Source organism: Amphiprion ocellaris, chromosome 11 (genome assembly GCF_022539595.1).
Source record: "Amphiprion ocellaris isolate individual 3 ecotype Okinawa chromosome 11, ASM2253959v1, whole genome shotgun sequence".
Classification (NCBI taxonomy): Eukaryota; Metazoa; Chordata; class Actinopteri; family Pomacentridae; genus Amphiprion; species Amphiprion ocellaris.
The window spans coordinates 30,505,358-30,576,743 of record NC_072776.1 but is presented as its reverse complement, the minus strand read 5'-3'; the positions used below and the strand labels follow the sequence as shown (position 1 = coordinate 30,576,743).

At 38.1% G+C, this 71,386-nt stretch overlaps 4 protein-coding genes across 23 annotated transcripts in view; 3 read left to right on the top strand and 1 right to left on the bottom strand.

The window, feature by feature from the left end:
- dnajc10 (DnaJ (Hsp40) homolog, subfamily C, member 10) overlaps positions 1-13,439 on the bottom strand; it is a 23,698-nt gene extending 10,259 nt beyond the window's left edge. The window contains exons 1-15 of one of the 2 annotated variants that reach the window (XM_023286918.3): positions 13,305-13,439; positions 10,645-10,892; positions 8,769-8,931; positions 8,589-8,639; positions 7,127-7,209; positions 6,731-6,862; positions 4,432-4,525; positions 3,301-3,378; positions 3,166-3,209; positions 2,983-3,048; positions 2,603-2,668; positions 2,425-2,514; positions 2,200-2,316; positions 2,011-2,125; positions 742-869 (exon numbers count right to left, since the gene is read on the bottom strand). In XM_023286918.3, coding sequence (XP_023142686.1) covers positions 742-869; positions 2,011-2,125; positions 2,200-2,316; positions 2,425-2,514; positions 2,603-2,668; positions 2,983-3,048; positions 3,166-3,209; positions 3,301-3,378; positions 4,432-4,525; positions 6,731-6,862; positions 7,127-7,209; positions 8,589-8,639; positions 8,769-8,931; positions 10,645-10,854 — 1,437 coding nt within the window. In that variant the 5' untranslated portion in view covers positions 10,855-10,892; positions 13,305-13,439. The other variant, XM_023286919.3, reaches the window with a different exon arrangement.
- Positions 13,440-19,291: 5,852 nt separating this feature from the next.
- Positions 19,292-24,750, top strand: nup35 (nucleoporin 35). The gene is made up of 9 exons (XM_023286924.3): positions 19,292-19,583; positions 20,488-20,655; positions 20,749-20,876; positions 21,658-21,715; positions 21,919-22,027; positions 22,136-22,205; positions 22,978-23,106; positions 24,248-24,382; positions 24,479-24,750. The coding sequence occupies exons 1-9, from the start codon at positions 19,571-19,573 to the stop codon at positions 24,554-24,556; spliced, it is 888 nt and encodes a 295-aa protein (XP_023142692.2). The 5' UTR covers positions 19,292-19,570; the 3' UTR covers positions 24,557-24,750.
- Positions 24,751-32,218: 7,468 nt separating this feature from the next.
- Positions 32,219-49,932, top strand: ddx3xa (DEAD-box helicase 3 X-linked a). Of its 19 annotated transcripts, none has more exons than XM_055015135.1 (23): positions 32,219-32,558; positions 33,893-33,944; positions 34,273-34,320; positions 35,124-35,180; positions 35,542-35,634; positions 35,732-35,803; positions 37,963-38,049; positions 38,445-38,618; positions 38,931-39,066; positions 40,077-40,181; positions 40,266-40,365; positions 40,454-40,589; positions 40,730-40,827; positions 40,913-41,011; positions 41,108-41,268; positions 41,376-41,520; positions 42,162-42,306; positions 42,615-42,665; positions 43,942-44,123; positions 44,922-45,039; positions 45,137-45,290; positions 45,710-45,831; positions 46,779-49,932. In XM_055015135.1, the coding sequence occupies exons 1-23, from the start codon at positions 32,514-32,516 to the stop codon at positions 46,862-46,864; spliced, it is 2,466 nt and encodes an 821-aa protein (XP_054871110.1). In that variant the 5' UTR covers positions 32,219-32,513; the 3' UTR covers positions 46,865-49,932. The 19 variants fall into 19 exon arrangements, with proteins under 19 accessions (XP_054871110.1, XP_054871111.1, XP_054871109.1 ...); XM_055015136.1 differs by having other exon boundaries at positions 35,121-35,180; positions 38,445-38,552; XM_055015134.1 differs by having other exon boundaries at positions 35,121-35,180.
- Positions 49,933-51,001: 1,069 nt separating this feature from the next.
- nyx (nyctalopin) lies at positions 51,002-64,816 on the top strand. The gene is made up of 5 exons (XM_055014955.1): positions 51,002-51,383; positions 51,587-51,651; positions 55,242-55,528; positions 59,189-59,493; positions 62,318-64,816. The coding sequence occupies exons 2-5, from the start codon at positions 51,630-51,632 to the stop codon at positions 63,132-63,134; spliced, it is 1,431 nt and encodes a 476-aa protein (XP_054870930.1). The 5' UTR covers positions 51,002-51,383; positions 51,587-51,629; the 3' UTR covers positions 63,135-64,816.
- Positions 64,817-71,386: the final 6,570 nt, after the last annotated feature.

The following is a 71,386-nucleotide window of genomic DNA, read 5'->3' as shown; positions in this document are numbered from 1 at the left end:
AATTACTTAACAGTAGTTTAGATACTCGGCTCTGAATGGAGCATTATTTTATTTCTGTCTGCATCTCTGTCACTGTTTGAGTTGTAGGCGTTGCATTATAACCTGCCCTGAAGGTAAACAGGGACTCTAACAGGCTGGTCATCAAACAGTAATACACAAGATATAAAGCAATCTCAGGTTAAGTCAGCCTTATCACTACTGACGTGGCTGTTCTACCGGTATTCTGCTACTGTGCTAGTTCAGTAAAGAGAAACCAGATATCTGAAACATATCAGGCTAACCTAAACATGCCTGGTGTTGGGTATTGTTTGTATTTTACCAGTTCAGATTCTGCTCTTTGATTGTGGTTCTTAGTGGTTCTTGATTCCAACTCTTTGAGGAGTTAGTACAACTAGAAAATCTGTATTTCCCCTTTAAGGAAGATGATGGGTGACAACAGAGTAGTGTAGCAATGAAAGTCTCTTCTGGTTTATATAGTGGTGTTTTCTTCAGCTACTTTATTGTAAGGATAGTGGAGTCCAAGCCCATCCTTTTAAGGCATTTAGTTGCAGTATTTGCTAAATTAAGTCATTTTTGCAAGACAGTTCACAATCTGTGTAAAGGAATCACAGAAAGTCAATAAACACAGTAAAACGCTACAACAAAAGATGAAGCATGACAACCTAATGGCTCTTGTATCAAAAAAGGTGGTGAAATCACAACCTGTATGTATAAATCAAACTTCTGGTTAAAGATACGAACCGGAGCAAAGAAATCCACCAGCCAGGGCTCCTTTCTGTCTGAAGGAAAGTTGTCAGGCCTCAGAGTTGTCACATGAGCTCGAACGCTGTCCCTCGCAAAACCCACGATGTTGTACAGAACATCTTTACCTACAGAGAAATGCAATAGTTAGATGGACACACAAAATGTATAAATTCAGCCTGAAACAATGAAATGATACTGTAATTAACAGACAATTGCTCCTCGAATATTTTGATAATCAGTCATTTACTTGTTCTCACTCCTTTAAAGTAAAAGTTTTTTTGGTTTTATCTGCAAGTAAACTGAATCTGTTGGAATTTCTCACTGGGCATCAGGCAAAAAAAAGACATTCCGTTTGGACTATAGGAAACATTAATGCCGGGTAGAGAGAACAGGTGAGATTTTAATTATCAGTTGCAATACCTGTTGCTAGCGTTAGCCTCAAGGGCTGGAATGTTTAGAGTAACTTCTTGTCTGCTGATCACGACACTAACGTATTTATACCCAGATTTTAACTTGAAAATATCAAGCATGTTTGATAATACCGAGGCAGTCCCAGTAAGTCTTGCGAGAAGGTTGGAAGGTTTCAGAGTGGATCTATACACATGATCAAATAATCTGTTCAGACTAGAAATAGACAGGTTCCCTGCTATCACAAGCTGTTAAACCATTACATTTAATGTATACAGGGTCCACATACTGGTTATCCAGCTTTCTTGATTAGCAACAAATGGCATCAGTATCATCTCTGGAATACCCATATCGGTCAATCTCTAGTTCAGACCAAAACCCAAAACCAGATATTTCCTGTGATTGTCTGTAAGAGTCAAATGGGGCTAAATCAGCCCCAAACTCCAGTAGTCTGAGTCGGAAATAACAGGCAGATGCACCTATTAGAAATCGCTGGCAAACTTCACACATTGTATACTGTATGTCAACATCAGAACAATTCCTTTTTTTTTAAGTTATTTTTTTTGCCATTTTCGGCTTTATTTGATAGGTCAGTGAAGAGGCAGACAGGGAAGTAAGGAGAAGAAAGGGGGAAGACCTGCAGCAAAGGGCCGTGAGCGGGTATTGAGCCCAGGCCGCTGCATCGGGAACTATAGCCCCTGTTCATGGGTCGCTCACTCAATCAGCTGAGCTATCTGGGGGCCCAGAAGAATTCCTTATTAATGATTGTTGAATGATTCACTAAAAAGTGAGTAAAAGTTAAAGCTTATTACATTAGCACACAGAAGGGTAAAAGTACAGCTGAGGTGTAGTACTGACCATGGTGGATTTCAAAGTCATGGATTCCCAGTCCTTTGAAAACGGCCACGCAGGGTTTATGGATGTAGAGCGACTGACACAACTCTGCATCTGATATACAGTCAACTCTGCCAACCTGGAGAGACAGAAACAGTCAGTCAGACAGACAGAAAGACCAACAGAGACACAGACAAACAGATAGACAGCTACCTGTATGTGGTCGTCTCGGAGGAAAGCTTGTAGCTTCTTGTATTCATTGGAGGCGGCATTGGAGCTTCTGTCTCCAAATGTAAAACTGACCAACCAGCGATGATGAGCCAGTTTCCTCTAAAGATGAGCAAAGCAGTAATACTTTAACCTGTACTGTAGTATGAACCTGCATCTAAAAGTTGACATGGTTATTCAGTATTACACATAGTTGTGTAGCATGAGTACCTGGAAGCTGTCGCTGGTTAGAAGTTCCAGACCAGGCAGATGGTTCATGGCCTGATTGTAAATCTCTTTACTGTCCAGAGTATTCAGCCACTGAAAAACATGCACATTAGGTCAGTACTGCAGTATTACTCGATTACACATAGTATTACTCCAGACAGTAATGTGTTCTGCGTCCTACCAGTACACTGCCATCTTTATCCAAAGCACTTCCAGGTGGGAACAAAGCCGTCGCTCCACCGGTCACCTGAAACACAGCAGAATAATTGAATACAAATACTAATACTGCAACACATTACTAAAAGTACTACTACTCTTATAATAACTACTGTTGAGTAAAAAAATAAAATCTTAAGTCAGTAGAGACACTGTGAACTCAGAAACAAATATCTACACCTGCTTCTTTGCAGATGATACTCTGATTTATCTATCCAACTAGCAGAGGATTATGGGAGTTTATTTACCAATGCAGCAACAATTACTACAAACTAAGAGGGATTTTTTTCATACATACCAAGTATCTTATAGCAGTAGTTGTTCTGTAGTAGTGCTGATCCCTACCTGGAAACTTTCGCAGAGCTTTTCCTCTGTAATACAGTCCATCCATCCCACCTTAACCAGACCATCCTATATGCAGACACACGCGTTCAGATCTGAAACTTCTACCACCATGTTATGACAACGGTGTATCTGCCATATACATCCGTGAGAAACCCTGTGATAAAATTAACACTGTGTTCTCACCAACATTCCTGCCAGCTTCTGTCTTGTTCTTGGTTCCAGGCAATCTGAGCAAGAAAGAGAGGCTCATTAGTAAAACAGGCACATTCTGTGTTAGAAAATGTGTAGAGAAATATCTTCATATCTGGTGTTTGTTACCTCCAGTGTTGGAGCAGAAGGTGATCAGCCAGCCGAGTCCAGATGAAAACGCCTGTTCTATCTCGTTAAACACGTTACCTATAAAAAGAAAAAAAAAAAAGAACATATACAATGATACCAACCTGATTGTTTGCATACAGTTATTACAAAAGATGTCATTTTTACACAAAGACACTCATATTCAGAAACACGATCAACCACATACACTCAGAAATACTTGTGCATCTTAAAAAATTTAAACATCATGAAAAAGTTTAATATTTTCCAACAGTTATTAAAGAAAGCGCCAATTTAATATATTCTCGACTCATTACATGTATAGTAAAATATGTAAAAACTCTTATTTCTCTTTATTATCTCTTTATTTTACTGTTTATAATTATAGTTTATAGCTCATTAAAATCAGAAGTCCAATACCTCAAATTACAGTATCTATTACAAACTTTTATTCTTATTTATTAGAATATAACACTTTCTTAAATAACTGATGGGAAATATTAAACTCATTCATATTCTAAATGTGGTAGCCAGTAAAAAAGTTTATTATTTTCCTTTTTAAAGGAGTTTTTTTTTTTTTTTTTTTTTAAAGAAAGCTTAATATCTAGACTCATTACAGGTACAGTTAATGTGTTTTTTAAACATTTTTTGGTTTTACTTTTGACTATTATGACTTATAGCTCAAGAAAATCTGTCTAAAATGATTTGAATATTTATTAGAAACATTTGTTCTTATCACTTCTTAAATAGCTGATTGTAATATTTAAATATTCAACTTTTTCATGTTTTAATTTGTTGATTTGCATTTGTTAAATGCTCTATTATATGCATGCAAATTAAACAATGGCTTGTGCAAGAGAAGTTGGTAGAAATTACTTCAAATTAAGAAGCTAAGGGATAGAATGTTTGGTGCAAAATAAACAAAAAAATTGGGAAGTAAAAAATATGCAGCATGTTTCTTACTCAAGCGTCCAAAATAAACAACTCAGTTAGCAAGTCTTATTAATGTCTGTTCAAGAAACCTCAGCATACAAATGAAAATACGAAGTTAAGATAGCAAAAACAGACAAGACGATGATTCATCATAAATAAAAGAGGGAGCTAATCTAAAAAAAGTCCTCTAAATGAACTGACCTTGCCAGAGCTGAGTGATGGTCGTTGTGATGAACTGCATGGAGAAGCGAACCAGGTTGTCTTTAGTTCGCTCGCCGTTAAACTTCTCAGGTCTCTACAGAAACACAGAATTGTTGAGAATTAGTAAAAATAAACTAAGCAGATATTGATAAATGTAACAGAATTTATTTCCAGCAACATTTACTCAGACATTTGATGTATGAAGTAGAAGATGGAGTAAAATCCTCTGCTTTAGGAGTAACAGAAAAAGCCACGTTGTTGATATTAATTCAGTAATAATCAGCTCATTCTGTTGGAAGTTTCACCAACAGCGATGGTGGTTGAAGTTGGTTCAACCTTGATGATGAATGCTGATTCCTGAATTTTATTCATGTAAACATGCAGGTTGCTGTCAGTGTAAACACGGAATAAGGAGGAGGATGTAGATTCTCTAGAGAGATGTTTCACCATGCTGGATGTATCCTCCAACAACTTCCTCCTCTGTACACCATTTTGGAGCCATGCTGCATTTATTTTATTGATCACGCACATTTTATTTTCTCTCTCTTGTCGTTTTGTTGTGTAAACACTGTCTGCAGTTCAGCCAAAAGTCATGGCTAGTCATCGTAATGGCTTTTCAGTTCAGAAGCGCATTTTTATTTTATTATTATTACAGTATCTGGTACAAACAGTTTATTTTTTTGCCAAGTTTGTAAATGAGACAAGCAGAATAAAGTGTTTTTTAAAAAAAATATGAATAAACAATTTTTGACTGTAATTCATAGCAGTGTGAGTGTAGTGAACAGTGGATGTGTGTGTGAAATGTGTGCTATTTATTACTTCTTTTAATATATTTCTACTTTCTATGTAACACTTTTTTTTTTACTTGGAATATATTTATTGAGCAAGGTGTACTTAAATTTTGTTGTATGTTTATACAATGACAATAAAAAGTCTAATCTAATCTAATCTAATCTAATATCACAATTTCAAGCTTCGGTTTGGTCACACATGATCCCTTCAAGGACCATCGGAGAGCTGAAAATCCGCTGATTCTTCCTGTTTTTACAGCTTCTGGCTCTGATAAATGGTGTCACTTTAGTGATTTCAAACCTAACAGTGGGTTTTGGAGTTCAGAGAGTAAAACTGGACGTTATTTAATATTATTAATTACATGGAAGTGAAACAATTTAAAACAAGTGACGATTTAACCATTAGTGTTCAGGTTGGTTTGGCCAAGTTTGCATTCATAGTACTACTAATGCACTCCAGTATTTTAAGCAGGCTGTATCAACCATTTATCCATTAACTTCAGAATCTATTTTAAGCATTTATCTGTTAGCAATCAGTTTCGAGCATGCATCGATTATTTTGACACCTTGATTTTCTTCGCAGTTTCTCTGTAGGAAGCATCTACCTATTTAAGTGTTATGATGGTCTGTCTCTCTTCTATTGTTAATTACCTTTTCCTCACAATTTTTATAGGAACGCACTACTTTCTGCAGTACAATACTGTTCAAATAATGCTCTGGAGGGTATGGGGCCACGGTGTGTTGAAAGGAACCAAGAAAAGTTGGGACACTTGTAGGATTTGGTAGCACCAACCTTCAAGGTTTGATCAACCTCCATTGCTGCAGAACAGCTTTAAGTTGTTAACCCATTTCTTGTTCCCTGAAAAAGGCCTTTTTGTATAATTTTGAAATATACATTGTTTTTCAGTTTTGGGTAAACTTACTTTTTTTTTTTTTTTTTTTTTTTAAAAACTCTGGCAGTTCACCACTTACCTTTGTACCATTTCAATTTTTTTTCATTGAACTTGAGCTACTTGAATTTCCATTAAAAAAAATGGAAAAATTGGGGCTCTCTAAAACGTATGACTGGTAGTATATGTAGCAATCAATTTTAAGCATGTTTTATTACCGTCACAAATCTATTTTACACATTTATCTGTCGATTAAGACTATGTTAACTATTAGCTCTTAGCTGGAAGCTTGCTTGCTAGCCTGTTTTCACACACTCAATTACAAGGGCTTTTTCCTGCAGAGAGGAATTTTTTTTCCCCCTAAGAGAAGCATCAGTCAGTGCCAAAGCAAAACCAACAGCACCAAACTTATAAGAATTGAGAATATAATGTATTTTAAACTAGTTTTGTTAATTAGGGCACCATTTACCCAAGCATAGTAGACATTTTGAGCTCAGATTTCTGTCAAATAAGGTCACACTTGATACCTTTACTGTACACAAACTATGTATTTTTTGAAATTAAAAGGTGTTTCGGTTTAGCTGAGTAACACTTAGATGGTGAACAGAGTGAACAAACCTGTCCGGCTCTGTAGATGAACAGACTGGGGTAGCTGTTGATGCCTTTCCTCCTGCACAGATGGTTGTTGTCGCCACAGTTCACGGCTCCGATCCGGATCACTCCGTCCATCTCTTTGGCAAACTCCCTCCACTGTAGGAAACAGAAAAACACACACAGATGTTTTATTATGTGTTTAATATAGTCTTTCTCAGTTATTATCATCTATTGCTAATTTCTACTGAAGACAAACTTCGCATCTGCATAATTTCAGCAAAAAAAAAAGAAACTGAAAAACTGTTTGATTTTTGTATTATTTCAACAAAAAAGAAAAAAAAGTGGGTTGAAAGTGAAACTATAAACTCCCAAAAGACTCCGTGCTGAGTGTGTTTGTTGCATATTTTAGTGTTATATTACCGTCGGAGCCAGCTCGTGACAATGGGAGCATCGTGGGAAATAGAAGTTGACGAACCAGATTTCTCCAGAGTTTACCGCTGCTTCTGAAACACAACAAACACACAGATCAGTTAAAACCTTTCTGCTAACTGTGTTCATAGCAAGACAGTAAATATAACAGATTAAAACCTGATTCTGTTGATTACTTTTGGGTTATTCTATCTGGAATCATCACGTTTCATCTGCTTGACCAACTCTGATTTACTCTAGACGCCTTTACCATAAACTACAGATGTTTAAAATGTGATTTGTGAAATTTTTGATTGATATTTTAAGGACTTTTTGAAATTTAAAAAAATTAAAAACTGCCTCTTGATCCACTTTTTCACATTTTTTCAGACATTGAAATTTGAGCCATAATATCTCAGAAACTATTAGACAAAAGCTTGAAATTTTCACTGATATTTACCATTATGTCATTAATTAGGTATCTGTACTATCAGATAAGTAGCTCAAACAGTCTCTGATTATGGCCGAGTTGAAATATAACAAAGAAATTGGAGCATCATGAAAAGTCCCATCTTTGAGCTTATATTTACAAAAAAAAATATGATAATGCAAAAGCCAGTTGGGGATATTTTCTGAACAATATGAAGTCAAACGTCACTACAAAACAAAATACAACACAACACATAGAATACTTTTTAATATTAAACACTTGGTGACAAAAATGAAAATAAAGTCATAGAAACAGAAGCTATCTACCAGGACTTTTGTGTGTGTGGCCCAGCTTGTTATACCAGCTAACAGAAATAACTTTCTTTAAATTTTTTTTGTCTCTGAACTTTCAAAACTTTATTCTGTACCTCAATCTCTGAGATCAAAAAGTCCTGCAGTCCCAACTAAAAACAAAGAGGAATCATGCTTTTACTGTTTCTTACTGCCTAAAAAGCTAATTTTAAACCCCACCTGTACAGATTAGGAGCTGTACCGTATTTTATAATGCCCTTTCCAATGTTTTATTGCATCCTCTTATGTTTTAATGTCACATTTCATGTTTTATTGTCCTTTCTAATATTTTACTGTCGCTCTTTTCAGGAAAGCACCTTGTAACTCCAGTTTGTTAGGGTGCTATAGTCATAAAGTTTATTACCATCATAACTATTAACATGTCTGTCAATACTGGCAGTAGGTTTTTATTCATCCTTTCAGCATTACACATTAACTCTACCTAAAAACACTTTAAAAATAGTAGATTTAATCCTCTCAAATTTCATAAGAAGTGGTAAAACCTCAAAGGCAGAGACAGTAGTTATATCTTCATCTCGCTTTTTCACAGGAAACGTAGGAATTTAAGCCATCATCAGAAAATAGTTAATCTTTTGTAAAATTCAAACAAAAATATAACTTGAAGGACAGACAAACCTGCATGTATCTTGAATTTAAAATGTAAACTAGAAGCAACTACGAGCAAAAATCTTACCAAAGTCTCCGCTGTCTAACGTGATGATCTCCAAATCATCATCATAGATACCTGCACAAACAGACACATTTAAAGATTAGACAGCTCTGTAAGAATGATAATATAGATGTTCATGTCATATCATGGCTTCCATACAAACAAAGTAAAGGTGTTGGTGTCGCAGCTTCATCTTGGACTCACCAAAGTCATATCGGTAGAAGTTCCAGCTCTCGTAGCGTCCTCCCTGCTGCTCGTCCAAACCTTTTTCTCCATATTTATCATATTTCTTTCTCAGGTCTTCATCTTTTAGGACCTCGTAGGCTCGATTGACCTGCAGGAACTTCTCGTGGGCCGAGGGGTCACCCTGAAACACAAGATTTGTCAGGGGTTAAAGGTAGCAGTTATACTTTTGCAACTGTTTGGCAAGCTTTAAATGAGATTTGTCAGCCACGCTGCTTTTATTTTCTCTCTCTCTTGTCGATTCCTTGCCTGTGGTTCAGCCAAAAACGTTTCTGAATTCTTGTCACACGACTTTTGGTTATACATGGCTACTTAGTTACATTCTGGAGTGCAGAATTCTTTTGATTATGACAAAATCTGGTGTAAACGGTTACATTTATGGCAAATTTTTAAAAGAGATGTTTAGAATTAAGTGTTTTTGATGGAATATGACAATTTCAAGCTTCAGTTTGGTCATACATGATCCCTTCGAGGACCGTTGGAAATCAGAAAATCTGACAATTCTTCCTGTTTTTACAGCTTCTGGCTCTGATAAATGATTTCGAGGCCTTTCAGGAAGGGATTTTGGAGTTCAGAGAGTAAAACTGGATGTTATTAATAATATTAATTATATGTAAGTGAATCACTTTCATGAAAGTGACGATTTAATCATCATTGTTGTGGTTGGTTTGGCCAAGTTTGCATTCATGCAACTGCTAATCCACTCCAATATATTAACTATTTATCCATTAACTTTAGAATCTATTTCAAGCATTTATCTACTACAAGTAGCAATCAATTTTAAGCATGTTCCATTACTGTCACAAGTCTATTTTACACATTTATCTATTGATTAAGACCATCTATGTTAATTATTAGTTCTTAGCTGGTATCTTGCTTGCTAGGGTTTTTCCTGCATAGAGGAATTTTTGGCGCCCTAAGAGAAGCTTTAGCCAGTGCCAAAGCAAAATAAACGTATAAGAACTGAGAATATAATAAATTTTAAACTAGCTTTGTTAATTAGGGCACCATTTACTCAAGCATAATAGATATTTAGTTTATCAAATGGTCAGAAAAGCTCAGATTTCTGTCAAATAAGGTCACAACCTGATGCCTTTACTGTACATAAACTTTGTATTTTTAAAAATAAAATGTGTTTTGGTTTAACTGAGCAACATTTGGATGGTGAATAAAGAGTGAATAGACCTGTCCTGCTCTGTAGCTGAACAGACCATTCATTTTAGCTGTCTATATCAACCATTTATTCATTATTTTGGGGGAATTTTAGCAATCAATTTCAACTATTTATCAATTAATTTCACAAGTCTATTTTACACATTCATCCGTTGAATATTATCATCCATGTTAATTATTAGCTGTTAGCTCATAGAATTTCCTGTTTGCTTGCTAGTTTGTGTACACAGTCTCAATTGTACAGGGCTTTTCCTGTATAGAGGGATAATGTTGTTAAACAGCATTCATTTTTGGCAGTTTGATCAATATTTGTGCAATACTTCTGTCACTGAAAAAGGAAATGCTCTTTTGAGACGCATTTTTATATTGAATTTTTTTTGCACAAAGTCACTTCTGTAATGTTAAATAGAATTTTTTATTTTTTTAATGTGAAAAGTTTGTCCCGTTAGAGGTTTTAGCCAGCAGTAAAGCACAAGAAACAGCACCAAACTCATAATTTTGAACTGGCTTTGTTAATTGTGGTACCATTTTACCCAAGCATAATATACATTTTGTTATTCAAATGGACATATATATCAATATTGGACATCTATCTATTATATGTAGTGATCTATAAGCCTACTTTGTAAACATTTCTCTATTCTGGTTCCTCAGAGTAACTTACAGGGTTTTTGTCGGGGTGCATGGTCAGCGCCAACTTCTTAAAAGCTTGTCGGATCTCTCTGGTCGTCGCCTCCCTGCTGACTCCCAGCAGATCGTAGTAATCTCGGCCCTCCGCCAAAACCGCCGCCACCAGAAACAAAAGGAGCAGCAGCGGCAGCAAGAGCTGGACGAGATGCCGCCGCCGACCCCCGAGGATGACCCTGTACCCCATCACCAGTCCTCCCAGTACGACCACAGCAACCAGAGGAGCTGGAACAGAAAGCCAAAGCTACCTGGTTTATAGTTGTGTGAAGAATGAGACAAACAGTCAACCCAACCCCCCCAGTCGAGCTACTTTAACAGCATCTTCTGCAAACTACTGATTTTCACAGGAAGGACAATAAACCGCCTGCATGACATGATACAACCCTCGTTTTAGGTGGTCTGTGTGCTGCTTTGTTCTGCATATGTGTCTTGGAGCAGCTGGAGGGGCAGTAAACTGGTTCCCAACATCCCCTCCACCTTTACGTCCCACTGAGCTGTCAGTTTGGATTAGCAGCTAACAGCGACAGCAGCATTTTCTGCATTTTTTTTCTCTATTCTCGCTGCTTGCATCTCAATATATTAAGCTAAAACTACGTATTTTTGTTCATTTATTCTTTGTGGTTCAAGTGGAAAATTGGCTACATTTTCACCTATAAATAGAAAACATTACGTGTCCCGGTATGCAGTTTAAAGGACAGGTGATAATGGTAGCCTGCAGACAGCACATGGATGTTGAAAAGGTCACTGGTGGCTCTACTTAAAGAGCCCATATTCTGCTTTCTGTGGTATATAGCTGCTTTTTACTGCATGTAAAAGGTCTAGCTACATCACCATGTAACACGTTTACATAATACCTGCCTTGGATGTTTTTTCCTCACTAAAGCTGCTTCGGTTAGACCTTCAATACTATTCTCGTAGATCTGAGGTTTTGCTACGTAAACTTTGTTGCCTTGCTTCTACTGGACAGGTTCACAAATCAAAGCTGACTGAGCTTTTTGGGAAAAAGAGGAACTGAAACGAAGCATTTCAGGCACAGGATGGAACAACAACTACTACTATCACTACTACTACGCACTATGACTTTCATCTCGCTGTAAAATTTCTCTTCTGTTCTTAAAACGGTTAATTTCTTTCTTTTAAACTTTTTACATCTTTAAGTTTAATATTGTTGATGTGTTATAACTTTGTACGGTGTCCTTGGGTGTTTTAAAAGGCACCTATGAATAAAATGTATTATTAATAAATGCTACAGCAATGTACCATATGAGAAAAACCAAGTGTTTTGAGTCTGTTCAGTCAACTATTCAGCGCTACTTTTACAATACAGCGGCAATTAATGATTATTCTCACTGTCAATTTATGTTGTTTGATCTATAAAATCTCAGAAAATTGCGAAAAATATTTCAGTATTCCCCAAAGCTCATAATGACAATAGTTTTTGCTATGTCTCATATTTTACCCAAAGATATTCAGATTACTGTCATGGAGGAGGAAAGAAACCAGAAAATATTCACATTTAGGTTGCTGCAATCAGAGAATTTTAACTTTTTTGTATTCAAAAGGACTCCGATTGATTAATCAGCTATCAAAAATATTTGGCAACTGTTTATTACTTGACAACGAATCAATTAATCGTTGCAGCTCTAAGTTTCAAGACGTATTTTATAATAAGCAGTTTAGTCGATTGCACCCATGTGGCTTTATCTGACTACATATTTAATGCATTTTTATTGGTTAATCAGTTTGAGTATTCTTTTAAGATTAAGAAAAGGTCTCCGATGCTTTGATTGCAGCGATTGCAGCATCTTAATTGTGAATATTTCTGGTTACTTTCCTTCTCTATGACAGTAAACTGAGTATCTTTGGGTTGAGGACTGAACAAGAGATTTGTCATTTTGGGCGAATCGATATGTTTCACCATTTTCTGCAGTTTTATAGATCAAAAAACTAACTGATTATTCAGGGAAATAACCAACAGATTCATTGACAGTGAAAATAATTATTAGTTACAGCCCTAAAGAGCGCTTAATTTTCTTTTAATGCTTGTTAATAAGTTGTGTCTCCACCACCATGGTTTTCTATTAATGGTATCTGTAAAATCATTTAAGACTATAATTTTCTGTCCTGCAGTAAAACAGGTCAAGAAGCACAACATTCCTGCATATTTCTGACTTGTTTACAACCTCTAATAGTTGCATATAATTCCTGAAAACTTCTCCACTTAGAAACTGTACTGGATAGCGAGAACATTCTGGAAAAAAGCTGAGAAAATTCCCAATCTTAAAAAACTAAAGGTAACCAGCAATAAAACACACACACTACTAGCTGTATAACACATCAAAAACGACAAGTAAAAACAGAATTTACATCAAAACTAAAGAGTTCACCTTTGTTAATCCACACTGCAGGGCGTCCACGGAATCAAATGCAAATTTTCTCAGATTTCTGTGTTTTTCTTCACCCCAAAAACCCTCAAATAAGCTAAGCTAGCTTAGCTGCAACTACTCCACTTGCTAAGCTAATTAGCTCGTTAGCTTCACCGCGACGTGGATCTGAACTGCAGTGTTTCTGTGAAGCTAAGGCTAACATTCACATAACATTTAAAGAAATCTCACATCAACACGGCAGCTTCGTTACCTTTGAGGCGTCTCAACTTGTGGAAACTCAGCAGATGAAGATCCGTATCAGCGTCCGGCTCAAACCGGCATCAAGTTACCCACAATAACACACATCGCTTTCCGCTCTCTGCTTTTCACAATAAATGACTTCAGCGTGCCCAGCATGCGTTGACTTTTATTTTGAAAACAGAAGGGTTCCATTTGTATAAATTTTGATAACAAAATTTTTCAACTTTACGAAAATATAAAATCACTTGCAGCATTTTGATGACGAAACGTTTGGTGCATTCAGGGACGCACGTTTCTAAGCTTTCTAAAGGCTTAAATCGCAAACTTTCCTCTTGGAATTCAAAATTGTACAGTATAAAATAAAAAACAAACTGTGAAATAAATTGACTGATAAGAGGGATTGTGCTTCTACTGTTTTAGCCCCAAATCTGTGGGTCAAACTCTCCCTTTCTGGCCAAACAGCTCATTCAGTGTCTCAGTTTAAAAAGTTTTAAAAAGCCCAATTGTATAGTATTATAGAATGCCTTTTCTTACGTTTTATTGTATCTTCTTAGGTTTTAGTGTTATATTTAATGTTTTATTGTCTTTCCTAATATTTTATTGTCACTCTTTTCAGTAAAGCACCTTGTCACTCCAGTTTTGTAGGGCGCTATAGTCAATGAGTTTATTATCATCGCAACTGTTAACACATCTGTCAGTATTGCCAGTACTGAAAATATGAACAGAGTCGTAGGTTTTTATTTATCCTTTCAGTATTAGACATTATCTCTCCCAAAAAATATTTTTAAAATGGTAGATTTTATCCTAACAAATTTCATATGAAGTGGTAGAGCCTCCAATGACAGAGGCAGTAGTTACATCTTCATTATGTTTTTCACAGGAAAACATGGAAATTTAAGGCATCATCAGCAGAAATTATATCTTTTGAACAGTTCAAACAAGAATATAACTTGAAGAACAGAGAAATTGCACACATCTTGAATTTAAAATGTTGTTTTAGAAGCAACTACAAGCATTAATCTTACCAAAGTTTCCTCTGTCTAACGTGCGGATCTCCAAATCATCATCATAGACACCGGCACAAACAGACAGATTTAAAGACTAAAAGCTCATTAAGGAAGATAATATAGATTTTCATGTCATACCATGGCTTCCAACCCAACAAATTAAAGATGTTGGTGTTGTAGCTTCAACCTGGACTCACCAAAGTCTAACAAATAGATACAGGCAAATAATTAACTAAAAAAAAAAAATGCAAATTCAAGTAATCAATCAATTCAACAGACTTCAGCACTGCTACCAGTAGACCACATAGGAAAAACGTCGTATTTTAATGTGGTGCAACATCAACACATTCAACCCCATGCAACATTGTTTCTTCTACATTTATCAGACTCTGTATCACCCTGATTTTTTTTCTGTTTGATTGAGTGTTTTCTATTCATGAAAGGATCTGTGCAATATCTTGATTTTTGCATGCAGAAGAATTTGTACAATATAAGCAGCATTTATGTATATTTCATGTTTATTTGTCTTCTTTACTGATGTTCCCTACATTTTTGTGCCATCCTCTCTGCTTTGCTGCTGTAAAACTGCATATTTTTCCTCTGTTGGATTGATACAGGGTTATCTTATTGTATTTTCATGGGTATTGTGGTTTTCATACTAGTAAATTCTAACACAAAATGATACATTTTCATTTTCAGTAATTTTGGGCCAGATATTGTAAGGGGGGAAATGTAACAACAAATAATCAAAGGAACAAACAAACAAATATAGTTAAAAGTCCTCCACGCCACCTCTCCCGTAAGTTCACAACCTCCCGTCCACCACTTGCCCCACTCTTCGCCCCCTCTACGCTCATCATTGGCGACAGTATCATGAGAGGCATCAGGTTCTTTAACGCTATCACACTGTCATTCCCCGGTGCTACAGCTGCAGACATCGCTGTTAAAATTCCTTCCGTTCTCCGCTCACTCCCCTCCTCTGTACACCGCATTATCCTTCACGTCGGCTGCAACGACACAGCGCGCCCCCAGTCTGAGCAGACAAAACGTGATTTTCAAAATCTGACGGACTTACTGAAAGACTGCGGAAAGTCTATTTTTATTAGCGGGCCCCTACCAACGGTAAACAACAACTCTGAGCGCTTCAGCAGACTGCTCAGCCTGAACACTTGGATTAGCTCGTTCTGCCGTGCCAGCAGAATTAACTTTATTGACAATTTTAACTGTTTCTGGAACAGGCCTGAATATTTTAACAGTGATGGCATCCATCCAAACAGGTCCGGCAGATCACTTTTAATCTCAAATATCCAATACACCGTCCACACTTCAGACTGACTAGTGCCAGTGTTTACATCCATCTCTTCTTCACGCTCCACTGAACCGCCTCCCAGCTACAGCGCCCCCCTCTGTCCCCACCTGGAACTCCCCCCATCTTCCCCTCCAGCACACCCACTGCCTCCCCCCTCTGGCTCCCCTTGCCCGTCACCCCCGCAGTACCAGAATTCAACAAGCTGCCAAATCCCCACCATCATCAGCTTCAGACAACCTCGGCAGCCCTCCCTCAGAAACTGCCATTTTGCTAACCTTCGCCCACTTCCACGGACCTCACAGCCTTGTCCCCAGAAGCCCTCCCCTAATCACACATCCACACTTCACCTGAACTTTGCCCTCTTCAACACCCGCTCCGTCACCAGCAAAGGCCCCATTCTACAATTATTCATCCTGGACAATAAACTGGACTTCCTCTGTCTAACCGAAACATGGCACAAACCACTGGACTTCTACCCACTCAACCAAGCCACCCCCTCCGGATACACGTACCTCAACTCACCCCGCCCAGAAGGTCGAGGAGGCGGCATCGCAGTCATCCACAAACAGGTCTTCACAACCATCCCACTTTCCATCCCTGCCTCCCCCTCCTTTGAACACCTTGTTTTTAAATCACCCGGTCCCACCCCAATGGTCACTGCTATCATTTACCGCCCACCTAAACCAAACCCCTCATTTCTCCCTGACTTTTCCCACTTTGCCACCCAGCTATTAGCTACATCTCCGTCAGTCCTCATCCTTGGTGACTTCAACTTTCACATGGACAACCTTCACAGTAAATCTGCCTCTGACTTCCTAGATCTCCTACAATCACTCAACCTCACCCAGCATGTCAATTTCCCCACCCACAACCATGGACACATCCTCGATCTGGTTTGCTCCTCTGGTCTTACAGTCCTAAATATCTCCAGCTGTCATCTCTCCATCTCTGACCACCTAGCAATAACTATGGACATCAGCCTCCCCACCCCCCTGCCCAAGGAAAAACGGACAATCTTTTTTAGAAACACCAGATCACTCTCCCCCTCTGTATTCTCCGCCTCACTGACCACTGCATTGTCCGTCTCCCCTCCCCCGTCAATCAATAACCCCACTGACCTCATCAACCACTACAATCATACTCTCTCTTCCTGTCTTGATCAGCTTGCTCCCCTCAAATCCAAATTAGTTACTTTCTCCCACTCTGCTCCATGGTACACCCCTGAACTCCACCTCATGAAAGCCCATAAACGACAGCTAGAACGTCTTGTCAAGAAAACAAACCTGACAGTTCACCGCCAAGCCTACTCCGACTTCCTCCAACAATACAAAGACGCCCTGAAATCTGCACGGTCCACTTTCTACTCTGACCTGATCAATACCAGCTCCAACAACCCCAAATCCCTCTTCTCAACTGTCAATAAACTCCTTGCCCCCCCGGACACCGTCTCAAACTCGTTCACCACTGACAAATGCAACCTATTCCTCTCTTTTTTTCATAACAAAATCATCTCCATCCACAGCAGCCTTGTCACCTCTCCCACTTCACTTGATCCCCCCTCTCCTCCACCAAACCCTCTGAACTTTCCCCCCCTGGCCCACTTCTCGCCCGTTTCCCCCCTGGACCTGCCCAAATTCATCACTGGAACTAAAAACTCCACATCCTGCCTGGACCCCATCCCCACTGCCCTCCTCAAAAACTGCCTCCCTGTTATCGCCCCCCTCATCTCTAACATCATCAACACTTCCCTCAGTACTGGCTGTGTCCCCTCACCCCTCAAGCTCGCCTCTGTCTCCCCCATCCTCAAAAAACCTGGTTTGGATCCAACCTCCCCTCACAACTTCCGGCCCATCTCCAATCTCCCCTTCATATCCAAAACATTAGAACGTGTCGTCGCTGCCCAGTTGAAAACTCACCTCACCTCCAACAACCTGTATGAAACCTTTCAATCCGGATTCCGCTCTCATCACAGCACTGAAACTGCTCTCCTCAAGGTCACCAATGATCTCCTCCTCTCCTCAGACTCTGGACAAGTCACCATCCTCATTCTTCTCGACCTCTCTGCAGCATTTGACACAATCAATCACTCCATCCTCCTGTCCCGCCTTCAATCCTCCATTAACATCACCGGCACCGCCCTCACCTGGTTCACATCATATCTCACTAATCGACAACAATTCATCAAGGTCAACAACTGCACATCACCCACCGCCCCCCTGTCCCATGGTGTCCCTCAAGGATCAGTACTTGGCCCCCTCCTCTTTATCCTGTACCTCCTCCCCCTCGGCAACATCATCCGCCGCCACAACCTACACTTCCATTGCTACGCCGACGATATCCAACTCTACATCTCCACCAACACCACCGCCACCACCACCCTCCCCTCTCTCTCCAGCTGCCTGGCCGACATTAAATCCTGGATGAGGAAAAATTTTCTCCTGCTAAACTGTGACAAGACTGATCTCATCCTTATTGGACCTAAATCACTCACACCATTTCCCCACCCCCCCATTACCATTGATAACACCACCCTATCTCCTTCTGCTCACATCCGCAACCTCGGTGTGATATTTGACAGCAACCTCACTTTTGAACCCCACATTAATCAGATCACCAAAACTGCCTATTTCCATCTCCGCAACGTCGCCCGTCTCCGCCCCTTCCTCTCCTTCTCAGCCGCTGAAACCCTCATTCATGCCTTCGTCACTTCCCGCCTTGACTACTGCAATAGCGTTCTCTTCGGCTCCACCTCCAAAGTTCTCAATAAACTTCAACTCATTCAGAACTCTGCTGCCCGACTCCTCACCCGAACCTGTTCTCACGACCATGTCACACCCGTCCTGCGGAACCTCCATTGGCTCCCCATTTCACACCGCATCCAGTACAAACTGCTTCTCCTCACCTTCAAGTCCATCCATAATCTAGCCCCCTCTTACCTTACCGATTTGCTCCTCCCCTACACCCCCCCCAGGAATCTCCGTTCCTCCCACACAAACCTCCTTTCCATCCCGCACAGGACCAGCCGGCGACATTGGGGGGACAGAGCCTTCGCCATTGCCGCCCCCACACTCTGGAACTCACTCCCCCATGCCCTCCGTGACTGCACCAACCTCACCACATTTAAATCCCTTTTAAAGACTCACCTTTTTAGATCTGCTTTCCTTAAGTGATTCTGTATTTTATCTTGAACTTGTTTACTATCTACTGATTTTAATTATCTGTTTTGTTCTATCTTATTGTATTTTATGTACAGCGTCTTTGAGCTTTTGGAAAAGCGCTTTATAAATAAAATTTATTATTATTATTATTATCTTTAGCATTTTTTACACAACATCTTACTGTGTTTTGTCAAATGTTCGTGTAATTTCAAGCCAGAGGATACCTATTGGTAAAATGAAAATTCTTTGGAAACCAAACAAATGGAATGGGTGTAAATAGTTTGGGTTTAGCTATACACGCAAGTGAAGAAATGCCCAAAAAAATAAGTTTATGTTTGAATGTGTTTTTTTTTTGTTTTGTTTTCTTTTTGGGTTAACATAAATGTGCACTGAAAATATTAAATATTTCACTGTCTGCCTTTAAAATGCTTGAATTTTGTCTTCTATGCAAACATCATGTGAAAATACTTGACTCCTCTGAACGCAGCTTCACTGTGACGTAATCTAAAGGCGCCGGATGTGCTCTGCAGCGCTTCTAGTGTAGCATCATCTCAAACCACCGGATCCTGTGAGCTCCAGAAACAAACTACAGTGGACTCACAACTGACTTTAATTGTGTTACTTTGAACTAATTGTATACCTAAGTGTGTTATTTAACTCCAGCCACGTGTGTCTTTCAGTAACAGTGAGTTATAGTGACGGATTAGTTAGCTTTGCTAGCCGCGTTAGCTGGCTGCCGGCTACTCTCCTCGGCGTCACTTCCTACTTTTGAAACTCGCGGCCAGAAAATAACGAAGCAGAGATGGAGCTGCAAGGTAACCCAAGTTTTATCAAATCTTCATCTGTTTCTGTTCTTTTGTTATCATACTATATTGTTATATTGTATGCGATATGTAATAGTAGCCACGAGTTTGTTCTGACAACAGCTTAGCTGCATGTTAGCTCGTCTGTTGCTAACAGTGATGTTAGTTTTAGTCCTTCAGATCCTCAACAAGATAGATAGATAGATCGTTTTTATTTATCCTCTTGGGAAAATTAAAGATATCCATTGGCTCACATATGTTACATTTAAGGAAATTAAGGAAAATAAAGTGATGGAATAGGGCCTCTTTTGACCAAAACTGGAATATTTTATTATCGGCCGACTGATAAATACTGGTGCTTCTTGTATTTTATGTACATATGTGTAGGTGAGTAGTCCTGAATCATTGACTCGCGCGTTTGAAAAAGGAGCTTTGTTCATAGTGGATTAAATCTTACAGTGATTTCTTTCTTTAAAACAACATTCTTAACAAAAAAAAGAAGGTGTTATTTGAATTTTTATTCCACCTTTTAAAGATGGCAGATAAAGTTAATGGTACTTAACGGCAATAAACAAAGATTGAATAATAACCACCAAGTAAAATCACGTGGCAGTAATCATGAGGGATGTTGTGACATGCATTCTGATTACAGTGAGAATGGTTATTTATGCCCAAGATATTAGAGCGGCTTATTATTTTTGCTGCAGTTTGTATCAAATAAACACGTTCTCATACATCTGGTGAATAAAGCCTCTTTCAGACCTGCACTTGAACACCCTGATCACAAAATACTTCACACTTCGAGACTTTTAACCTTCTGTCTTTACTTCTGATAGTTTCTTCTAATAGTTGCCCGTCCTGATGTTGTCCGCTTGTCTTAGACCAGCTTAAATAAGTCCCCTGTCTTGTCTTTCAGTGGGCAGTGAGCCGATGACCCTGGGCTCTCCCACCTCTCCTAAGCCGGCCTCTGGAGCTCAGTTTCTTCCCGGCTTCCTGATGGGCGACCTGCCAGCTCCTGCCAGCCCACAGCCCCGCCCCTTCAGCCTGGCCACGCCTATCGTGGAGAGCTCGAGTGCACATCGAGGTCGGTGGGAAGACTCGCTCGTCTGCACGTCAGCTGATTTTTATTGAATGCTTATACTCTAGGTTTATCATCCTGAATTTATGATGCCTGTAGGCGGTCCAGGAGGTTCCGGCCTGCAGCCCGTCGTCCCAACTCCCAAAGATAAGAGTGGAGCCCCGCCTGTTCGCAGTATCCATGACGACGTGATTACTGTAGCTACGCCACTCAATGCACACAGACAGGTTAGTACACAGCAGTGGAAGTTGCAACGGAGATGGAAGACAGATCAGTAAAATTGCTTTTTGCTCAGTGCATTTACAAAATCAGACCTTCTTTGAAAGTACAGTAAGAGATGTGTAAAATAAAAGATACAAATCTAATGCAAAAATAGTATGTACAAGTGTGAATTATTTAAACAGTGACATAGCTTACTGTTGTCAGGATAGCTTATTTAGTGTATTATTTAACTGTACCTGATGTTGCTCTTCTGGATATTGCACATTGTGAGCATATGTGAAAATGTAATGACTTAAAGTACTTCAAAAAGTACTACATCTTACTAGGTCAGAGCTGGTAACATTTTACTTTAAACACAGCACAAGTCTGAACTACATGCAGTCACATTAATGGATATACTCTGAGTATTGCAAAGTAACATGGGACACATTTTTTCCACATTAGAGACACTATTATTGGTCCAAAGCATGAAATGTACATAATCCAATCATAAAACACCTTTTCTCATTCACTTTGGCCTACAATTTCACATCTATTTCAAACCAAAATGTCCATAAATTTACAACTTTAGTTAAAGATATAAGCAATGAGGTTTAATGCAGATCAATGGGCATTAGATTTAGATATAAGGACAGAACATGTTTGGAAACTACTGACTCTGTGTTTTATTGTGACGTAGAAAATTTGTATTTGATTGAATTGGAAGTTAATTATAAAATCTGACAACCACATGAAATGTCTGAACATTTAAAAAAAAGAAAATCTCTCCCTCTTTCTGTCTTTTAGGCTTTTCCAGTCATGCAGTCTCCTCTGTCGGCACGTCAGGCCTCAACTCCAGGAACAGGTACACACTCATTATTATTCTGAGTTTAGCACAACACATACACTGATCCACTACATGATCATTTATTGTTTTCATAATTAGTTTGTTTTAATCGGTTGATCAATGTATTAATGACTTTGATTTTTATTGAAGAAAGGATTAAAAATCTCTTACACTCACTGTAGATGGGATTAACTGGATTATATTCACGTCTCTCTGTCCAGGTGTGCAGCAGGTGTGTCTGTCTCCGGCTCAGGTGGATCCTTTCTACAGTCAGGGAGAGTCTTTGTCCTCAGAAGACCAGCTGGACCAGACATGGGTCACAGTGTTTGGGTAATTATACTGCTAAATGCTTGCTGTATATCACACCTCTGCCCTGCTGAGTTTACTTTAAACATACTGCGTGTACATTTACTCTGTGTGTTTGTTTGTTTGTTGTAGTTTTCCTCCAGCATCGGCTTCCTACATCCTTCTGCAGTTTGCTCAGTACGGAAACATCCTCAAACACACGGTGAGAAACAAACACAATTTACACTGACTCATTCAGAGTGTAGACTACAGGATAACTGTTTGGTAACATGGTCACTGTGGTTTATTTGTCCCTAAAAGTAGGTGTGACTTTGTAAACACATATAATAATAATAATAATAACTGTATTTACATAGTACCTTTGTAAAAATGGTGCTTTACAAACAGGGCAAAAATTTCAAAAAGACAGATACTCAGGAAACCCATTGAAAAACAGAAGGCTGGTTAGTCCAAATATAAGGAGAAATCCAGGGAGGCAAAAGTGGAGAAATAGAGTTAAATATGGTAAGAGATTGACAAAATAAATCAATATAACACTTATTATTTGTAGAGGCTGCTGACAAGAACATAACAATGCCACATGGCTCTTTTTTGTAGTTCTGAATGAAGTTGCTTAGTTTTGTTCAGTGACTCCTGTTTAAGCATTAAAATGTGTGTTAAATATAGTCCTATGAGTGCATTACTAATATGTTTAATCTGCTTTTCTCATTCTGAGACTTGATTTTGATTTAGTTTTTAAAGGTTTCAGGCTTTTGATGGAAATGTAATTATGAAATATGTTGTTATTTCCAATCAGTTGGGTTTTGTCGTCGTCGTTTTTATTCAACTAAAAGTAAAACTAACAACATAACCGAACAAAAAGACAAAACAGAACTGACAAGAAAAACCCTCAATCTGAGGTTAGATTCACTCACGTGTTCATTACTTGGGTTTACTGATGTGTACTAATGGATGTGCTGATGATGTGTTAACAGATGGCGTCTCCTGGCAACTGGATGCACCTTCAGTATCAGTCCAGACTTCAGGCGAGGAAAGCGCTGTCTAAAGATGGGAAAGTGTTCGGTGACTCCATCATGGTGGGAGTCAAACCCTGCATAGACAAGGTCACTACTTGTTTCTACTTCTCTGATTGGTCGAGCACGTTTAGCAAATCCAGACTCAACAAAAACTACAACCACAGTCAGGCATCATGAAGGTGCTTCTGAACTTTTTTGTTAACTCAGATTTTTTGCTTCAAACTCTGTTCACATAAAAGGAAGAATTTAGCGCGTCATGTGACTCTTCTGCACATAATCAACCAGTCATGTCCTACTTCAGTCAACAGGTTGTTTTAATGGAGAACAACAACAAAAAAAAAAAAAATTCTGACATTAAAAAGTGCTGCCACTGTAAATGATGCAGGACAGGAATGTTGGTAGAAAACTTAATCATGTGTTGATATATTTATTTTACTGATCAATGCAGCTGATTATTGATAACTGACAGCTGCACATTAGAGCTGTTAAACTTTAAACTTCATGTATTTAAACATGATATTGTATTGAAGTGCATTTAGGTCTGACACTGACCTATAATGAAGGATGTTAGTTTAATTTTTGGACAAATCAAAGTGAAATCAATGTTACTGTTATATTCTCTGTAGTAAAGAGATAGAATAGAATAATCATTGTTCTAATCAGTGTTCTATCAACTGCAGTACCAGCAATGGAAACGAACTGAGCAGCAAATCAAATATAAAAACATATTTATGTGATTTCCATGTCACCAGCTGACTAGGTGTCGGGTTTCCATGGCAACACGTTGCATACAGTGTGTGATACTGTAACTACACGGCTTCATTCAGTGGTTTTAGTAACGTACAGATCAACAGGTTTACAGATAAAACAATCTGAATCACTCAGAGAGAATCATCAGGAAACCATCTGGTTAAAGAGAGACGGAACTCTGAACAGAACCTGATCTGGACCCAGTTAGCTCTGCAGCATCAGTTACCATGGAGATCTAGCTCTGCTGCATCAGTTACCATGGAGATCTAGCTCTGCTGCATCAGTTACCATGGAGATCTAGCTCTGTAGTATCAGTTACCATGGAGATCTAGCAGGTTAACAGAGCCTTCATGACACTGAAAACTCTGACTTTAAGCTCACCATACCTGCTAACACACTAATCTGGCTTCACAGTGCAGAACTCTGGCTGGTTTGCAGTCTGAATAGAGACGTAATTCATCTCTTTTCGTGTCTGTAGAGTGTGATGGACAGCAGTGAAGCCGTCTCCTCACCCCTTTTGTCCTCCTTCTCCTCCTCCGTCCTCCCCTCGACTCCTCGATCCGCCATCAGACCGCTCAGCGCCACCTACAGGAGCTCCGGCAGCGACTACCAGGTGACCTTTTAGTTCATTCTGCCTGAAAATCTCTACAATTTAGAAAAAACTTGCAGCTTGGTTGATTTTGTGAATAAATCCACGTCTGTCTTTTAGGTCGTGGCAGACAGACAGACGCCCAGGAAGGATGACAGCTTCGTCTCCAAGGCGATGGAGTACATGTTTGGATGGTGATGCGGCACAAAGCATCATGGGATACCTGCAGAAGAGAGAGGACAGTCGATGGACAAATAGATGAACTGATTCACTACAGTGTGTGAGTGTGTGAATGAGTGTGTGATTGTGTGGTGAAATCTTTCTCTTCTTTTATAATCTGCGCTTTTTTTTTAATGTCTTTGTCATAATAAAGTCTCTGTTTTAAATCAGAAGTCATGTTCTCTTAGAAGCCACACATCCTCACGTTTCTATTAATATATTTTAATTATGCCAACTTGTCCCCTCGTTTCCCTTTACTTTATTGTTTATCTTAACATCCAGTTGCCAAAAATGGCAGTTCCTCAAATGTCCACTAGCAAGTCAATCCTCATAGAACTCCATGTTAAAATATTCAACTTTACAGCAGTAATAAACATGTTTACAGTCTGATAAAATAAACAATTTTGGTCTTTAAAGCTAAATTCCTGCATTCATAACGACTGTATGATGCTGGATTTTTAATATTTATTGTATTAAAAGCTTAAAATTATGCATCGTCACGCAGTATGACTTGCTTCAGCACCACCTTTTTTGCTCAATTTTGGATGAAGTGGGAATTAGAGACAGCTGGAGCCACTATGTTAAGGCTGCGTTTGAATATCTGTACTACCACACTATATAGTACACCAGAAACAAATTTAATATGCCCTGATGCATAGTATGGCAGAAATACCAGGATGTTTTACTACATTGTGTCGTATTTTGCAGTATGCAAGCTAGAAAGATGCGTCATATCCAACAGGGTTTCCGGAAAGAGTTCACTAACAGGTAAATTACAGACTGCAACGGATATACAGTATCTCACAAAAGTGAGTACACCCCTCACATTTCTGCAAATATTTATCTTTTCATGGGGCAACACTGAAGAAATGACACTTTGATACAATGTAAAGTAGTCGTGTACAGCTTGTATGACCAAATTTACTGTTCTCTCAAAATAACACACAGCTATTAATGTCTAAACCACTGGCAACTAAAGTGAGTACACCCCTAAGTGAAAACACCAAATTTAACACACTTGCTCCCCTTTCACACCTGAGATGTTGTAACACTAATGAGTTGTATGACACCGGGGAGGGAAAATGGCTAATTGGGCTCAATTTGCACATTTTCACTTAGGGGTGTACTCACTTTTGTTGCCAGCGGTTTTGACATTAATGGCTGTGTCTTGAGTTATTTATTTGTGTTGAGTAAATGTAAACTGTCATACAAGCTGTGCACCGATTACATTGTATCAAAGTGTCATTTCGTCAGTGTTGCCCTATGAAAAGATATAATTCAATATTTGCAGAAATGTGAGGGGTGTACTCACTTTTGTAAGAGACTGTACAAGCAAGACGGTCAAAGGTTAAGGCACAATATTATGACAAAGTAGTATGTCCCAGTAGTATATGCAACAGTACGTACTGTCTAAGAACAGCTGTATGTACTGAAAGTCAAAGGTGCTTCTGACACCGTCGCTGCATTAGAGGGTTAGGACTTCCAAAGATGATTGTGATTGATTTAAAGGGGTAAAAGCAAATCGGATCGGTTTTCTTCCCAATAGCAGACCGATAGTGTGGTGCAGCACTGGCAAAATGCTGTGGAGATAAATCTAGAGGTGCGAGACTACTTTCCTGATCAGGAAGCATAAGTTTGCATAATTAAAAATGCAAAAACAGCAATGTACAGGGAAGATACCTGAAGCATCAGGACAGGAAGTCAACCCATAATTTACACTACAGCTCAAAAGTTTGAGATCACTTAGAAATGTCTGTTTTTTTTTTCAATGAAGATAACATTAATCAGAAATCCAGCCTAGATATTGTTAATGTGGTAAATGATTATTCTAGCTGGAAACAGCTGATTTTTAATGGAATATCTACATAGAGGTACAGAGGAACATTTCCAGCAACCATCACTCCTGTGTTCTAATGCTACATTGTGTTAGCTAATGGTGTTGAAAGGCTCATTGATGATTAGAAAACTCTTGTGCAGTTAAGTTAGTACATGGATAGAAGTGTGAGTTTTCATGGAATACATGAGATTGTCTGAGTGACCCCAAACTTTTGAACGGTAGTGTATATAATCACAACTTAATGAGTTTTAAACCAAGAGTCCTACTGTTTTTTTCTAGAACACAAACTCTTTAAAGTCAAATCACCTCTTTTAAGTTTCTCATCTTATGTCATACACAACAGATTTCATTACTAGACAGCCAAAACTATGGCACAGTTTTGTTCATCTGCAAACCAGCTGCCAGGTTTGTAGCATCAGCACTTAATGTTATCAATGATGACACTGAGTGAAAGTTAATCAAACAGCAGCATTCTCTTTGTCACCTTTAACCAATTTTTGCAGCATCTACAGTTTGTTTACATGTAAAACAACCTTATAAGTGCTACTGTTATTTTCTCCTTCATTAAATAATAATCATTTGCACCATGTTGACATTAAAGGCCATTTACTGGCATTTAAAAAAAACTCTTTTACCTCCAAAAACTCACAGCAACAAGACAGACAACACATTTTCGTCCTGAATATATGCCATAAAATGTTTCTTTTATTACTTTGTTCCCAGTAAAATGTACATTCAGTGTCCTACACTTTCATGCAGGGAGATAAATTAAGAATTTTATGGTTATGCATTAAATACTACAAGTGTCTTCTTCGATTTAAGCCATTAACCACGGTTTTATGATGTTTACATAAGAAGTTATTTGATAATAAATAGAAGGAAATAGGCCCCGAAACAGCTGCTGCAGAAAGAGCTTTTTTCAAATTTACAGTCTTTGGTGCATCCATGCAAATGATTCAAGATGTTATAATTATTTAGATGGTCATAAACTTCATGATTTGGTTAAATGATGAAGAAAAGTTGGTTCTGCAGGGAAAGCACATTCACAGATTAGTAAATATGCAGTAAATAGTGGCTGTCTGGACATATTTTGTCCAGCAGATGGAGCCACAAGTTCCTCCACACAAACCTCAAGTAGGTCTGAAAGTTGACATGTTAAAAAGTTCATGTTTATTGGAAATGCTTTGGAATCAGATCCCAAAATCACTGAGATTTAAAGTGCCACATAGGACAGAGATAAATACTGTTCTGTTTCAATGCAGTAAAAATGAAAGGCTACTCGCCACACCCTGGCTGTCAGTCCTGCATCAAGTTCAGCCACATATTTGCAATAGGCAGGTTCTCCTCGGTTCTTTCACTGTCTGTGTCACTGAATGAGTCATAGATCTAAAGTTAGTCACTAATCTAAAAAAGAGGCAGACAGGTGAACGAGAGCAGAGATGGAAGAAGAACTCAGGATCTTAAGAAGCAACATCACAGAGCAGAAATACGCTGCTGCAAGAAGTCATATTTACACAGAACAGCTTCAAAATAATGCAGTTATTACAAATCTGGAGTCTAATTATTGATGTTTTAATGTGTACGTCACTTTGCCGTTTGTAAACATTGAGTTTCTAAAAATATTTTCAAAACTTCCCACCTGAACAACAACTTTAGTGTATTTATTGAAGCAACACAAAAAATTTCCCTCCATACTGTGAACATTTTCTACTGCACTTACAAAGTTATCCAAGGGCTCAAAAATGCTAAAATAAATAAATAAATGAAGAATAAAATTTTAACCCACCCCTATGCGAAAACATTTTCAACTGTTTTTTTTTTTTGTTTTTTTAAAGAATTTTCTGTCATTTTACAGGTTTCCCTAATAACTAGTAAATTCACAGGGGAAACTATATTATTCATACAAAAAAAAACTGTAAAACATCTACATCAAAAATGTATATTTTAACAATTGGTAATTTTCTTTTCTTTACTTTTTTACTGTTCTACATCTAGTGAAATCCAAGAAAACCAATTAATTATATGTCGACTGCAAAAATTAAAAATAAAAAGAAATTAAATAAATGTCCACATCAAAAAGCTATATATTTTTTTTACAAATGTGAATTAATTCTTTCACAACATTTGGCCATAAAATTATACTTTTTTTGTTATATTAAATCAGCAGTAACATCATTATTTTAGGATAATTGTCATTATTTGAATAAAAAATTATGTACATTAACATTTGAATAATGGTTAAAAATAAATAAATAAACAAAACAATATTTTTAGTTGTCTGAATTTAGTAAAATCCCAGAAAACATATTTACACGTTGACTGTAAAAATAGCAGACCAAAATTGTAAATAAATGTCCCCATAAAAAAAATTGTAATTTTACAAATAGTGATTCATTGTTTCACAATTGTTGATCACAAAATTACACTATTTTTAATGTATTAAATCTGAAAAAAATCATTATTTTAGAGATATTTGTCATTATTTGAATAAAAAACGTATATTAATTTTTTTAACTGTTCTGTATGCCGTAAAAATCCCAGTGAAGAAATTATTCAAATGTTGACTGTAAAAATAAACCACAACAACATAATAAGCCAAAACCCTACATGATGTCCACATTAAAAATCTATACTTACTTTCTTTTATAATGTGTGACAACAAAACTTCAGAGTTCTACTGTATTTAAGTCATCTAAAAATGTCACTATTTTAAATATTTGCATTTTTTCCACTGTTTTTGCAAGGTTTTTAAAAGTTACGATTTTTAAAAAATGTTTTAGCATATTTTTTCTGACACTCGTACTGCCTGATTTTCACCATTTCTTTACTTTTTTGTAAAGAAATGGTTTTGTTTTACAGTGTAAAACATCACTTTAATAACTGAACATAGTTGTTTCTACCTCTGCTAAAGAACCCCAGGTTTTAGTAAAAGTCAAGAAGGGCCTGTTTTTTCCACTCACTAAGAATTAAATCTACGTGAGGGGCTACCTCTCGGAGGTGGAGTTTCGGGGGGATTTCCTCTGCATCAGCTTCACTTATCTCCTGTCATGTCAGAAATCTCTCGCAGGTTGATCTTTGTCCCTGCAGCCAATCACCTGTAGTGTACCTGATCCCAGCAACATATGGTCTCCTCCTGGTGCTGCAGAGCGGGGATAAATGACGAGAGCAGGCCGGACAGCCTGCAGTGTGACCAGAACAGAAGGCTCGCTGCCACGGAAACAGCAGACTGAGGGGGTTGGAGAGGCTTTGGATGAGCTTATTCCTGACCCTGCCAGGCCTGACAGAGGACATGTGAAACCGTATGATAAGGCCACATTTAACCACCCTGGAGGCCCCGATATGATCGACCTCTGGAAACCATCCAACTATGTTACGCAGTGTAAACACTGTAAAAATGAGTGTTTTTCATTAACCATATTACTTGACAGTTTACTGTTATTTTACAGATTCCCCCTGTTTGTGAAATTAAAAATAATAATTAGTAATAGAAAAAAGTGTTAAATTAGAAAGTTTTTTTTTAAATTGGCCAAAACTGTAATAATATCTACATCAAAAATCTATATTTTCAGAAATGTTTTTAAAAAATTTGTCTTTTGCAGCATTTGAGAGTGAAGTTAGAAGGTTTTATAGATATTTGCTGTTGTATGAAAAATAAGCACATTTATCAGCAAGAATATAATTTTCTTGTCACAGAAAAAAATGTGCAGTAAAAATTTTACTGTTTTGTTAAATTACAGATAATATGTAGTCTAAAAAATTGCAGCGTAATTTACACAATAGACACAAAATAGCCGAAATGACACACATTAAGATCACTATGAGATGCAAAATGACTAAAGAGACAACTGAAATCAATATTATAGATAAAAAGAGCACCTGCAAAGACACATAAACGCTACCTGTATGCAAAAAAACTAAAAAGAGATGCAAAGAGAATATAAGTAGATACAAAATGCCTGCAAAGAGACAGAGACTGACCACTATAAGCTGCAGAATGGCTGCAAAAAATGTAAAACGATTAAAAAGATATGCAAAACCACTCCGATAAATGCAAACGGGCTGCAGAGAGACAGCAAAGTGACGCTATGAGATGCAAAATGACTAAAAACAGTTGCAAAAAGAACACAAACAGACATGAAATGGCCACAAAGAGACTTAATTGGAAGGCTGTGAGATGCAAAATGACTGCAAAAGATGCGACATGGCTAAACATGGAAGCAAAAAGATCACAAACAGACACACAATGGCAGCCAAGAGAGAGAGAAACACTATTAAGAGATGCAAAATGACTAAAAGGGCAGGAAAATGAAAATAGTAGATAAAAAATCTCTGCACAGAGACAAATATACCACTATGAGATGCAAAATAACCAAAAAAGAAGTGTAAGGAACACTCATAGACACAAAATAGGTCACAAACAGACAGACATGTATGAGTATGAGTTACAAAATGACTGTACAAGATGCAAAATGGCTATAAATAGAAGCAATATGTCACAAAATGGCCACAAAGACACAGAAAAGAACCACTATGAGATGCAAACTGGCCATACAAGACAGAAAAATACCACTAAAACCACTAGAAGGAGAAGCAAAAGTAATACAACAGACACAAAATGGCCACAAACTGATGAAATGTACCAGTATGAGCTGCAGCATGACGGCAAAAGATGTAAAATGGCTGAAAAGACAAGCATACAGAACACAACAGACACAAAATGGCTGCAAAGAGACAGAAAAGTACCACTGTGGGATATAAAATGACTTCAGAGAGAAGGAAAAAGAATGCAAAGGCACAAAATAGCCACATACAGATAGAAACAGAGCAGTATGGGTTGCGCAATGGTTGCAAAAGATGCAGAATGGCTAAAAAGAAGAGTGTAAAGAACAGAACACAAAGAGACCACAAATAGAACGGCCACAAAGACAGAGAAATACTGGTATGAGATGCAAAATGACACAATAGACACAAAATGGCTGCAGAGACAAAAAAGAAGATTATGAGATGCAAAATGACTAAAAGGAGGAGCAGAACGTACACAAAGAGACACAAAATAGCTAAATACAGATCAAAATGTAGCAGTAAGAGTGAAAAATAGTTAAAAAGGTCAGCATAAAGAACACAAATAAAAACAAAATTGCCACAAAAAGACAGAAAAAAACACTCTGAGATAGAAAATGATTGAAAAGCGAAGCAAAATGAACACAATGGACACAATATTGGCTGTAAAAAGGCATAAAAAGATGACTGATATGCACAATGCCTTTAAAGAGCTGCAAAATTACACATATAACTGCACAGATGCACAAAGCACATCTGTCTTTCTTCTATGTGGGCCTATTGTCTCACAACATGTCCAGGATAATGTACATGTGCCATCACCTGCATCAGCCACAGTGTTTTATATGTATTAGTTTCCTGCATGTGTGTTTTTAAATGTTCACAGATGCCATATGTATGTGTTATCATTTTATAAAAACAAATTTGTATACAGACACTTCAAGAAATAGGCCACAGATGTACAACACAGCCCATGTGTGCCATGTCCCCGCTTCTATTTAGAAATGTTTGCAATTTACAAATGTTTAGCTTTACATCCTATTTTTCAAAAGATATGCTGCAAGGAGCTATGTTAATGTCAGTCTCTGCAGGAAACAAATAGAGCCCTAATGGCTGCTTTATGTGTACAAATAGCTGCTTTTTTCTTTTCTTTTTTTTTTTTTTGCTAAATGAAATCTCGCGATACTTGCTGAGCGGAACCGCGGTCTGTGGTTGCAGAGCGGATATCTCGCGCTACCTGAGCCGTCGGTGTCTCATTCCAGCACGGTCGAGCCTGCCGGGAGGGGGTTTCTTTTCAACAGCTCCGCAGCGATCATTTCATTCGGAAACTTGGTCGGAATTTGTATTTATAACAAACAACGTCTTCTTTTTTTAATTTATTTAAAGCCGAACGTTTTGTTTCACTTCAACCGTTAGCTTGAGGTCGTAATTTGTACAGGAAAAAATCCCGAAGAAAAGCTAAGTTTTCAGGGCAACCGGTCGTGCTAACAAAGAAAATCCTTTCTCTTGAGAAATAATCCCCCACTACTCTCTTTAGTTATGAGTCATGTGGTCGTTGATAATCCACACGGTCTAGATCAGCAGGTGAGTACTTTATATTTATTTCTCATTTCTTTTTCTCCTGGAAATGTGGTTGGTTTTTTCCGTTACGCACATGTAGTTTCGACAGAGAAAGACGGAGCTTCTTTAGCTTAGCCCGGAGCTAGGCTAACGCTGCGGCTGCTAAAATGGAGGTCGCCGTGGAGAAGATTGTGATGGCGGAGCTCGTCGCCGCGTCGAGCCACCGAATTAAGCTGTTACTTCTATGTCTAAATTTTTACTATAACGTCAAACATAACTAAATGGGATATCTAAATTGCTTCTGGTGGGAGAATACAACGGCTAATGGGAAATTACCGGGTTAGCCAGCCTTTTCGATCCGGCCGGTATCCTAGCCGGTTAGCCGGCTAACGTGAGGCCTTCTCAACCTGAAACGTGGCGCAGGAAAAAATGTTGGCAGCGATTTTTAGCGACCATTATTATTTCCGAAATATAACGCTCTCAACTCGAACACACCGGCCACGCAGAGTAAATTAGACAACGTTAATGTGCTTCAAGTTTTACTTTAATATATTTTAACTTCTTTTTTCAGTTATTTCCAGTTTGTTCTTGTTAAATAGTCAAACTCTTTTATAAGTACCGGTGTAAACGAGCAAAGTTGAGTGGTTTTGCTTTATGGTTTGTGCAAAATCGTCTAGAAATATTTGACTATGAAGTAGCCAAACGTGTGCAATTTTGCTGTCACAGTTATGTATTACTTTGTACCAGGTAGTAGGGGAAGTACAAGTAAAGAAAAATACGCAATTCCGATTTTTCTGACGATGTGAAAGGGATTTAAGTCATTTCAGCATTACCTAACATAAGACACCATTAATATAATCTTACTACTTTGTGTTCTAGGATGGAGCATGATAATTCGGTGATTGAAATTGCTTCCAACCTGTCTTTAGTACATCATTTAAATTACATTAGGAAGGGGTAATTGTCACAGAAGCTGTGACTGGTTACTTAAAGTTGTAAGACTAGACATAAAACAAATGAAGAAAAAAAATGCTCCTTCTTGTGTACAGTCTCTGACGTTGAAAGTGGTTGGTCATTAATGACTCATGTCCATCACCTAAGTATTGCTTAAGTAATAACAATTAAAGCTAAACCCTGATTCAGGTGCGCTGCATAAAGTATTTTCTAAATCACAGCCTTTGCAGTTTGCTGATTGCATTGTGTAAAATGTCGATTTGAAATTAATTCTTCAACACTGCCCTGATCTGTGACTGAACTGTTAATGCATCAAAATGACTTGATTTAATTCATGGGCTTTGTTTTAAGGATTAGAACCGTATATTAATTGCAATTTACATGGCAAAAAATTTCTTTTGCAGCTTGCTGCCCTAGACTTGAACTCTGCTGACGGACAAGGCGGAGGAACTGGCAGTAAGTAATAAGGCAGATTTACATGCCAGTGTTGTGTATGATTTCTTTTCTCTGTGTAAGCCTTTTGTAATGGTGATTTTGTGCTGGTTACACTCAGGTTACTCATCAAACAAAATAAAGGGCTAAATTCTACTTATGTTTGTCCGTAAGACATACACTGGTTCACACCAGACAGCTTTATTGTTAGTCAGTAGGACTGTGTAATAATGTACTATCGTAACACTGTTTTTCCTTCGAGTAAAGATGCTATAGATACAAAAATCTATAGCCTCTTTAGTTTGTAAATAGAGCCCATCTTGTGTTTGACTGTGTACTTTTTCTCCACTAGGGCGTTACATTCCACCTCACTTGAGGAACAAAGATGCTTCTAAAAACGGTAAGTTCATTTGTCATCCACTGATGCACTGTCAGACCTTCAACACAGGTTTGACTTGTGGTGTTCTAGATGTTAAAAGCCCATCAGAGCATGGTAAAAGCAAGCACAATTGAGAAAAAAATTAGTGAGGCTGTAACCAGATATGTTACGTCACATATTGATCTTTACCAGTCAATTCAAAAATGGCAGTTTTGCAGTATTTTTGCTGCACTTCAGAACATACAGGACATTTTCCCAGTGCACAGAACAAGGAGAGAAAACCATGTCAAATGGGTTTTCTGTGTCTGTGCATAATAGCTGATTTTGGCACAAATAAAGTAGGGCAAGTGGTATTGTATGATGGCTGTAGCCTTGAGTTTTCACCCCAGACTGCTCATAAGTAGGAGAATGAGGCAAATTTCAAATCTGATTATGAAACTATTTTCATCGGTAATCTTTCCCTAATTTTTGGCTGGTGCAACGTCTCACATGTGAACAGGAGGAGTGCTAGCTGTTGACTGCTCTGATAAAGGGAAATGTGGAGGGTGGGTGGGCTTGTGGTTGTATAAGTATTGAAATTTATCTACTTCGATTTCTAAATGTTTTGTTTTTGTAGCCAGAATGAGATGGTTGTGAGGTGGCTATATATATATATTTTTTTTTTTTCTGTTTGTTTTAGCCTCTTAAAGGCTTTAAATCAAGACACATGTTGTGCCTGGCTGTGAGATATTTTTTCCATTAAAATAAACGACTTGGATTCATGGTACTGTGTCATTGCACACTTGACGTTTTTCTCGTTTTACTGTTTTCTTATTCCACAGCAGGAAATGCTTATTCCGCTGGTAGACAGTGCGGTTATTCAGTGGCACCAGTAAATTTCTGTAAGTCCCTTCTGTATGCTTTCGCTGAGGGCAACTTGCATTTTCAGATGCATGAAATAGCCATTTTACACACCAGCAAAGCCAGTGCGAAGGGGGAGAGGGTTAGGTCAGATCTATACACTTAACCAGTAAAAGTTCATGATGAGCTCATGATTAATTGATGTGCTTTTCTCTGCTGGAATGCTTGCAGTCAAAATTAGGTTTGTTATAGGGAAAGGGCAATTATGTAGGCATAAGCTTGAGGGTTTAATTCTTTACTATAGTTAGTTGAATTTTTAATTTTTCATAGCACAATAGATTAATGACATAAATTCTTTCAATTTATGTTCATGCCCATATTTCACCTGCAATGTTCCCCAAGTTTCTCCTAAGCAGTGCCCACAACCATGGCAGGCAGAGAATCAACAAAGACACAGAAATAACTTTACTTCAGGATGGGATGACTGTAAGATTGGTAACTATTAGCGTAAAGTCAAGCCCAACAGTCATACTGCATGAGCCAGTACTTATGGGTGAGTCTTTTTATAGCCTGCTTCCCTACCTTTGCTCAGGTTACCCAAGACTGGCCTCTCAAGAGCTTGCCTTTTACCATGCCTACAGTGGGGGTTGGCGAAACAGATGTGGTATACCTTGACCTCTACCTGCATGCCACGCCATCTACTTGTTGGCAGAGTTTCATAGTGTATATATAGCTGAACACTGGGGCATAATCAATGTGCCTCCTGCTTTGTCATGGTCACGAACAAAAAAAAGCAGCAGAAATCTGGGCCCTAACACTGCGTTTGTCAAAGCTTTGCAAATGAAGTTGCTTTTGATGCATGGTGATGGTGCCTTAAAGACTGCACTGCATCACTAGTGTGGCTGTATTACTAATGATGTGACAGTATCAGCTGTGAGAGAGTTCAGACAAATCTGTTGTGCATTGTTCATACACCTTAAAACCCTGTTAGCCTCAGTCATGATGTCAAAACAGGAACTTTATTTTAAAATTCACATTGCTGCATTGGCATCACTTGAATTCGCTCATTATTAATCACCAGCCTCTCGGTTCTTTTTGAGTTGTCTGTGGACCTTGTAGCTCTTTGTCTCTGCCTACAGTGTACTGATGAAAAGTACTGAGTGGGATTATTGAATGCTGTGCAGAGAACCTGAGTGCATGCAGGCTTTTGTTCCAACACCAGGTGATTCCTTTGATCAGCTCTCTCCAGCGTGAGATTAGAATAACCATTTAAATTGCACTCTGGAACTGAAACTTGCATACAGTCACCCCTTCATTGCACATGATTGAATACTCCTGCAAGGTGGCATCTGTCTGAAAGGGGTATTTGCTTTTGCAAGGTTATTTCAAATTAGAGTGATTGTCAGATGGCCTTTCTTCGGTGTTTGCAGTTGAATTGGTTACAAATCGGGCGGTTGATTTTCGACATCTGTAGCAGGCTTGCACTCTGTATTTCATGTGTCCAGATGATAATATACCAGAACTATTTTCCTTAAGGATGGCGTGCTGTCATAGCTAATTCGTATAGCTCCGGGGTATAAAAAAAGTCAAAGGAATCTTGCAGCGTGTAGTTTTGAAGTTGGACAGGCTTGGGTTGCTACACAAGTATCTCTAGAACACGCCGATAGTTTTCTGTCTGGACCGTGGTGCACCGAACAGCATGATTAAATTGGGGCAAAGGACGAATGAAGATTCCCATGAAATGTGAGATTGTGCTGGAGGAAGTGTTCTCCTTTTACAAGCACTGTTGGAATCTCTAAACCACTTGTAGTTCATACTTACGAGGTAAGAAATTCTGAAAGTGGACACCGTGATCTCAGCTAAGCATTCAGTGAGAAATGTTGCCGAGGTTTTCATATTCCTTAGTTAAATTTGACAAATTTTCTGCTTAAGGTGGAGCTCGCATTGCTGCCTTGGAAGTTCAGGCTACAACATCGCTGCATGGTGTGCTTTGCCATGTTAGCACAGTCCACATGCTTCACTCTTGTCTGATACCAGTCTGGGTGACTAAATTCTACCACAATTCCTGATGTAGTATCAGTATTATTTGTTAAAGTTAACCACGTTTAATCAATATTGTGATCCCATTTATTTATCTTGATTCATTAATTTAAGGGACATCAAAGTAAGAATTAAAATAGGGTTCTTGTCCTGAATTCAGTTCATTTGAAGCAAAATATAGAATTATTGAACCTTAGACCTATCACTTGGTGAACACCTGCCCATCGAGATACTCATTTTCTCAAAGTTCTTTTAACTTCTGTATTTGTAGTTTGCGGTATTGATTCTAATGTCAGATTTAACTCCACTGAGACAAAGCAATTTTATCTGCACTGACTGATATCTATGAGCAGAGCACTTGAAATGTCAGTGTTGCAAAAAAAAAAAATACTGGAAATGTTTGTACAGCCTGATACTCTGAATTTAATCACTCAGATCAGTGTCATGGACAAAAGCAATTGACATCCTCTACTTGTCTAAGCCACGGAGTGGTCTACAATAGATGGTTTAGTGTGTGCTTGTGTGAATCTTTGCAAGGCTTCTCCTTGTGCTTTATTGAAGGGAGCATTGTGATGGACGCATTTACCTGTTGGCCTACAGGTGCAAGTTAAAACCACCACCACAGATCTATAATTAGCCCCTTTGGCTTAACCGGTTCTCCTGGAGACTGGGAGACTAGATCTGTGGCTGGTCTGCCCCTTCCTTGATGCTGTTGTGGCATAAGCCTCAGCTACTTGGCAAGCGTTACGTAGCAGTGCTAACTGTCCATTGTCCCCCCACCAGCCTCATCCTCAGCCTGCACTGATAACAGTGTGGCCTCCGATGGGAACGATGACACAGCCAGTGTCCAAAGCTGGGCAGATCATTGTGGTAAATGTCCCACACAGGCAGAGACGGGCTTTATTAGGTCACTCGATACAGAAAAGTCATCCTACACAAATAACAAAGCCAGTGTCTGATTTTACATGAAGCCTATCATTCTTCTATTGCAGCTTTTTGCATTTCTTTGTACTGGACAACCTGTAACAGAAGTGTTGTTGCAGCGTTTTGTTAGCTGTCATTGCAGGTTTTAGAACACAGGAGTTGCTTGTAACCCACCTACCAGGCTAAATATAGGTCAGCAGTTGACGAGAGGCTCATGGATAGTGAGGACTATGAGAACAGCCAAATGTTTAATTGCTTACTGACACAAATATGTGCAACTTGGCTTTTCTTCAAAAATCTCTCATTCTTATTTCTTCTTTTTTTTTCTCTACCATGTGAAGATTCACCTGGATGGGATGGCGGACGCAGCAATGGATTTGTGAATGGTTACCACGACAACCGCACAAACGGCGGCTTCGGAGGGCGCGGACCCCCTCGCAATGATAGAGGTGGGCGCGGCGCCTACCGCGGTAACAGGGGTGGAAGCTCGTTTAATCAACCATTACAAAACGCAGGTGGGGAAATCCTGTCGTTCTTTAAAATATGAAAGCGTAGCTCTGGTTGTCGAGTATAGCTTTAGCTGTAAACTCCCCCACCCTTTTTTATTCTAATGCTACAGTATCAAAGTCTTTATAAATCTGCATTTGCAGTACATATAAAATTACTTAGACTTACTTGATTTTTAAGCTCTAACATCAGTGATGTTCTGCTTTAGGGGAAATGCGGGTATTTTCTGCTTTTGGTAAGAGATGCGCATCATTTAATGATGTGTGACGGCTGACCTGCCAAAAGTATGTCGCTGACGGGCTTTTATCTCCTCATTGCAGGGTTTGGCACTTATGAAAACAAAGATGGCGGCTGGGGAGGACCTCCCAGAGATGCTGCCTACAACAGCTTCGGAGGACGCAATGACAGGTCCAAGTCTGCCTTCTTCAATGACCGTGGAGCAGGCTCAAGGGGAAGGTGTGTAAAACTGTTTAATTTAGTAACATATACTTGGTACAAAATTGTTGTTCTGTGAAGTGGGGCTTCTTTTACTCTTTCTTAAACATTTTTGCTTATCAAATAAAATCCAAATAATAAGAAAATGCGTACTTCTGTCAAATAAGCTAACATAGACTCATTGTCTTTAGTGTACTTAGACCCATTGTGCTTATCATTAGAATCCCCCCCCAAACTGAACCAATGATCAGAGGTTTGCTAAAGCACAAGCACACAAGCCCTAAGGTGCTCATCTAGTTTAGTGTATTGTCAAAACAGTGGCCATGTTTCTGTATAACTGTAGCAAATTTGAAGCAACCAATTGAAATGCCATGAAACAAAAAAGTACATTGGGCTTGTCTCTGTTAAGTGCTTTGTGGTGTTTTCAGCAACTAGCGGGATAGGCTAAGTTGTGTATGGCTGCAATAAACGGTAAAAGAAACCAGAAATGAAAACATTTGTTTGCAAACTGCCAAAGAACCATGAGGAAAGAAGCCTCTGCAAGAGAAAAATAGAGAAATCTTGAGGACTTGCATAAACTCTTGAACAAAGCCAAAAAACACCTCCAGCCAGTGTAAACGCTTCTTTTGCTAAATAAATTTCAATTTTTTTTTTCTCAATGCAATACTAAAATATGTGCATTAAAATGAGTTCTGGAAACAATACAACTGGGAGCCAAATTTAACAGTAGATGTTAAACAAGAGAAGACCACCCAACAATCACTCAAGACCAGTGTTAAATTTAAAAATAAGAAAATGCTATGACTCAAGGATACTATCGGTATTAAGTTGCACGCTTTAAGGTTAGCTATTCTTGCCACAGTGGTTAGAGAGGATATAGTGAAAACTGCCAGTTTGCTCAAGTTAATTTTCTTTTTGAGGGCGGCAAACACAGAGCTGTACGGACAACCATATAATAAATCAGATGTAGAAGTATGAACTGTGTTGCTCCTGTAGCTCTGTATGTGAACAGTCTGTACTTTTGTGTGTAGATATGAGCGTGGGGGCTTTGCTGGTGGAGGAAACAGCCGCTGGGTGGAGGACTCCAGAGAGGATGACTGGTCCAAGCCCACAGCTCCCAACGAGCGCCTGGAGCAGTAAGAGAGAAATTCTGCTCCCAAATAAAAGTAACACCCATCCTTATCTGCATTTAACTTAAACTTTTGCCTTCTCCCTCCTAGTGAGCTTTTCTCTGGAAGCAACACTGGCATAAACTTTGAGAAATATGATGATATTCCCGTGGAGGCTACTGGGAGCAACTGCCCACCACATATTGAAAGTGTAGGTTTATCCTGCCATCTTTTTTATCTGTGTGGTTTAAAAGAACATTTTGTGTCTTTTACTGACCATGTTTTTGATTCTTCTGCAGTTCCATGATGTGGATATGGGGGAGATTATCATGGGGAACATCACCCTGAGTCGCTACACTCGTCCCACCCCGGTCCAGAAACACGCTATCCCCATCATCAAGTCCAAGAGAGACCTGATGGCCTGCGCCCAGACTGGTTAGTATTGCCATATATTCTCAGCCTTAAGTAGTCAGACAAGCCTTTTTGTGATACTCTTATTTTTTTTTTGTTGTTGTCATGAATTTATGTTTTGGTTTTTGGTGATAACCGTTTTAATGTTCCCTGCTGTGTTTCAGGCTCTGGCAAGACTGCTGCCTTCCTGCTGCCAGTGCTGAGTCAGATCTACACTGATGGACCAGGAGATGCTCTGCAGGCAGCCAAGAACAGTGGACAGGTACTGAGGAAAGAAAATGCAAATAGCCGAACATATCCTACATTACCATTAGACTTCTTCTGATAAGTATTTCTTTTATCCTCAGGAGAATGGAAGGTATGGCCGCCGTAAGCAGTATCCGATCTCCCTTGTCCTGGCTCCCACCAGAGAGCTGGCTTTACAGATCTACGATGAGGCGAGGAAGGTGAGCTGCAACCTTAAAACTGTTTGTGACGCTCATTATTTGGCCAAGTGCTGTGTTTTGAAACTTAATTATTTCCCTTTGATATCAACTTCCTAGTTTGCCTATCGCTCTCGCGTGCGTCCCTGCGTGGTTTACGGCGGCGCTGATATTGGTCAGCAGATCAGGGACTTGGAGAGGGGCTGTCACCTACTGGTGGCCACACCTGGACGTCTGGTCGACATGATGGAGAGGGGCAAGATCGGTCTGGACTACTGCAAGTCAGTATAACACAGGGTGCTGTAGTAACATTTAGGAAAAGAGCTGCTATAATTGAAGCATCCAACTCGAGGGCTTATTAGTAATGGCATATGAACTGCTTCTGCAGCTACTTGGTCCTGGATGAGGCTGACCGCATGTTGGACATGGGTTTTGAGCCACAGATCAGACGCATTGTGGAGCAGGATACAATGCCACCTAAAGGCATCCGCCAGACCATGATGTTCAGCGCAACCTTCCCCAAAGAGATCCAGGTATGTTGAGCTGCCAACAGGTATACACAGTCCAATAGCTTTTGTGCAGTACAAAGAAAGTTATTCAGTCATAAATCATAAAAAAGAAATGAAAGTTGGTTTTATTTATTTTTGAAAAAATTGAAAAATCATGGAATCGGTACATGGTGACTCTACATTCTATAAATGTTTTTCTATTCACATATTTTGGCATCTATAAGCTGTGTTTTTTGCACTACACATCAACTTTAGAAAGATATCTTCCCCCAACTTGCTCCTGTATTCTGTTAGTGAGCCATGCTGCATTTATTTCATTGCTCAAAGTTTTATTTTGCTCTCAGTCGCTCTACTTTGTTTCCGTACTTGCTGGCGGTGCATGCAGATTATTTTTCTACAAAATCGTGTGCAAATTTATTTCTTTTCTTGGCATGTAGAGTAAAAGGATTTGGATGAAATATCACAGTTGTAAGCTTGGATTTGGTTCATTTTTGTCATTGAAACACACCTCCCACATGATTAGTGCAAGAATAATTTGAAAATGACATAATTTTGGTGATCTAGTGTTTAGATAACATACCTTTCAAATCCATTGACAGGTTTTGAGGTTCAGACGGATAAGGTAAATGTCTGCATGCTTTTGTTTGATTTGCTTGTATTTGTAGATCCTGGCTCGTGACTTCCTGGATGACTACATTTTCCTGGCAGTGGGGCGTGTAGGTTCCACTTCAGAAAACATCACTCAGAAGGTTGTCTGGGTGGAGGAGACCGACAAGAGGTCCTTCCTTCTTGACCTGCTCAATGCCACAGGTGAGAAACAATAATGACAATGTTTTTTTTCCTCCCACGACTGTCACATTGGGCTCTAACCCATCATCCTGTGTTTGTCGGTCTGCCCCATACCAAGCTAATATTGACTTTGCTACATCTCTTCTAACAATTGTTCATTATAGCAGTGCTAGCATAAAATATCAAAATAAAAGTCTAATGTAGGGGTGAGCAGGCACTGAAGTCACCTGCCGTGTTTAAAGGGGGTTTGCTTCTCATGATGATCTAAAGCTGTTAAAGTTGTGCACTGAGCAGCCTTGCGTTTACTGGCCGGTTTGGTTTTATCTTAGTTATTCCCAGTGAGGTTCAGGAAAATGTGACAGAGGCCCCAGAGAAGCCGGGTAAGTGTGAACATACCATAACTTCACTCTGACCCACAAGCCAGAAACATCACATTCCACAGCTCATTCTGTCCCTCTGCTCCCCAGCTGACATGCTGCCTCAGTTTTGTTTTGTTCTTTCATTTCCAATAAGAGCTTGTAGGACCAGCAATTGCACCTTATTGACTGTACAGTAGAACGTCTCCCCAGTGAGAGGGAAGCTCAAATTAGCATAGTGTTGCAGTGTGTTTCCAGCTCTGGCACTAAGGTCAGTTGGCTGGTTGTCGTAGAAAGATCTCAGTTTCCGTGAGTCAGATGGCTGTGACAGATTTAATGGCTCTGACCTGTTACTTCAGTGAGCAAACTTTTTCTGAAGAGCTCGTTTAGTCTCTTTAAAAGGCTGTAAGGGTGAATTACAGTGGATAGGGCTTTGTGAAGGTAAATTTTGGTGATTTATTGAGCCCTTTCTTAAATTCCATTCCTTCCTGGTGTAATGTAGAACTCTTGTTTACCAACTTGATTATGCCCCCGAAGAAATGACATGCGTTGCGTTTGCACTGTTTCCATGGTAACCAGTGCAGCTGCTACAACAAAAAGCGAACAGATGTTTAGTTTATGTCATGAACAGCCTTTCTAAAGCACACTTGATTTGGAGGGGGATCAGCTGCTTGGAAATGTGAGCTAGGTGTCCTCTTACAACCTAACAATTCAGCCCGACTGGGCTTTATTTTGAAGTACTCACAGGCTTGGTTAAAATGGAGAGGATGGATGTAGATAATTTTTCCTGGCTTGTGCCAGAGTGCAAAACAGTCGCAGGGTTAGCTGTGAATGACTTGGAATGGCCTGTCCTACCCCATCACCCCTCAGTCATTTTTATTATCTCAAGCTTTTATTCTGATAGCCATTAATGTCAAACACTGGATTGTAACCTAATTTAACAATTCAGTAATTGTCTTAATAAAATAATTAAGCTATTCCCTAATCTTCAGTACCGTGTGCAGAAAAAACTGAAGTTATTGTTGTCAATTAATGGTTGTCAGTGAATGTAAAGCTTTTTATGCAACCCTGTCTCCATTTTTAAGTTGTCATTTTGGTTGTTTTTTTTTATGTCATGATCTTGCTATTGCCAGCTGTTTTAAGACTTAAGTTCCTGCTTCCATCTTAGTTTTTTGTTTTTTTTTTAGTCACGTGTGGTCTTGTTCCATATAATCAATGATGTATTTTCTTTCTTGTCCTGTCGTGCTCTTTATCCTGCTGTCCCCCCTTTGTCTCGTCCCCTTCACTTCTGGCTGCACAGGTAAAGACTCCTTGACTCTGGTGTTTGTGGAAACAAAGAAAGGAGCAGATGCTCTGGAAGACTTCCTGTACCACGAGGGCTACGCCTGTACCAGCATCCATGGAGACCGATCCCAGAGAGACAGAGAGGAAGCTCTGCATCAGTTCAGATCTGGACGCTGCCCCATCTTGGTGGCTACAGCTGTAAGTAATCTTTAAAATTCTTCTTTACTTTTACATGTGTGTGAAAACTGCAGTTTTAATGATGTCTGGCTAACAAACAAAGATCGATTACAAAGTGAAGTAGTCGTATATCAAAAATTGTTTGATATATTTATATGTAATACATCTCGATCGACTGAAATCGGATCTACTCAAATCAATTGATTCGTTGTAAGAAAATACCTGCATGTTGTCTTTAGATTAACTCAAGAGGCCACAGTGCACTTGTTTGCTTTGTGTTTGCTAGCCTTATTAGCCTAAATGATTCAGAAATAAACATGTAATAGCATAAAAAATTTATTGCTGCGTAGTAAATCGTTTGAACCTTGTTATTTTATGCTGAAATGAGACCAGCAAATTCGTGATGTAGGTCTATTTTGAAAAATCATGAATTTTTCTCCTTTAGTGATAATCACTGAATTGTATTGCTGACAGTACCTTTAGTGATTAGAATATTTTACCTTCAGGACTAAAAATTCATTTTTTTCTTTCAAAATGATGGTTGAAGTACAAATAAACAATATTATAACAAGGAAAAAGTCTTTATTTCTTCTGTTCTTAAAGGCAAAGTTCAGTAATTCAAAATTGAGTTGAGATTGCATGTTTCATATATGGCATTTTTGGAAAAACCCCTGGAGGAAACTGAGCCAACTGGTTCACAAAGGAATCTGTAGCTTTGGCTGAACCGACAAACGCTGCTATATTAACGACAAAAAGAAAACCAGGTCTGACATTCTTGTTAGAACTTAATGTTTTAAAATTTCCTCCCCTCTTTTCTAGGTGGCTGCTAGAGGTCTGGACATCAGCAATGTGAAGCACGTCATTAACTTTGATTTGCCCAGTGACATTGAGGAGTACGTTCACCGTATTGGCCGTACGGGACGTGTGGGCAACCTCGGTATGAACAGATTCTTTTCTCCTTTTTTTTTTTCCAAACAAAATCCTGATGCCTGTTGTGCGAATTTTACTGACTCTGTGTGATCCGTTTTATGCAGGTCTGGCCACGTCGTTCTTTAACGACAAAAACAGCAACATAACCAAAGATTTGCTGGACATTCTGGTTGAGGCCAAGCAGGAGGTCCCCTCCTGGCTTGAGAGCCTCGCCTATGAGCACCAGCACAAGAGCAGTAGCCGTGGACGCTCTAAGAGGTAACGGTCACACAAGTGTTCATCAAGTCACGTCAAAGAAAACTACATGCACAAACTGGGGTTTTCTACTTTTAGATATTCATTTCTGATAAATCGCAGTAAAGAGGTTAATTGTTCAAATCTGGGTGTGTGTTTAAAGCGTGAATGAAAAGGCATTTTTTTGAGTATAAATATGTTGCATTTGAGTGTCATCACTGTGGGACAAAGTTGTACTAATAAGTAGGTCTGCAAGGCAAAACTGACTCGAGTGGATGAGACTTCAAGTAATTTTTAAGCTTCCATTTTAACGCAAGTGTTGTTTGATGTGCAATTTGTTTTAAGATCTTGAGAACTTGAACCATTTCTAGTCTTTAATATGTCATATCTTGAGAAAATCATTATCTCTGCATCCAACAAGCAAATGTTCTCGTCTCGTTCAGGTTCTCTGGCGGGTTTGGAGCTAGAGACTACCGTCAGACGTCTGGAGGCTCTGGAAGCTTTAGTAGCAACCGCGCAGGGCGTAACGCTGGAGGCCATGGGGGAAACCGCGGCTTTGGTGGAGGTGAGGAAATGATGTTTTCCCCTTTCCTTTTATCTGTGGTTCACTTTTACAGCCAAATTAAAAATGTTACATACAGCAGCTGCATTTTTACGGCATAGAGGTCCTTAATTAATAAACATGCTGTGAGGCTTATTTTGAATAGACGAAAGATGCTGTATAATTTAAAGCAGCAATACTTTTTTAAAATACTATATTTCTGCTCAGAGACGGTGACAGTTATGCTATTTGATAAAAATACATGCAATTTTCTATTATTTCTGACCGTTTAGTGCAGATTTGTGCTTCTCTCTATGTAAAAATTACTAATTGGACAGGCATCATGATGCAAGTCAAATCAAATTCATTTACATAGCATGATGAAAACCAATTGAATCGACCAAAAATGCTGTTCATGTGAACAGCCAGGCAGCAACAAAAAGAGCAATGAACAATACATTTGTAGAAGAGTAAAACATATTTAAACTGGAAAACTGGACAAGAAGTTATAAAAGCAAAGAGTATCCAAAAGCCATTGAAAACATGTTTGTCTTGAGATTTTTCTTAAAAATGTTTATGGATGAGGAACTTTTTACTCTAATGATTTTGTCATTGTTTTTTTTCTACACAGAACATGTTCCCTTTTGTCTGGAGAATATGATGTGTAGGAATCTCTAATATTAGAATACCTCATTTATGATGCATTTGTTTTTGACACTTTACTTATTTTTATTTAAAAAAACAAGGGCTATTGCTATTATATTTGGGTATTGTGATTGTTGATGGTATTGTTCAGCCCTAAACACATGTTAATTTGCCAAATACGAGACTTCTTGCCAACAAGTTCGCCACCTGTTGTGTTACCAGTTTCTTTCTGCTGCCCACAAGTTGCCAAAAAAGCCACTTAGTGCAGCTTCAACTACATTTTTTTGTTGCTTTATTAATTGACATCTAACCTCGTTCCTTCGCAGGTGGCTTTGGAGGCAACTTCTACAGCAACGACGGCTACGGAGGAAACTACAGCCACTCTGGTAGTGTGGATTGGTGGGGCAACTAGTCGCCATAGGAATAGGTTGCCATGCCAACCCAACCCAATGGAAACCACATGTTAACTTAAGCCAGACCATAACAACCCTCCCTGTGTAGCTTCACTGACACACAGTACATTACCAACCCTGGTTCTCTGCCATTCGCTTCTCTCAAAACGGAAGTGCAGCACGACGCAAAGGAAAGTCACCAGCACCGTGCGACGCACCGGAGACCGCAGGGATTCGCACACCTCAGAGTGAGCATGGATGCTGACATGCATTGTCCGACAACAACCTCGGACTTTCATTGTTTAAAGTATTTTTGTTCTTTTTGTGGAAAAAAACCCAATTGAGTAACCTGAGGATCATTTGTATGTTAATGTACTGTGCCTTTTGAATTTAAACAGGAAATCTGTGTTTTCATTTCACCAGATGAATATGGCCAAGAGCTCTAAATTTGTTTTTACTATTATTTTGTTTGGTGAAAATATATAAAGATGTACAAAAAAAAATAGGCTTGGACTTAATCAAACCTTGGCAAACACGGGGGTGTTGTGGCTCTCAGAGTCACGATTCCATTTGAACTTCAAATTTATTGCAGGAACATCATGTAGCTTTTTCTATAGTCGAACAGCTAATGGAGCCATTACTATATTTAACACAAACTGGGCCACTCTGTGAGGCAACCATGTTTTAATCCTGAAAGGACAAAGTTACATTTGTTTTTCTTGTTCTTTTTTGCTCACTCTATCCTGGACAGGCTCCTTTTTACGGATATGGTAGTCTTTGAAATAGCCATTCCTATTGTAATCTTAAGAAACACAGAAGTCATTAAGCTCAGTGCCAACAATCGCTGAGGTTGAAACAAGAATAATCAATGCTGGAACTTGTTACTCCACACTTTACAATTGACTTGACAGTGTTACGGCAGCTAGTATGTTACCAAGTGCTAGCTACATTAAGTGGGCGGTGTTTTTTGTTTATTTTTACTTGAGACATTTTTGGTGCAGGTGTATGCAAAATTGAAAAACTGAGTCAGTTTTTTGATTTGTTTTGTTTTTGAGTTGTTTCTCTACAAATATGTATCAAAACAAAAAATGCCTGCCATCTTGAAAGTGAAGTTCAAAATGGCTGCATGCATAAAGGACCACAGCATCGGGAGGGCACAGCGTGGTGTGTTAGTGTTTTTACCGAGTCGACCTGCAACCACGAGGCCCAGATGGTATTCTACGCTTGCAAGTGTTTTGTTTTTTGGTCAAGGAGGAAGGACACGTGAACTGAGTCGCAGGCTTAACTTAATTACAAACGTTTTCTCTTTTCAAGCTGCGTTGGAGGCATGGTTCATCTTTAAGAGACAGGCATTTGAATGATCACTGAGGTTTTCAATTAAAACAGCGAGCAACGGAGCGGGGTCGAAGCAGCACTCCGACCACTGGGGTTTAGAGGGGAAGTGGGGGTAGGCGTTGGGGCGCAGTTTTCAGTGCACCACCGTTGTCAGTGGCTTTGGTTTCTATTGCTACGTAGTGTAACTGTGGAGGTGGCCAAAGATGGTGGGGGACAGGAGAGTGTCCACTTCTGCTATGGAACATTAAAAGTACTGTCAGGTCCTCTGTGAATTTCATCTGCTCAGACTTGTACAAATAAAAAATCTGCAGCTTCGCGGAGCCAGAGCAGGCTTTTCCTCTCAAAGAGGAGCAGCCATTGAGACGAGGAGAGGTGGGGGCGTTTCAACCTCAAAAACTTAAAATGCTCCCAGTTTTCTCATCGGGTGTGTTGTGCCTTGAAACCTTTTTTTGTTTTTTAAAGAAGTTGAACTAAAAGCGGATGCACTGACAGTGTTGAGAACTTGAGATTGAATGGTGCTACTTGATTTAGGTGTGTAGGCCCTTGTACGTCGTGCCCATCAAGTTTTACAAAAAGTTGTTTTATTGCACATCTAGAGTTTTATATAGATGTCTTGGATATGTGTCCTTAAGCTTCCAAATATTGTGTGTGAGGAGATTGTGGAAAAAACGCAGCTTGTTTACAAAGGGGAAGGGTTCTCAACGTTTAAACCAGGATTTATTTGGGACCAGGGGATTTAGCAGTCAGGGGAATTTAGCCATTTGCACAGATTTCTAGATTCTACTTTTGCTGCTAGTTTTGTGTAATTTATTAAGCATTTTTGACAAATATTTATTTTTGTAAGCCTCAAAGTGATTCTTTGAAAGTTTCAGAAACTTGACCAAAAGACAGTACAAAAAACACTGGCACTTGAATGTTGAATGTCACCTGTATGCGTGAAATTTATATATTTCGGGGTAGTGTGAGCTTTTTAATGTTTAAGATACATTGGACTCAGTAAATAATATCCACAGCTGTTTCAGGGCCTCCTCAGGGCCAGTCATCTCTATTAGAATATACTAATTGGTCAACAAAATTTGAAATGGAATTGAACAAACATGCCAAGGTTTGGAATAAAGCTGTCAAAAGAGCAAATAAATTTCCTAAGCATATCAGTGCAGAAGTGTTCAGATTCTCCAATTGTGTGCATTATTCTTTATTCTAATTTGACCTGATAATTATTTTTCTCCAGTGAATGTCTGGCACATGGCAATCCTTAAAGAAACAAACATGTGGTTTATTCTCATTGTTGTATTTGCATATATGACGCCTCTTGAGTTCTCCTTGAATGTGGAGCAGGTCTGCAGCATTGATTTCCAAAGCGGCTTCTTTGTCGTCGCCGTTTTGGATGAACAGGAGGCTGCCAAATCCGAGACTTGTTCGACGATCTCTGGAGAACCCTAGAAGTCTTTAGATGTAGACTTTGCTTTCTGTATTAGCTTATAGGCTACTGCACTGCATGGGAAATACTCAGCTGTGCAAATTGTATGATTTTACCAAAATAAAAAATGTTTTGAATGCAAAAAGTATCTGGAAAAATCAAGCATGTTTCATGAAGACTTGTTTACCGTAGACGTGCAGAGAAGATCTGTAGCAAGCAGCCTGTTGCCTTGTGTGGATACGAGGTGAACGGGCAGCAAAACTCAATTTGGTAGATTGGATGGGCTTCATTTCTTTTGGAAAAAAGTACATAAAGATTTCGTTTGTAAATTCATCTGTGTCGGTTGTTTTATTTTCACAAGCTTGTGTCACTGCACTGGTACTAAGAAATGGTATTTTAAACCTTTAATGAGAGCAAGATAAAACCACAAGCTAAGCAAATGCAACCAAACCTGAATTGCTAGTTTCTAAACAACTGAAACAAACAAATGTTACTTTTGCTGCTGTATGCACCAAACATGCTGTCTTTTGTCTGGACAATATTACAGAGTGCCTAATTTATGATGGTTTGTTGTGACAGTTAACTTTTTTTTGTTTAAAACAAGTTCTATTGTGCCTCCAATATTATAGTATTTGGATATTGTGTTATTTTTTACAGTTTACTTTGGTGACCAGATGTATTATCCAACAAATGTGCTCACTGGAAGGCAACTGAAAACCTAAATACTGTAAAAACAAGATATTAGTTGTTCAAACTTTGACATCCTACTGAGAAATTTACTGGAATTGTACTGTTTTTATGTGATTAGTGTCCCTCAGCTCTCTGATATGCAGTGTGAATGCAGTGTTTGGGTGTCTGTGAATCTCCCAGATGACCCAAATCCAGAGGGCTGCCCCGGCACTAACATCACCTCTACCAAGAGAACACGGGAAGCATTTGTGCTAAACTTTTTATGAAAAAAAAGAAACCTGACCTGTATTTTATGCCTCTGCAGATGTTCTCTGTCTGAGCCATCTGTGGGAGCTTTTTAGGCAGTGAAAACACAAAACCATGATTACGTATCTTTTCATGAAAACCACGTTTACCCCAATTTCTGTTCAGGGTTTTTCATGTCACTCTGAAAGGTCACATGGCGTCTAATGTGCTGAGTAGGTTTCATAACCAACCGAGTCAGTGACACCCATTAAAAGCCTGTTGAATAATTTCTGTGTCATGTTCAGAATAAGGCCATTCAAGTCGCCTGCGGTTAAAGATGGACATCCAGGCGGCGTGAGGTAATCTTATTGAACAAACCGTATCGATCGCCTCTCCCATCAGATCTCACCACTCATCCCCATAATCCACGTCCACATCTGCGTTTTCCAAGTTTAACGTCCAACTTGCATCTCTCTGGGTGTGTGTTGGTGTAATCTAAGTTAGCGGCTCTGACTCTGCGGGTTTTGATCCGAGAGCTTCGCTTTACTTCTGTAATCCCGCCAACCGCCCATCTCCGTCTCCATCCCTCCCTGCATCCCTCCATCCAGGGGATTTGACTGCCATTAAGAGATGGCTTTTTGGTGTGTGCGCTGCGTCACAAACACACATATACGAGGCGAAGCTGGGCGGACGAAGCGTAAAAACACAACCGCAGCCTGAGAACCAGAAGCGTCCAGGAAGCTCGCTGGGTTATGCCGCCGGAGGTCTCCTGTGTGGACTGATATGGGAGGACAGGATGGACACGTGCATGGATATTTGGATTCTGACTTTTAACACACATGGATGCAACTGTCTGCGAAGATCTACAGGTCTGTCGCCTCCACTTGAGCTGTTCTTGGGTTTACCCAGGTTGTCGTGTGTATACATTCCATATACTTGCTTATTTCTACCTGTTGAAGCAGCTAAAACTTTCTCCAGAAAACTAGATCACCCCCAGATTTCCAGCCTCTGTCACACATTTAGACTTCAGCTCATCGTTAAGTGCTGCTGTGCTCTTTTTCTGCCGTTTCAGACCTCCGTTAATCCTGGCATGTCCCAGATGAGAGACTACAGTAATGACTGTCATCACTTTCACTGGTCAGTTTCAATCCCTTCAATCTCTGCTCTGTTTATATCGGCCAACTTTCCTCACACTGTTGCTCCCTGATGTAAAGACTTTAAGGTATTTTAAGGCTCTTAAAATAGAAGGTCTTCCTTCTACAACTGATTGATCAGGCTGAAAGGCTGAAGTTGAGCTAACGTGAACTGGATCGAAGGTGAAATCCTGGCCTCAGACAATACCTATTGTTGTGGGCTAATCTCTGATGTAAGCTGTTCTGTCTTAATCACATCATCGTTTCAACAGCAGCTGGACACTTTCAGTTCTTCACCAGTGTTCTTGTGCTGCTGCGAAAGTCTAAACACTGAGAAACTGATCTGCATGTTTGTTTGCTTTTTTTAATTTAGTGATATATTTCGTAGGTTTTTGGAACCTGAGGAGATCAACTTTCACAGTACAATATGTGCAAAATCCCATTGACCCACATACACAGGTGGAAAAAGATTCAGAGAAATGAAAATCCAATCACAACTCCATCAGTAGTGTCGTGCTGCTGCAAAAATGAAAAAGGTTATTTTCATTAAATTTATTGATATGTTTTGTAGGTTTTTGCAGATTGAGGAGGTTATCTGCAAAATCACTTTGACCCAGATAACCAGGAGGGAAACATTTGACCCTAAATACAGTAGTTTTATGAATATTATAGAAACATTTATAATACGAAAAAAGCTAAATTTGCTTGTGGATTAATCAAGTAGTTGTCGACTAGTAATTTACTTGTCGTTTTTGATTATCAGCTAATCAGTGAGTAATTTTTCAGGAAGAAAGTCAAGATTCTCTGATTCCAGCATCTTAAAATATGAATTTTTTCTGGTTTCTTTCCTCCTCTGTGACAGTAAACTGAATTGAGGACATCATCTTAGAAGTTTTTCACCATTTTCTGATATTTTATAGATGAAATAGCTAATTGATTAATCGATTTCAGTAATTTTTCAAGAGAAAAAGTAAAAATTCTGTGACTCCAGCATCTTAAATATGAATATTTTCTAATTTCTTTCCACCTCTGTGACAGCAAACTGAATTGAGGACATCATCTTGGGCTTTGAAAGACATTTTCCATCATTTTCTGACTTTTTATTCACCAAATAACTAATTGATTAATTGATTTAGGTAATTTGTCAAGAGAAAAAGTCTGAATTCTGTGACTCCAGCATCTTAAATGTGAACATTTTCTGTTTTTTTCTTCCTCTGTGACAATAAAATTAACATCTTGGGGTTGTGGACAAAATAGGACATTTGCCATCATGGCCTTTGGGAAGCACTTTTGGATATTTTTCACATTTTTCTGCCATTTTATAGATCAAACAACTAATCAGTTAATCAAGAAATTAACTGAATAAGTTTTTTAAAAGTGTTCTTGATTCTGGAAACATTTGAGAGAAGCTTTTGACTGTATCACATGATCTTCCTCAGCAGAATAACAAGACTAACGTCAAACTTAGGCAGAGAGCTAAATGCTAATATCAGCACCCAGTGCTAACATGCGACTGCTCAACAGGTCTGATGTTTAGTGTCTTTATTTAGCATGTACGCTGCTTAAATCTAGCTTTTTACTATGTAAATATGTCTATGTGGTAGTTTTGAGACACTGGAAGACACATCAGGAGTGAAATAATCAGTGAACACAACAGCTGAACATTTCTACCTTGAAACTACAACGTACTGATGACACAAAAGCACAGATTTCATACATAACAAACCTAAAGAACCAATCCTGATAACTTGTAGCGAGCTTTTAGCATCATTATTCGTCTGTGCAGTCTGTTCCAGCTTGAACATGTACAGATGAATTACTCCAGGAAGACGTCCTGCTATTGTGTAACATAAAGTAGTTTCAGTGTGTTTCAGTCGTAGGTGAGCTGGTGTGCTCGAACTGCAGCGTGTGATGGAGGAATGGGTGGAGAAAGACTTCCTAGATGTCCACATTCTAGAGGACTGAGCAGTGTAGTGTTATTTTCATGAAAAAACTACTAAATATGTAACTTCAATACACAGACACACAAGTTTTTAGAGTTCAGCTAAAGCTTCCTCAGCATCACAGCATCAACAAACCTTGTAGCAACTCAGCTGTTGAATTCTGCTCTCAGTTTCTGTTGCACTAAACAAAACAATATAGTCAAATCAGGGTGACAAATATTCATTTACATTCTGACAGTAAAAAAAGCCTATTTGTTAATAATGTCCACATCAAAAACCTGTATTTTACAGTTTCAGTTTTCATGTATTTAAATCAGCTAAAGATATCATTTTTCACATATATTTGCTGTTGCTTTCAAAGTTTTTACAATTTTTTTAATGTTACAAATATTCCAGCCTTTTTTAAAGTGTTTTGTTTTTGTCACCCAGGTTGTTTTTTTTGTTTGTTTTTGCAGTTTTAACCTTATATAACCATTTGTATCATATTTGCTACATGGGTTTCTGAGACCTCTATCTCATTAACATGATAAACAGTTAAATAAATAGGACAGAACTCGTTTTTGTTTCTAAAATCAACATTGTTGTGACCAAAAACTTGCCAAAACTATTTATTTATTTATTTATTTTATTGTGGATTTTGTTAAAAGGATTAATAAACATCTCAGTTCAAAAAAATTGAATTTTTGGCTATTTTTTGATGAGTCATGCTTCGCAAGGATAAACCATTTTTGTAGTTCAAATTTTCAACAGAAACTAGACAGTCATCAGTAAATATAGACATACCGTGGAGATCTAATTTCAGTGTTTGATTGCTTCAAAATATTAAAAATGTTCCATCCTGAGAGCTGTATTTCCAGTAAAAACATCAGTTTTCAGCAGATCTTAAAGCTTAGCTCATTCATTCCCCTCTCCTCATTTAAAAATTCAGTTCAACCAACAGTACAAGACCACTTGCTTTTAGCCATTTACCTCTTATGTGTCACTGTTTATAACTGCAATTTCTATTTGTTTTTACTATTATGTCCTCAGTGTTTTATATCTACCTGTTATGCTGCGTCTTAGCCAGGTGATTTTTATTTTCGTGTCGTCCTGTGGGTCAAAATTGACCCGTTTTAAAGTTTGAAAATATGGCAAAAAAATATATATTTTCACAGTTAAACTAATGATGTCCACATTTTCAACATTTTTAGGAAATCTTTGAACATTTTTTGGTGGAAAAAAAGAAATGTTAAAAGTGTTTCTTAAGAACATTTACATTTTTTGTAAATGTTCTTAAAGAAAATATTAGAAGTTTTGTTGATATATATGTAATCACTTTAGATATTTTTAGGAATTTTTTTGAATATTTTTAATCATTTTTAAGAAATATTTACAAGAATTTTCTTGCCAAATTTGGGGGATTTAAAAAAAAAAAACTTTCAAGGGAAACTTTTAAGGAATTATTGGAATTTTCTTCCTAAAGGTTTTGCAAATTTTCAGAAATTTGGGGAAGTTTTTTTGCTGAATTTTTGGATTTTTTTCAGACAAGGAAACAATATTTTTGGTGCCTGTAATTGGGGACAACAGGAGGGTTAATTGACCTACCTGGTTGAAATAAATAAATCAAACCTTCACTGGCCTGTGTGGTGAACTCTGTGTTCCCTCCCTGCAGTCTCTGTGCTGTGCCTGCTGCCTCAGGCGGTTCTGGCCCGCTGGGCTTGTGTTCGGGCCTGTCCGGCCTCCTGCTCCTGCACCCAGGAGAAGAGCTGCAGCGTTCTGTGCGACCGGTCCGCCCTGGCTGAGCTGCCCAAAGAGTTTCCCTGCGAGGCCTCGGCCATCAACCTGGACAAGAACCGGCTCAAGTTCCTGTCGGAGCGGGCCTTCGGTACGCTGCCCTCCCTCAAGTCCCTGTCTCTGGACCACAACAACATCTCCTTCATCACCCCCGGAGCCTTCAAGGTCTGCTCAGGATGTTTTCATACATAGTTACTGACTTGTTTACAGGAATTCATACAGAAAAAAGAATTCCATCTCAAACCATCACATTTTTAGAACATTTTCTACTTTTTCTGATTCACAGTTTTTCATAGCATAAAATATAGATGTTTATAAAGATATTTGTCAGATTGTACCTTGATTTATCAAATATTTTCGCACGTTGAAATTTGATTCTGTTTGAAATACAATATTTCAAGAAGTATTACAAATAAAAGCCTGAAATTTTCACTATTATTTCTCATCTCAACTTTGATTCAGAATCTTTACAAATATCCATATTATATGCTATTAAAATTTCAGGCAAATCAGTGAAATGCTTCTTAAATGTGAATACGATGATGTTATCTTAAGGTTTGATCCACATTTTTCATAATTTTCTGACATTTTATTCACGAAACATCAAATCGATTAATCGATTTAAGTATTTTTACAAGAGAAAAAGTCAAAACTCTCTGATTGCAGCTTCTTAAATATGAGTATTTTGGGGTTTCATTCTTCTTCTGTGACAATAAAATTAATATTGTGTTGTGGACAAAATAGGACATTTGTCATCTTGGGCTTTGGGTAGCATTTGTAGACATTTTTCACCATTTTCTGACATTTTATGGACAGAACAACTAATTGATGAATCAAGAAATTTGCTGACAGATATGTAGACAGTGAAAATAATCATTACTTGCAGTTCTAATATAAACACATAACACTTCTTTAAAAACAAAAGACAAAGATCAACCAAACAAATGCAGAAAAAAATAAAAAATATAATTTTTTATTCTTAACCATGCTGGCTGACAAATTTTTTAAACATTTTCTGCTCAATCATTCACCTGAATTTTTCATAGCATAAAATATAGATGTTTATAAAGATGCTTGTCAAATTTTAGACTGATGTTTTAAATATTTTCACATGTTGAATCAGTATTGCTGCAACTATCCTGATAAATATCCAGATTTTATGCTGTTAAAGTTTCAGGCAAATCCGAGAAATTGTTGTAAAAATATGATAATTTGAGATGAATTGAGCAAAGGAAAACTGGAAAATTAGTTTGATTGTAGAAATAGCTAATGTTTGTGACTTATGTGTTACTTTTGTGACATATAAAATCCCATCTTTAAATGCATAATATTATATAAAGAAACAGCTCAATTTGAAATATGTGGAGGATAAAAACCTTCCAGTGCTCAAAATGTTAGTAATCAGTCTGCGTACAATAACAAAAGTAAGACTGTCTTAGCTTATTTACCAGAAATCTGTGCATTTTGCTGTTTTTTCTGAACCCTTGGTGCACAAAAGTGTCCGTTAGGTTTGAGTAAACCTAATCCTGATTGACAGAACTCTTTAAAAAATACATTTTTTTCAAAAAATTCTTAATTCTTACCATGGATAAGTGTTCTTTGGGGCTGTTTGGGAGGAGCAAAAAAAAAAAAAGGGGCAGATTTGAACCTATTATTGTTTGCTTATTGCTTTTATTGCTTCTGCCAGTAGTCTGTAGGTGTCTGGTTTGTATTACCTGAGAAATAAGGCGAACATTTCTTTCATTATACACTATATTGCCAAAAGTATTTGCTCACCCATCCAAATAATCAGAATCAGGTGTTCCAATCACTTCCATGTCCACAGGTGTATAAAATCAAGCACCTAGACATGCAGACTGCTTTTACAAACATTTGTGAAAGAATGAGTCGCTCTCAGGAGCTCAGTGAATTCCAGCGTGGAACTGTGATAGGATGCCACCTGTGCAACAAATCCAGTCGTGACATTTCCTGGCTCCTAAATATTCCACAGTCAACTGTCAGCTGTATTATAAGAAAGTGGAAGTGTGTGGGAATGACAGCAACTCAGCCACCAAGTGGTAGGCCACGTAAACTGATGGAGCGGGGTCAGTGGATGCTGAGGAGCATAGTGCCAAGAGGTCACCAACTTTCTGCAGAGTCAATCACTACAGACCTTCAAACTTCATGTGGCCTTCAGATTAGCTCAAGAACAGTGCTTCAGCAGAGAGCTTCATGGAATGGGTTTCCATGGCCCAGCAGCTGCATCCAAGCCATACATCACCAAGTGCAATGCAAAGCGTCGGATGCAGTGGTGTAAAGCACGCCACCACTGGACTCTGGAGCAGTGGAGATACCTTCTCTGGAGTGACCAATCGTGCTTCTCCATCTGGCAATCTGATGAACTAGTCTGGGTTTGGCGGCTGCCAGGAGAACGATACTTGTTGGACTGCATTGTGCCAAGTGTAAAGTTTGGTGGAGGGGGGATTATGGTGTGGGGTTGTTTTTCAGGAGCTGGGCTTGACCCCTTAGTTCCAGTGAAAGGAACTCTGAATGCTTCAGCATACCAAGACATTTTGGACAATTCCATGCTCCCAACTTTGTGGGAACAGTTTGGAGCTGGTCCTTCCTCTTCCAACATGACTGTGCACCAGTGCACAAAGCAAGGTCCATAAAGACATGGATGACAGAGTCTGGTGTGGATGAACTTGACTGGCCTCCACAGAGTCCTGACTTCAACCCCATAGAACACCTTTGGGATGAATTAGAGCAGAGACTGAGAGCCAGACCTTCTGGTCCAACATCAGTGTGTGACCTCACAAATGTGCTTCTGGAAGAATGGTCAAAAATTCCCATAAACACACTCCTAAACCTTGTGGACAGCCTTCCCAGAAGAGTTGAAGCTGTTCTAGCTGCAAAGGGTGGACCGACATCATATTGAACCCTATGGATTAGGAATGGGATGTCACTTATGTTCATATGTGAGTCAAGGCAGGTGAGCGAATACTTTTGACAATATAGTGTATGTGACTTGGGGGAGATTATTTGCATTTACCTTCAACAAGATGAATGTAGAGCAGTTTAACATCAAAAACATGCTTCTGTTGAAGCTTTACTTATTCTACTGAGGGCTTGAAAGCTGAACATGTTGCATTTTAAGAAAACACATGAGAACTACAATTTCTTTTTTGTTTTCTTACATAATCTGACCACTGCACCTGGTATATTTTTTGCAAGTTTTTGTCAAGGCGCGTAGAATAAAGTGACTTTAATGAACTATCACAATTAAGCTAAGATTTGGTTCTGTTTTTAAGATAAGATAAAATCAACTTTACTTAAACAAAGGTTAATGAAATATACAGAATCACAGAGAGGTTAGTAATTAAATGGAAATCACAAAAAATACAAGAATACAATGAACACAAAGTACAAAATGCTAAAAAACAAAACAAAAAATGAATATCAACAACAAAACACTTTTTTTTTTAATCGTAGTTGTCCAAGGACCTTGGGATAGTTAAAAATCCAACAATTTATAGTTTCTTGCTCTGATAAATGCAGAAATTTGAGCCATTTTGAAAAGATAACATTCCTTACAAAGCTGGATTTTGGAATTCAGAGAATTAAAAGAAAATTTTCAATCAAGATCTACGCTAGAACCCAGTCAACGGTTTCTTGAACCAAATTTAGTTTTTTGTTCTAACCTGTAAAAAAACAAACAAACAACAAAAAAAAACCCAAATCCACTGCAAAACTCTGATGTGAATTGTGAGAATTGTTCTCTCTGAAGGCAGCTTTGGTTCACCAGCACCTTGTGAAACTAAACACTGTTAACAAACTGTGCTGCAGGGCCTGGCCAACCTGGTGGAGCTGAAGATGGCGCACAACGAGTACATCAGCTACCTCCACACACGAACCTTCACGGGGCTGAAGAAGCTGGTGCGCCTGGATCTGTCCGACTGCAACCTCTTCAACATCCCCGACCGCATCTTCATCGAGCAGACGGCGCTGAAGGAGCTGCTCTGCTTCCAGAACAACTTCAGGAGGATCCCGGGAGCCATCCGAGGCATGGAGAACCTGACTCACATCTACCTGGAGAGGAACAAGATCGAGGCGGTGGCCTACAACTCCCTGCTGGGCCTCGGCAGCCTCAGGTTAGTCACAACAGGAAGGAGCTCCGCTACAGTTAATGTGTTCATAAAGCTACTATCAGCAGTCTGACTGTGGATAAAGCATAAACGTACAAGTAGAGGGGTTATTCTGTGATTTAGGATGATAAATATAGTTACTTTGAATAGTTAGAAGCGTTATTGTTGTTATAATGCAGCATAAGAGAGCAACACAATGAAATTTTGAAGGTATTTCCTGAATAAAATGTGTGCAAAATGGAAAGTCTTTTAAAAACCTCGTAAAAAAAAAAAACAAGTATAAAAAGACATTACAGAAAATTGATTAAATATGTAAAATGTCTGTGCTAACATGGAAAATGATGACATAATTATCTGATTAGTTATCGGTTTAGTTATGCTCATGAAAATGAATGTGTGCATTATTGTTTGAAATAGTCTCCAGGAATCCATTAGTTTTAAAACTGGTTCAGAAGCGTTTCTAAAGTCCCAAGACTCTTAAAGGAAAATGTGTTCATGTGGATGCAGCCTTAGGGACAAAAAAAAGACCATAAATAACTCACTGCTGCTTTAAGATTGCTGCTGTGGGTGTCAATATAATAATAACTGAAGGGGAAACAACCTCTACACACTTACTGTTCTCATCTGGAGTCAAAAATGCAACACTGAGTAAAAAAAAAAAGGAAATGTAAGGACTTCAGAGGTGTGTTTGGAAATTGGACAAATGTTTCCTTTCCTTTTACTTTTTACTTACTGGCAAACAAAATGTGCATTAATCCCATACAAATGCATTGCTTCCTCCTAATCACGTGTGAAAAGTGGTTGGTTCTTGATATTATTGACGCTTTACAAGATTAAATTCTATTTTTGTGGCATCTTCGGAAGGAACAAATTGACTTGAGTCACTACTATTGTGAATAGTTTTGTATTTTTCAGGGGATTTGTTCACCAGAAGAAAAATGTAGAGTAACACAAACCTCAATCCTTTATAAGATGCTGTTGCATAATTCAGTGTTTGGTCTTTGGTGTTTTCATTCCACCTGCAAATAAGGCTGAAAGAGGAAGTTAGTCGCTCTTATTGTGAAAAGCTCACCTTAACCTATACAATCCCAAAACTTGAAGTTGTGTTGGAAAAGCATGCTTTCTGTTAAAAAAAAATCACCAAAATGACACAATTTATCAAAGCCAGAAACAGGAAAAACTGAAAAAGTCCGCAGATTTCCAATGGTCATTAAACTAGTCATGCGTGATTTGCAGTTCCATCAGGGAAAAAAAACAAGTCTGAGCTTAAAAGTTAGTTATTTTATCAAAATCACTTTATTCTATGTGTGCCATTGAAAAATTTGCCCCCAAAACTTTGCTTCAAACACTAAAAGCTTCTTTGCTCCTCAGTGCATCTGAGAAACCACGACAGACACAGCTGTCAGATTAAAAAATATTCAGTTAAGATTCCAGATTAGACAAGTATTGAAACAAAGTAGAGAGACTGAGAAGAAATTTAAACATAGTCTGTAGAGTTTGTGAACATGTCCTGTTGTGAGCAAACGTTTCCAGAAACTTGTAAAGATCATAAATATCATGGCAGTCTTGAATTTCAAATGATTTCTTTAACTCCGCATTTTCTATGATGGAATCACTGAAACCCATAAATCTTTGTCACAAAAAACAATCATTTTCACAAGCATTTGGATTCTTTTTATTACTGGTCTTCTGGAAACATGACAATTATCAGTTTCAAAGCTGTTTTGATCAAATTTTCTTAGTGACATGACCTTTGAACTTCTTGTGAGTGATTACGATTGACTACAGCTGCTGACTCTTCTGAGACACAATTCACGACTGTAAATAGTTGTAATGTAGAGCCACCACTTTCTTTCAGTATTGGTAACACATGTGGATGCTTGAAAACATGTTGGACATGTTGAATCCAGAATTATAACTTTTGCTTTTTCTTTTCTTTTATGATCTCATATATATGTTGTACTGCACAGAAGACATTTTAGGTAAATATGCAGAAATTTGCCATATCAACTGTCTGAACCTCAAAACCTCTCGATGAGTTTGAAATATGCGTTATCTGAACAATTAATCACCTCAATTATGCCATTTGCCAAAGCCAGAAACTGTAAAAACAAAGAAAAAACTAAAAGGAATGGACAGATTTTCAACTTTCAAATGATAACCACGTGGGTTGTGCAGTACAGTCACAAAAAGCAACTAAATCCAAGCTTTAAATTGTGACATTTCACCCAAATCATTTTATTCTATGTGCAATAGAAGAGAGATTTGCGCCAAGTTTTGTAAGAAACAAAGAATTCTCATTCAGAGACTAATCACATAAACTGAGAGTGAGAGCAAAGAAAAAAACCCTCAATTGAGCAATAAAATCAATGCAGCATGGCTTACAAACAGTAAACAGAGGAGCAAGTTGTTGGAGGACACATTCAGCATGGTGAAATCGTTCTAAAGTTGAAGTGCAGTGAAAAACACAGAACTTATGGAGGTGGTAAAAGTAGTAAAATATCTCTAGAATGCAATCACGCATTTTTTCCAGTGTTGGTGACACCTGTGAGCACTGGGACGAATGTTATACACACTAATTCCAAGGTTTTGACATTTTTTGTAAAATAAATAATCAAAGAAAACCCACTTTCATTTCTTTCCATGGTTTATGACTTTATAACTTTGGTTTGTTTTACTGTCTACATGAGTTCCCTCCATTTCTAGTCATGGTTGTTCTGTTTCCATAGAGGTGCAGGACTTTATATTGCACTGAAAAATATGGAAAAATGTTCAGTTCAGAAAATCAAACTCCTCAGTTTAGTCCTTTAAACTTCTCCATCTGTCTCAGGTACCTGAACCTGCAGGAGAACCGCATCAATGTGATCCATGACCAGGCCTTCCAGGACCTCGTTCGGTTGGAGAACTTCTACCTCAACGACAACCTGCTGTCTGATCTGCCCCGGCTCGCCTTCAGAGGCCTCAGCCGCCTCAAGATGCTCAACCTGGGGGGCAACCAGCTCATCAACGTGTCCCGGACCTGGTTCAGCGACCTGGTGGAGCTGGAGGTGCTGTACCTGGACCGGAACCAGCTGCTGTACATCGAGGAGGGCACCTTCGAGAACCTGACCAGCCTGATCACGCTGCACCTGAACAGCAACAACCTCACCACCCTGCCCTTCCCCGTCTTCCAGCCCATCTACTTCCTGGGCCGCCTGTACCTCTTCAGGAACCCCTGGGAGTGCGACTGCTCCCTGGAGTGGCTTAAGGAGTGGATGGAGAGCTACAAGCTGGTCCGGGACATCCCCTGCGCCTCGCCGTCCTCCGTGTCCGGACTCGACCTGAGCGAGGTGGTCTTCACCAAGGTGAACGGGACCTGCTTGGACCCCGGGGAGCTCAACCTGACCACGGCGTCCTCGGAGATCGCCTCCACCACCGAGAACCGCTTCAACAGCCTCATCTCCAAGCTGCTGCAGCAGGAGCTCCGGGAGGAGATGGGCAACGGGACCGAGAGCCTCCGAAACGGGACCCTGCTGGAGCCCGAGGAGGGGCAGCTTTCTGCTGGAGGTCAGCGGAGCCTCTGGAGCCCTTCGCTTCTCTGGTCCACTGTGGTCGTCTTTGGCTTGTCTGGCCTGCCAGATGTTCATTTCTGTCTTTATAGCACTTGAGCCAACATGGAGAAACGAAGGTAAAAGATGTTTTTATTCACACAAGCAAGTGTGAAAGAATATTCCTCAGTGCAAGTGTGGATACCTGTGTGAGTCTGCGCTGCCAAATGTAGGATTTTGGGAGTTTTTTTGCTGCTGGAAAGTGTGTTAAAGTGAATATTTTCAGCTGGCGTTCACATGGGCTGCTGATACTCAATAATCTGTGCTATTTGCAGATGAAATACTTACATAAGAGTTCACAAACAGCGATGCCAAAGCTGTGCGGTTGCAGGATTCATTCGTTTCTACAATTACAGTGGCGGGTGTTGATTTCAAGTTGTGATGAAAATGTAAATGTTGCATAATGCTCCACTTTAATTAATATTATGTAATATTCATAGCATTACATAGTCTGTTAGGAGTGTATTTATTTTTTTTGTATTTTCATTCACATCTATGTGTAAAGTTGAAGGAGATAAGAGCTCCTGTAGTTATCTCCTAAACAGATGTCCTCTCTGCTCGTTTCCATTCATTCAGCTCTAAATGTAGGCTCTGCAGCTTTTCCATAAATGCATTAATCTTCTTATTGCATGCGGCTCAGTGTCGTCGCTGCTTGTGTGTGCTGATGAAGGGACTCTCTCGTTGCTTTTTGCCTCCTATGGACGGACCGGTTCCCCCTTATGGACTCTCTCTATACTGGGAGTGTGCTGGGTGTGATGGCCATATGTCAGGCTGTGGATGGGGGAGGGAAGAGTGTCGGAGCATCTTGCTGGGATAAGAAAAGCTTTCAGGAACATTATATCGTTCTATATATACAGATATATACATATAAATATCACACAGTTAAGTTACAAATCATTCTTACCCATGCCAAATTTTGATTTATATTGAATTGTTCTTCAACAAATAGGTTTGTTTTTGACTTAAAATGACATAAGTGATAAACAGCCATTTTCACAAAAATGTACCATGAAATTTTAGGTATTATTTACATTTGACTAGTAACTGACTAGAGAACAACTGCATTACGAGTTCTCAGTTTGTATGAAAGAACTCCAGAACATGATACACTGTAAAAAAAAAAAAAAAAAAAAAAAGAGGAACTTTGTAAAATGTTTTTTGGAAAAAAAAATGTATGGGTATTTTGCAGATTTGTCCCTGTTTTGTTAAATTACAGATAATAATCAGTAAAATTCCAGAAAAAAGTATTAATTTACATGTTAACCCTAAAAGAAACCCTGCCAAACCTATAAATAACGTCCATATCGAAGATCAGTATTTTTACAGATCTTTTGCAATGTTTTACTGTATTTGAATCAGCAAGATTATTATTTTACAGCTATTTACTGTTATTTGAAAGAAAAATGAATGATAATTTTTGAAATGTTATTTTACAGATTTTCCCATTTAAAAAAAACAAACTACAGATTGTCTTGTGAAATTGCAGAAAAAAGTGTTCATTTATATGTTGAATGAAAAAAAAACATGTCCACCTCAAAATTCTAGAGTTTTATGAGTACAAATATTTGTCAGCTACAATGTGCCACCATAAAATGACACAGTTTTACTGTGATTGAATTATTCCAAATATAATTACATGCATTTTTCCTCATTTTTATAGTAATATTTTTCACATTATTTTCTTTACAGCCTTCTAAGCATTTCAGTATTCTAATGTATCTCTCTCATATGTATATATATATATATATATATATATATATATATATATATATATATATATATATATGTGTGTATAAATACATATATATATACACATATACACATATACACACACACACACACACACACACACATATATATGTACGTGTGTGTGTGTGTGTGTGTGTGTGTGTGTGTGTGTGTGTGTGTGTGTGTGTGTGTGTGTGTGTGTGTGTGTGTGTGTGTGTGTGTGTGTGTGTGTGTGTGTGTGTGTGTGTGTGTGTGTTTGTGTGTGTGTGTGTGTGTTTATTTGGTTTATTTTTTTGCACAACAAGCTCACTAAGTTCTTTGGTTTTATGTATCACAGTTGACTAGCATTACAAAAGAATGCTGAAAAACATGTTAGAAATTACCAGAACCGTTTGGAACAAGAGCTGCAGTTTCTCAAATTTTCAAGGAATAATATATGACAGCATTTTCAGTAAAATGAAAAACAGGAAAATTAAAATATATCACTAAAACCACCTTTAGTGAGTTTTTAAGTCATTTCTAACCAGAAGAAATAAATAAAATAAATCAAAATTTGGCATTGGTATGAATTTTGGACTTAACTTTAAATAAATATAATATATACACTATATATCTGACAAAGGATGTCCCTGTCGCCGCTGCTTTCTTTAACCCTGGTGAATGTAAGTAGTTTGGTCAGATGGCCAGTTGATCCAGTCCAGTGGTGTTATTTGACACAATGCTCTGTCACACGATATATTTTTCTAAATAAAAATCATTCCTGATGAACTTTTGACATGCCTGCGCAGTGACTCCTTTCAGCTGAGCGGCTGACCCGGTTCAGCGCCGGTTAATCTGCCCGTTAATGTGGGATTAGACTGAGACTAAGACTGGATGCTGCACCTCATCGCTCTCATTTACTGTCCTGCAGCTGACTTCATTCTGCACCACAGCAGAGGCATGATGGAGGAGGAAAGTCTTTCATTTATCTGTGTCAACTGCAACGACAGAGATGTGTGTTGAGCTACTGTGCTGAGAAATACTATTTATAAGAAAAAGAGGTCAGGAGACAGTGTAATTTAGATGTGTTTATGAGTTTATAGGAAAAAACAACACAGACCTAAGTAAAGACAACTCATTTTGTAGTTTATAGTACAAAATTTTCTGTAAATTTGAGAAATTTTTCCAGCTTTCAGACAAATTTCATTCTTTAGATTATGTTTGCAGGTACTTCAGGTAATAAACTGACTCCCCATTATCCCTGTAATTGTGACTAAACTGTATTTTCCTGGAAACAATCGGACCTGTGAAAATACAGTGAAAATCCCTCAGCATGATTCATGATTAGAGGCATTGTTTTAACTCTGATGGACAGTCTGTTTCTACCTGGATGTGTAATTAAACCCAGCGGTAAAATAACTACAGTTAGTAGAAACAAAACATATCATGACATATAAATTATAATGCATAAAAGGTGGTTACTATTAGCTTCATGAGCTGTGCAACATTGTTGGGAAATTTCCTGTTTTGCATGAAGAATATTTTTCATATTTATCCCCAGTGGTACTGTTACTTTTATTTAAATTAAGAATCTTCGTAGGTCTTTCACCACAGCTGTAATATAAAGATGAAGTTCCTATAATATTATTTATTTTGGAAAATTCACCTGGCTAATTTATATATTAAGGTTAACACCCTACAATATACTTATAATGCTGATTTACCACACTAATTTAAGTATTACTGTTAAGACCCTACAATATTACATAAAATACACATTTACCTGATATCTGGTAACCACACAATAATATATTTCTAACTAATTTACTGGATTAATTTTCCTATTCCTACAAATAAAACAAATTTACCTGACTAATTTCAAAATTAATGTCAACACCCTACAATATTATCGGAAATACAAATTTACCCGACCAAGTCAAATAATAAGGTCAAGACCATAGAACATTATTTCTTACATAATATAGATCTGACTAATTTAAATATTAAGGTTAAAACCATACAATTAATGGAGTTAATAGGAAAATGTGAGCAAATATTAAGATTAGGACCCTAATGTTGTAGGGTTTTGATCTTGTTATTTGACTTGGTCAGGTAAATTTATTTTTTATGTAATATTGTAGGGCGCTAACCCAATTATTTAAATTGGTCAGGTAATTTCCTTTAATAAACAATATTCGAAGGTTATTTAGTCAGGTTGATTTTCATAATAAATATTACTGTAAAGTCTTCATTTTCATAATTAAACTAGTTAGGTCAGTTTGTTTAATATATACTGGTATTGTGTGTTAGCTTCATATTTAAATGTGTGTTTAATGCATTAATGTAATGTCCTAGTGTCGTAAATTTAAAATTTCACCAAGTAAATTTACATGAGTAACAGTGGAGAGTCCTAACCATAATATTTAGCCTGGTGAATTTCCATAATTTATTTTTTAACTTTGAAAACAACAACAGATCTAATTTTGGCGTATGCAAATTGTGGGTGCTAGGAAAATAGTTATCAGCTATTAAATTATTCTCCAATTGTTTTGTTCATTAATTCTGTGGTTTAACAGATTGTAGATTCTTAAATTTAAATATTTTCAGCTTTCGTTCCTCCTCTATGAAGGTAAACTGAATATTTTTGGGCTGAGGACGAAACAAAATGCTTTAGGACGCCATCTCGGGCTTTGTGAAACGCTGATTAGTATTTTTCACCATTTCTGACATTTTAGAGATCAGACAGCTAATTGTTTAATTAAGAAAATAATTGACAGATTAATTGAATGCAAAACGATCTTATGTCAGAACATAACAAGCATCTGCTCTTTGCTGCAGGATTTTGCGGCTACTTTCCTTTGTAAATCACTTCATATTCTAATGTATGTTGCAGATGCTGCACGTTTAAACCCTGAACATACACCTTTTAAGCAGCTTTAAGGTTTGTAAAACCATCTTATCCATCACTGACAGTATCAGCTTATTGTTGGTGTTTAAACTCCTGCTGTAACTCCACAAACTCTCCATTAAACCAGTTTGCATGGTTCTATTTCCTTAATATTTGACAGGAATAAATGAGTCTGGCACCTTTTCTCGAGGTGACATATCCATTTTCATTCTGAGATTTAAAATCCAAACTCTACGTTATTTTCAGATGGGAATGTTATGGGGATTATGCAACAGTAAAACACAGTGTTCAGGCTGCAGTCGGTCCTAATCACTCACTTGCATTGATTGAAATCACAAAAAGCAGCTCGACGGAGAGGTTAGCTGAGTGCTCATCCACCTGAACTGTGTAAGCCTCAGTCAGGACTCAATCAGGCTGGACTCTGGCTGTTCACTGACCTCGTTTTCTGATCCATTTAAAGGTTAGTTTTAGAGCCACAACTCAGGATTCTTCTCTTTGTTTTTGTAGAATATTCAAGGAAGCAGAGTGGTCTGACCCACAAAAAGTCAAACTGAGTTTTATTTAATTTCTGTAATATTTGATGATCTACATTTTAGTGGCAGAGTGGTCTAACCCACAACCCAAATATAGCGTTACAGTGGAGCTTCCAATGTTAGACCATTCTTGAAAACACAAAACTTTGAACCCATTTTTCTCAGAAACTACAGCAAGTGGATGAGACCACTCTGGTTCCAAACCCTTATTGTCCAAGATGCTTTAAAAAATATCCAAAATGATTCAAAATGTGTGCAAAATCACTTGAAAATGATTCAGAATTAGAGAAGATCTTCCAGAAATTATCTAAAAAAAAAGGAAAGTTTGTTCAGAATGACGTATACTATGGCGTTTTTTTTTTGCGCCAAAATTCGTGATGATTTTTTTTTTCAAGGAAAACCTTTCTGGAGTGTTTTTCACGGCCTCCTTTACATTATTTCATCATATGGCACGTTTTTACAACATGTTTGAAAAATCGCATTTTTTTTCGACATAGTATAGTAAGGCTTTTTTTGGTGCCAAAATTCATGATGATTTTTTTTTCAAAGAAAACCTTTCTGGAGTGGTTTTTACGGCCTCCTTTACATTATTTCATCATATGGCCCGTTTTTACAACATGTTTGAAAAATCGCATTTTTTTTCGACATAGTATAGTAAGGCTTTTTTTGGTGCCAAAATTCATGATGATTTTTTTTTCAAAGAAAACCTTTCTGGAGTGGTTTTCACGGCCTCCTTTACATTATTTCATCATATGGCCCGTTTTTACAACATGTTTGAAAAATCGCATTTTTTTTCGACATAGTATAGTAAGGCTTTTTTTTGGTGCCAAAATTCATGATGATTTTTTTTTTCAAAGAAAACCTTTCTGGAGTGTTTTTCACGGCCTTCTTTACATTATTTCATCATATGGCACGTTTTTACAACATGTTTGAAAAATCGCATTTTTTTTCGACATAGTATAGTAAGGCTTTTTTTGCGCCAAAATTCATGATGACTTTTTTTTTTCAAGGAAAACCTTTCTGGCGTGTTTTTCATGGCCTCCTTTACATTATTTCATCATATGGCCCGTTTTTACAACATGTTTGAAAAATCGCATTTTTTTTCGACATAGTATAGTAAGGCTTTTTTTGGTGCCAAAATTCATGACGATTTTTTTTTCAAAGAAAACCTTTCTGGAGTGTTTTTCACGGCCTCCTTTACATTATTTCATTATATGGCACGTTTTTACAACATGTTTGAAAAATCGCATTTTTTTTCGACATAGTATAGTAAGGCTTTTTTTTGCGCCAAAATTCATGATGACTTTTTTTTTCAAGGAAAACCTTTCTGGAGTGTTTTTCATGGCCTCCTTTACATTATTTCATCATATGGCCCGTTTTTACAACATGTTTGAAAAATCGCATTTTTTTTCGACATAGTATAGTAAGGCTTTTTTTTGTGCCAAAATTCATGATGATTTTTTTTTCAAAGAAAACCTTTCTGGAGTGTTGTTCACAGCCTCCTTTACATTATTTCATTATATGGCACGTTTGTACAACATGTTTGAAAAATCGCATTTTTTTTCGACATAGTATAGTAAGGCTTTTTTTTGGTGCCAAAATTCATGATGACTTTTTTTTCAAAGAAAACCTTTCTGGAGTGGTTTTCACGGCCTCCTTTACATTATTTCATCATATGGCCCGTTTTTACAACATGTTTGAAAAATCGCATTTTTTTTCGACATAGTATAGTAAGGCTTTTTTTTGTGCCAAAATTCATGATGACGTTTTTTTTCAAAGAAAACCTTTCTGGAGTGGTTTTCACGGCCTCCTTTACATTATTTCATAATATGGCATGTTTTTACAACATGTTTGAAAAATCGCATTTTTTTTCGACATAGTATAGTAAGGCTTTTTTTTTGTGCCAAAATTCATGATGACTTTTTTTTCAAAGAAAACCTTTCTGGAGTTTTTTTTCACGGCCTCCTTTACATTATTTCATCATATGGCACGTTTTTACAACATGTTTGAAAAATCGCATTTTTTTTCGACATAGTATAGTAAGGCTATTTTTTTGTGCCAAAATTCATGATGATTTTTTTTTCAAAGAAAACCTTTCTGGAGTGTTGTTCACGGCCTCCTTTACATTATTTCATCATATGGCACGTGTTTACAACATGTTTGAAAAATCGCATTTTTTTTCGACATAGTATAGTAAGGCTTTTTTTTGTGCCAAAATTCATGATGATTTTTTTTTCAAAGAAAACCTTTCTGGAGTGTTTTTCACGGCCTCCTTTACATTATTTCATCATATGGCATGTTTTTACAACATGTTTGAAAAATCACATTTTTTTTCGACATAGTATAGTAAGGCTTTTTTTTGGTGCCAAAATTCATGATGACTTTTTTTTCAAAGAAAACCTTTCTGGAGTGGTTTTCACGGCCTCCTTTACATTATTTCATCATATGGCATGTTTTTACAACATGTTTGAAAAATCGCATTTTTTTTCGACATAGTATAGTAAGGCGTTTTTTTGAGCCAAAATTCATGATGATTTTTTTTTCAAAGAAAACCTTTCTGGAGTGTTTTTCACGGCCTCCTTTACATTATTTCATCATATGGCACGTTTTTACAACATGTTGAAAAATCTCATTTTTTTTCGACATAGTATAGTAAGGCTTTTTTTTGTGCCAAAATTCATGATGACTTTTTTTTCAAAGAAAACCTTTCTGGAGTGTTTTTCACGGCCTCCTTTACATTATTTCATCATATGGCACGTTTTTACAACATGTTTGAAAAATCGCATTTTTTTTCGACATAGTATAGTAAGGCTATTTTTTGTGCCAAAATTCATGATGATTTTTTTTTTTCAAAGAAAACCTTTCTGGAGTGTTGTTCACGGCCTCCTTTACATTATTTCATCATATGGCACGTGTTTACAACATGTTTGAAAAAATCGCATTTTTTTTCGACATAGTATAGTAAGGCTTTTTTTTGGTGCCAAAATTCATGATGATTTTTTTTTCAAAGAAAACCTTTCTGGAGTGTTTTTCACGGCCTCCTTTACATTATTTCATCATATGGCATGTTTTCACAACATGTTTGAAAAATCGCATTTTTTTTCATCATAGTTTAGTAAGGCATTTTTTTGGTGCCAAAATTCATGATGATTTTTTTTTCAAAG

What these genes read in the sequence shown, in the direction of transcription:
- nup35 (XM_023286924.3), top strand. An exon ending in CACTCAATGCACACAGACAG is followed by an intron (nt 20,877 to 21,657) that starts GTTAGTACACAG and finishes TCTGTCTTTTAG; the next exon opens with GCTTTTCCAGTCATGCAGTC. An exon ending in ACATGGGTCACAGTGTTTGG is followed by an intron (nt 22,028 to 22,135) that starts GTAATTATACTG and finishes TGTTTGTTGTAG; the next exon opens with TTTTCCTCCAGCATCGGCTT.
- ddx3xa (XM_055015134.1), top strand. Translation starts at nt 32,514, where the DNA reads ATGAGTCATGTGGTCGTTGATAATCCACACGGTCTAGATCAGCAG. An exon ending in GGAGCAGGCTCAAGGGGAAG is followed by an intron (nt 39,067 to 40,076) that starts GTGTGTAAAACT and finishes TTTTGTGTGTAG; the next exon opens with ATATGAGCGTGGGGGCTTTG. An exon ending in CAGCCAAGAACAGTGGACAG is followed by an intron (nt 40,828 to 40,912) that starts GTACTGAGGAAA and finishes TTTTATCCTCAG; the next exon opens with GAGAATGGAAGGTATGGCCG.
- nyx (XM_055014955.1), top strand. Translation starts at nt 51,630, where the DNA reads ATGACTGTCATCACTTTCACTG. An exon ending in TCACCCCCGGAGCCTTCAAG is followed by an intron (nt 55,529 to 59,188) that starts GTCTGCTCAGGA and finishes ACTGTGCTGCAG; the next exon opens with GGCCTGGCCAACCTGGTGGA. An exon ending in CTGGGCCTCGGCAGCCTCAG is followed by an intron (nt 59,494 to 62,317) that starts GTTAGTCACAAC and finishes CATCTGTCTCAG; the next exon opens with GTACCTGAACCTGCAGGAGA.